The 72,089-nt window shown below is 30.9% G+C and overlaps 6 protein-coding genes across 6 annotated transcripts; 3 read left to right on the top strand and 3 right to left on the bottom strand.

Annotated features, from left to right (window-relative positions):
- The first annotated feature begins 25,435 nt into the window (after positions 1–25,435).
- On the top strand, positions 25,436–28,256 carry LOC124848961 (protein NUCLEAR FUSION DEFECTIVE 4-like). The gene is made up of 3 exons (XM_047326791.2): positions 25,436–25,968; positions 26,147–27,042; positions 27,397–28,256. The coding sequence occupies exons 1-3, from the start codon at positions 25,645–25,647 to the stop codon at positions 27,884–27,886; spliced, it is 1,710 nt and encodes a 569-aa protein (XP_047182747.1). The 5' UTR covers positions 25,436–25,644; the 3' UTR covers positions 27,887–28,256.
- Positions 28,257–29,018: 762 nt separating this feature from the next.
- Positions 29,019–30,257, bottom strand: LOC124848708 (uncharacterized). Its single transcript, XM_047326469.2, has one exon. The coding sequence runs from the start codon at positions 29,868–29,870 to the stop codon at positions 29,043–29,045; it is 828 nt and encodes a 275-aa protein (XP_047182425.1). The 5' UTR covers positions 29,871–30,257; the 3' UTR covers positions 29,019–29,042.
- A 6,160-nt stretch (positions 30,258–36,417) lies between these two features.
- Positions 36,418–36,908, bottom strand: LOC124831089 (uncharacterized). The gene has a single exon (XM_047304980.2). It carries the CDS (start codon positions 36,820–36,822, stop codon positions 36,514–36,516), a length of 309 nt encoding a protein of 102 aa, XP_047160936.1. The 5' UTR covers positions 36,823–36,908; the 3' UTR covers positions 36,418–36,513.
- A 1,526-nt stretch (positions 36,909–38,434) lies between these two features.
- NUB1 (ubiquitin-associated (UBA)/TS-N domain-containing protein) lies at positions 38,435–42,663 on the top strand. Its single transcript, XM_047326761.2, has 11 exons — positions 38,435–38,808; positions 38,891–39,013; positions 39,090–39,186; positions 39,760–39,795; positions 40,254–40,441; positions 40,547–40,649; positions 40,912–41,093; positions 41,157–41,234; positions 41,766–41,868; positions 41,936–42,029; positions 42,118–42,663. Exons 1-11 carry the CDS (start codon positions 38,510–38,512, stop codon positions 42,474–42,476), a joined length of 1,662 nt encoding a protein of 553 aa, XP_047182717.1. The 5' UTR covers positions 38,435–38,509; the 3' UTR covers positions 42,477–42,663.
- Positions 42,664–45,025: 2,362 nt separating this feature from the next.
- On the bottom strand, positions 45,026–48,894 carry OS9 (ER lectin-like protein). Its single transcript, XM_047326749.2, has 8 exons — positions 48,722–48,894; positions 48,491–48,588; positions 47,333–47,536; positions 47,116–47,187; positions 45,777–45,892; positions 45,584–45,650; positions 45,408–45,514; positions 45,026–45,326 (listed from the first exon to the last, which is right to left on the bottom strand). Exons 1-8 carry the CDS (start codon positions 48,795–48,797, stop codon positions 45,173–45,175), a joined length of 894 nt encoding a protein of 297 aa, XP_047182705.1. The 5' UTR covers positions 48,798–48,894; the 3' UTR covers positions 45,026–45,172.
- Positions 48,895–60,712: 11,818 nt separating this feature from the next.
- Positions 60,713–69,030, top strand: LOC124848911 (protein PHOX1-like). Its single transcript, XM_088105983.1, has 3 exons — positions 60,713–63,586; positions 63,664–63,902; positions 68,636–69,030. Exons 1-2 carry the CDS (start codon positions 61,558–61,560, stop codon positions 63,810–63,812), a joined length of 2,178 nt encoding a protein of 725 aa, XP_087962109.1. The 5' UTR covers positions 60,713–61,557; the 3' UTR covers positions 63,813–63,902; positions 68,636–69,030.
- The last annotated feature ends 3,059 nt before the right edge of the window (positions 69,031–72,089 follow it).

The following is a 72,089-nucleotide window of genomic DNA, read 5'->3' as shown; positions in this document are numbered from 1 at the left end:
ATAAGGGTCCTATAGACGTCGGACATGGCATTAACTGACTGTATCTCGTGTCTTTGGATAGCGTAGTAGCACATTCTTTCTTGTTTCCTCATAAGAAAAGCTTGCGTCTTTTAGATCTTTTATGACATTTCAACTGAAAACAGAATCTGAGTCCTTGCCTAGTTCCATTCCAACCGCCAATGAAAAAGAATATGTGACATGAGAACTAGGCAATGACCCAGGTTTGGTTTTGGGTTGAAATGTTATAAGAGATCCAAAAGACGCAAGTTTTTCTTACGAGAAAATTAGCAAAGGGAGAAGGTGCTACTACGCTACCAAAAAACACGAGAAAAATGGCATCAAAACACAACGAAAACTCATTTTAATCGGTTAAAATGAAAGATAATTCATCAAAAACTAATTTAATCGGAGTAAAAGTAAGTTTAAACGGTTCAAAAGAGATAAAACGCACTTGGAAGTGCAATGCTGCAGAGAGAAAAGACGAGGAGGAAGACGATGAAGTGAGCGTAACCGCAGGTTCGCGATTTCTGATTTAACAGGAATCAAGACGTCGGTGTCCCCCGTGCCCGACGTCTAGACGTCGGACCCCATGAACCGACGTCGCCAAAACCAACTTATTTATCAAAATATCACCAGTCAATTTTTTATGTGTAAAGAGTGACATTAAAGACTATTTCTGCACTAATGTATCGAAGATTTCACATGAATTCTGCAATATTACATGTGAATGTAAAACATTTTCTATAGATCTGTTTTGAGATATGACAGATATAGAAGTTTTAGTTCTTTTTTATCCAATGATTTTAATCTCTATAAACATTTTAGTGTCTCGAGTATCTTTCGTATCAAATTCTCTGTCTTCAGTGTCGTCTTTACTTTTATAATTTCAAACTTACTTGCTATTAGAACGATATCAACATATATGTGAAGTACTTTTTTACTATAAATTTGAGATAAATACAATTATATTTACTTCTCATGAAATCAACACAAGCAATGGATTCATAAAAATAATTTTTCATTGCTTTGGGTTGTTTCAAATTATATAGGATCTTTTTAGTTTACAATTTTATTTTTTTTATTTTCTACCTAAATTTATTTTCTTTTACAACATCAAACAATGTCAGCAAGAAGTATCAGACATATATTATGAAGAAGCGAGAAAGAGCCACACTGCCATATCATTTACAAACAACCATATTGTTCGTGACAAGCATGAAATGTAATTCCTTCAATTCGAAAAGAATGGAAATGACCTAGTCAGATGACTATGTTGTAGAGCCTAACAATAAAAACTCTTATACAAACATTAGTCTTCAAACAAGTCAAGTAGAATAAATGTTGTCTCAGAAGTGCTTTGTAATAGATACTGACACAAATACCAATTATAAACATGTAAAAGCACTTTTTGATATTTTACTGACACATAGTTAAGTGCAGAGACTGGCATGTGTTTCAACCACCTCAAAGTAAGTTTGAAAATATCAATAGAAAGTATAATTCTCTAAACAAAATTCTAATAAGCAATAGTTCTAAAAGAGTACATCTTCCAATGGTCCTTTTTGAAAAATAATTTATAATAATAATAATAATAATAATATAACAATAACAATGATAGTAACAGGAAGAAAGGGGGAAAGAGTTGTTAAGTTTAGGGTTTGAGTTAAACTTTTGCAAAATTTAGAATGGGATTTTCACTAATTTTTTAATTCTAGTTTTAGTTTTTTTCAATCTTATATAGAGAAAAAAAATCAAATAATATTAATAAACAAATAATACAGAGAGAAAGACATAAACATATATTTTTTTATATTGATTCACTTTAATTTAAGAGCTACATCGATTTGTCCAACCACACCAAGTAAGCTTACACTAAAATTTTAATATTTTTGCAAGTATACATAAAAAACATAGAAGTAAACAACTAAAGAAATAAGTCATAAGCCCGGTTAAAGATTTGATTACGCACCTAGTAACACCATGTTACTAAACTATACCTAGAAACGCCCTAATACTAAACAATACCTAGAAACTTTATTTATAAATAGTCTAAAAATTGAAATTGCATTGAGAAAACAATTTTCACTTGGAATAAGATCAAAACAACACAAGAAATAATCAAGATAACCTCCGTATTTTCTTTCCCTCACGGTATTGATCATAGAATTTGAACAAAAAAGGTTTCAAGAACAATTTTCAACTCAATTTGGATTCTCTCTCAATAATATAAATGATTTTAGAAATATTGGTTTTCATTTCATGTAAAATGGTTTAGAGATTAGATAGTTATATATAAGGTTAAATATGTTTTTAGTTCCTAGATACGATATAAATTAGAATTCATTCGTATCTCGTTACAATTTGATCTAACACTTTAAAAATAAATAAATACCGTCTCCCTAACACAACCATGTTAAATTCTTATTTGACCTAGCAAACAACATTCTATCATAGCTTTTGGATTACATAACTAAATCCATTCTTGTGATGACACATGTCACACCTCTTTTCTCTCTCCCAACCAACCCTTCTACATATCTTCATTGACAGATCCCACTCCACCCGCTCATCCACCCTAACCTCCATCTTCATCTCCATCCCAAAATTCACACACAACAACACCTCCACCTCAGCTTCTCCCACCCACATTATTCTAACCCCAATTTGATTCTCTCACAAGTCAAAGAGTGCCTTTACGAATAAGGAATGCTAAATTGTAGAAGTTTGGTATAACCTAAATAGATCTTTAGAAGCATATAGCTAATAAACTAAAAACACTATGTGTTTAGCTTCAATCACTTCAACATCAAGATCCTCATTGTAATGATTTGAAATAAATTGTCCATATGATTTTCTAGACAATTGGATTCCATCTTCCAAGTTATGATTTGATTAAAAGCACTAACAATGTAGTGTTTCCCTAACCCTATGATGAGAGCAACATCTATAGGAGGGCAAGGGAAATAGTTCCACAAGGAAGTTCAATTTAATAAATGCACAACTGCAACTAACATCGACATATCAAAAGAACATATATTGAATATATTGAGTTGATAAGATTAAAGATCTCAATGTTATTCTAATGGGAGTTATAAACTTTCTCAACTCTCAAACAACTTCTAGTAGTTAGTTCTTACTAGTAAGACCAATATAATAAAACTTGGTGGTTATATCCTAATTTATTAATTATGAATTAAATTTAATCCTTCTTATTTGGAAGAAATAACTCTTTCAAATTGTTGAAAGAAGGGTTGGTCTTCAATGGACAAAAAAAAAACATGATGCCAAGAATAGAGCATAGAGCATAAAACATGATGATAATATATATTTTTCATAGTTTTTTGGTTTCTTCTTCTGAACAAAGAAGATTGGAGAAAACTTCTTATTGATGAAGTCTAACAATTCAGTTTCACCAAATAGTGGTGGAGAAAAACGTCTATAAATAAAGAAGGAGGTGACAACCATCGATCATTACGAGATAAAAATTGAAAAGAACACAATGGAAATAAAATTTAGAAGAGTACAATAGAGAAAAAGAGTGAGTAAATATAAAAATTTAATTTTAACTTGATTATATAATAAATGTGGCAAAAAAAAAGTGTATCTTAACTAAAAATTAAATATAATAATTGGTTATTAGAACCACAATTCAAGTCATTAATATTAATGATATAATTCTTAAAAATATTGTGAAGAGCATAATCATGGAAAACATTTAATGATGGTTAAGAAAAAGAAAAAGAAAGTAGTTATGAACACCGAGAAAAGATTAAAGAAGAAAATCCATAACAAGATAATGCTAATTTTTTTTTATATTCAAAGTGACATTCCCATGGAATCACGACGATACTTCAATTTGGATTACGTGTATGTTTCCTATACTTTAAAATACTCGATTGATATTTATGAACGAAGTATTTAATCAATAAAATAACGATGACAATAATTTATAGTTTTTTTATATTAACAACTTTAATACAATTGATTTTAATTTAGATCATATTTATAATAATTATTATGCACTTTCAATTTACATATAGTATCCTATTATTTTCAAAATAAATATATTAATGTATTGATACTATTCTTATCAGATGTTTTGGACCAAAAATGTACAAATACATATCAAATCCGATATACGTATGATATTAATGCATCATAGCTTTTGGAAGCATCTTTTAACACCATAAGTAAAAATTGAGAAAAAAATTGGAAACAAATTCGAGATATATTTAAATGATTTAGATAAATGTGAATGAAAAGATATTTTTGAACATAGATCCATTGATCAAAGTGGGAGGCATAGTTTTGAGTTAAAAGTCAAATAAGAAACCATTTTCAAAGAAAATCTACGAGGAAGTTGCGTTAATTGAGGTACAAGTTATTATAAAGAATGTCGGAAGATAATGAAAATATACTTCTAAGACAAATGTCTTCCCATAAACCACTAGTAAGTCTTTGACAGTATTGTAATATTTTCACTGCAAAGGACAGTCAAAATAGCCGTATAAATAAGAATCTAAGATGACAATTTAGGGTGGAAAAATATTCATATAATACTAATAATTTTGTACCGTCATTGAAAATTCTAATGAAAAACTCGTTTTGATGATCTGTTCACCAAATTATATCAAGTTCTTAAGTTTTTTTTTCATGTCTTAAATTAAATTTAAAGTTCTTCATAAATTTTAATATTTTTAATTGAGTTTTTATTTTTTATTTTTTATTAGATATTCAAAAAATTTATAGTGTATAATTAAGTATCATTAAATAATGTAACTATTGTCTTATCTTCATGTGTAAAAAAAATTGTGGTCTTACATAAAATTACAAAGCCTTATACTTTCTTAACACATGGGATGAGATAAAAGTCACGACAAAAACATTAAAGGATAGAAACTCAATGATTGAAAAATATGAAACTTTTGAATAATCAATAGATAAAAATTTAATTAAAAATATACAAATTTACGACAGATTTGAAATTTAATTAAATTTTTTTCTCTTTAGTATTACATTTGTATATGTTTAGATTAATTTTTATATTTGTTTTTGTTTTTATGTTGCTCCTTTCAGTTCTAATTTAAAATTTTTAACTCTTATATGTTTAGATTAACTCTTATATTTGTTTCTGTTTTTATGTTGCTCCTTTCAATTCTAATTTTAATATGTGTTCAAAATAACCTTACACTTTTTAAATCGTTACTTCATTTTCTTAATGATTTAATTATTATCTTGTTTCACTTTTATATGTTTAACTTTTAAAACCAGATCTTTTGAAAATAAGCATAAGAACCTCTCTCTTTTTTAAGTTGAGGGCCAAACATAAATTTATTATTTTTGTATAAGATTATTTAATTAGTATTACACTTTCATCCATTTAAATAAAAAAATCACGAGATTGTTAGCCTAAATAATTACAAAAAATATATAATTGATATTTATTTTAAGTTAAGATATTGATTTTGTGTAAAACAAATACATATGTAAATAATAAGCCTTAAACACGATAGAATTTCATCTAAAATACTAGTTTATCAGGTTAAAGAATCTAAAAGGTAAGTTCAAACATTGTATATCCACTCTAACTTCGATATTTTTTTTTCCCTTTGATAACTCTGTTGATTTATCAGTTTTTAATTTGTGCATTGCTCCAACGTATAAATAATATTTTTTTTATATAGTTTATTAGCATCCATTATTAGGAAAGCTATAAACTCAATCACAAGTTACTAAAAGTGTGTCAATATCGATAGTGAAGTTCTGAACAATGTTACTAAAAGTGTGAACAACATTACCAAGTGTTGGATAGGTGAGTTGACACTTTCACGTTCTCTGCAAATTCAAAGGTTGTTTTGTGACCATATACCATTTGCAATGTCTCAATTCTGTGGGATGTTTCTGATTTCAATAAAAAGGTGGTCGTGTTTTTGGTCTCATATTCAGCCCATAGTTTGCATGGAATAACACTCAACATGGGTAAGTGATTAAAAAGTTAGATGGAAAATATTTTAAAAGTTTTATCATTATAAAATATCATATGTTATCACCATTTATTTATGTAAATTTTTTATTTGATAAACAATATTTTCTACATTGAATAAGAGATGAGATGAGAAAATTGGAGTTATGGTTGAAAGCAGTTGATGATGATATAATAGATATGAGTTGGCAATGAGTCTAAAGGAAGACATTGTTTTGTCCTTTAGTGGAGAAACATGTTTTGGTGATTCTATGGTATATGCATGCATCATTCTCTCAGTAGGAGAAACCTAATGACAACATATGTGTCAATAATTTTATTTTCAATAATTTATTATATGTTATTTTCTCTTACTTTGAGACTAATATGGAAAAATTTATTGCAGAGATCGGATTGTAGTTTGAATTTTCTTTTCAAACAATTATGATTAATTCACTAGAAAATCAATTATAGTGAGAAGTTATAGAAAAAAAAATTAAAAACATTGTCTTAGAGTCACGCATGATAAAATATTTGTTGAGAATGCTTATATTTGAATGTGGAATCTTGAGAAAATATTTTAGGAGTCTCAATTTTTTTTTAAGTTTACAAAAATTTCAAAAATATTAAAGATATATTAAAATAAAAATGAATTATTTATGTGTTAATTTATACATACGTATACAATATTTTTCATTTTATCTACTATAAATTGAAGGTTTACAATTTTTTCTAATAAAATTATAAGAGAAGGTATGCTATTTTGTCAGGAAAAAATTAACCACATTTAAATTTATGATGTGCTTTTATCTAAACTATAAAAAAAGATTTGAGGAAAGTAAAAAATATAAAAACGAAAAATGTTCTTTTTTGCCATCTCAGTGTGGAAATTAGTCTTGTAAAGAATGTGCTTATAATTAATGAGTATGTCTATCAAATAGTGACACGTGTCTCTTTGTAAAAAGAGAGATTCTTACTATGAGGATGAATGTATCATGTGACTTTGTTAAAACCAAGCAAAGTAGAGTGGTCAAATTAAATCGAGAGAGAGTTAATTTTACAAATCCGTTATTCCATATTTAATTGTGATTGTATATATAACTTTTGTGTGAAGATGAATGATAAATTATAATGAGAGATAGTAGTGTTATAAATATTTATGTATATTTTTTTATAATTGTAATTAATTAGTAGCTTAACCATGTTTACATTTTTGTCTTGTCTTATTATGACTATTTTTATTGTATTTAGTGTATGTAGAAGAAAATGTTCTACCTCTTAATAATAGTTTTAGACAAACCTAGGAGATTTTATATTTAGTTTATTTTTCTCATGAATACTTTTGTATTTTGTTTTATAAGTATAATATTACATGTCTATGATACTTATTACATATATAATTATACATATACATGTGTATGTCTGTTTTCTTCGTAAAAACTTTTCTATATGTAGCCGTACAAATTCATTGTTACATTACTTGATTATATAAAATAATGTGTATTTAAGTTTTACCAGTTAAAATCGAGTTTAATTTTCAAAGTCATGATAATAACGTTATCTTATTACATTTTTTATTATGTCATTTGACTTTTTCTTCTCTTAATTTAAGGAAAAGATAATTAGACTCAACTAATCAAAAAATAAAAAACTCAAGATATTAATTTTAATAGCTCTTATATAATTTATTTATAATTTTAAGAAAAAATAACTCTTTTAAATAAAATAAAATTAATTAATGCTATTTATATAATAATCAACGCATTACCTTTATATATATATATATATATATATATATATATATATATATATAATTACGGAGATACATAAATTTTAATTGCAAATTAAAATAAAATAATAATTATATAATATTTAAAAATACTGGTTACGACTTAAAAAATTATTACTAAAATATAGTTTATTCTATATCCTTTCATTACATAATTTGTTATCATGTGTAAATACTCCATATAATTAAAATTTATTCTATTTTTAACTAATTATATCTTATTATCTTATTATATTATATCATGTCCATCAAAAAGTTATTACATTCTCCTTTCATGTTTACATTTGCTGTTTTTAATGAGTTGAGTTACCAAAATGAATATAGATTAGGATGCGGGTGTTGCTCCCTCCACCCCCACACATCTCTTCCTCCACCTCCCCTTTACTATTTTGCCCCTTCCTCCACCTTTCCTTTACTATTTTGCCCCTCAGTAAAATTTTATTTTTAAAATTATTGTTTTTTAATTTTTTTCATTTATAACATATTTCACTGATAACCTACGTAGTTTCTTGTATGAGTAAAATATTTTTCTACAAAGCTTGGTGATCGTGAAAAGAATTATCAAACAATCTTCTTCTTGTTCTCGGTGCAGTACGTGGTACAGTGCGTTTATGGTGTAGTGTCCTTGTCGTGGTTCCTCTCCAGGTACGTAGTCATAATCCTTCCAATAATCCTAAACCCTAAACCCTAAACCCTAAAACCTAAACGTAAAAGGAACACTGCCTATGGACGGATGACATCCTTCAACGGATGTCAACATCCGTTTAAGGCAAAACGGATGTCGACATCCGTTGAAGGATGTCATCCGTCCAGAGGCAGTGTTCCTTTTACGTTTCGTTTTTATTTTATTTGTTTATTTTATTTACAGTAATTTATATTTAAATTTATAATTTTAAATGTTATATATGGTTAGTTTTTAAACGTAATAATTTTGTTAAAATATGAATTTGTTAAAATATGAATTTGTTATAGGTGGAGAAGAAGCTTAACGGAAGAGAGAAAGGTAAACGAAAATGGAAGAGAGGAAGAGGTGCAGAGGGAAGTAAATCAGAAGTTTTAAATAAATTAAAATATTAAAATAATAAAAATAAAAAATTTTAACTTTTGAGGATATAATTGTCATTTTAGAAGGATATAATTGGCATTTTAGAAAATTGGGGAGGTGGAGGAAGAGACGTGTGGGGGTGGAGGGAGTAACACCCTTAGGATGCAATAGATTGGGTCATAGATTAAACTTTACTAACCGAGCTTAATATAGGCCCAAGCCCAGTTAATTTATATTTTATATAGGGCCTTTATCCTTAGGTTTAGTCTAAAATTTTCAACAGCTAACTTATCTCCAGACATTTCTTTCTACACCACCACAGAATTCTAAAATGTCTTATTTATTTTTATCTTCTCATTTCATCTTTTTCCTCCAACTCCACTCCTAAGTCACCACCTTCTTCTTCTTCACAAAAAAACATTCCAAATTTCACGTTTCGAAATGCAAAATAAAAAATACATTTTGAAATACATTATTTTATTTTGACATTTTGAAATAAGTAATTCATAATGTAATGTTTATTTTGTATTTAATAGTGTCCAATTTAAAGAGATGCATTTATAATTTTAAGTTTACGAAGGTGCATGAATAAATTAAAGTGTCATACAGGAACTTGTTTAAGGCTGATAAAAAAACTTGTTTAAAAAGCTTACATACTAAATATGCTAATGAACTTAAGCTTATATGTAAATTATTGCACCAAAGTATAGACTAACAAGAGAGTACAGTTTCAAAATATTATAAATTTAAAGAATTTCAAAAGATAATAACTATTATAGACAATATAATAAAAAAATACCTAATTATTTTTACATTTTTGTATTTCAAAATTCTGTGTTATAAACTATATTAATATTATTTTCATTTTACTGTTTCTACACATATAATAGACATGATGAAAAAAGGTGGTGTTATTGAAATTATTTATTCAAACGTGCAATATTTGTAAATTATACGGCAACTCCATACTTAATATACATAAGATCACACCTGAAATATAAATGAATAATTGACAATATATGTTGTTCACATTATTATATAATTAAAAATTGTTATGCATGGTAAATTCATCAATTTTTATAATAATTTCTAATATATCAAAGTTACTTTTAATCGACCATATAATTAAGAAACAAACCTATTATACTCATAAAAATACAATGATGGTAATATTTTATTTTATTTTACAAAAATAAAGCCTAACGTAATTAGATAGCAATAAGTCAAAAAGTGTCGGTAGGGTTTCACTTCATAAATAGGTTACTTAACATAATAACTAATTCAATGCCATAATACATATGGGATTTATAATAATATGTGTAAGATATTTTTTTGAATAAATTTGGTACGTAATATTTTTTTAAGGTTTAATTATATATCCTAGCTACAGATGTTGGTTCACCAATTTTTTTTAAAATAATGTGTCTTTAGAACTAAAAAAAGATATAGTATTTTAACTTTTAAAGACCAAATAATATTATTATTAATGAGACAAATATTAATCACTGAAGAATTATTTAATATTTAATATTTGATAAATATATATATTTGTGGGAATTTACACTGTTTGGAGTTCTAGTTTGCTAGATAATCTTCTGTTAATTTAATTTTTTCAGTTATTTTTTTGTAATAGTATTTGAATTGTTTAAGTCTTTTTCCTGTTTGAAATAGAATCAATCACGTTCACACTAAACCAAACTGTGTTGGCAAAATCTGTTCATACCACAAAATAAAGTGCTTTTCTTTTGATCTTATCTCATCTAAATATGATGGGACAGTTATTATTAATAAAAATTAATAAACAACACATCTTTACATTCATTTAATGTAAAATATAAAAATAAAATAATCATAAAAATATAACATTTTATATCTTTTTAAGAAAAAACATAAAAGTAAGTAAATATACTATCAAATAAATGTTAAAAATTTAAATATGTGAATTATTTTTTAAACTAATAAATCACGAGTATGATTATATTTATGTTTGTTCCAACAATACATTTATAGTCATAACAAAATTTATGTTTTGTCGGATAGTAGCTGTACTTTTATTTTTTATGTAAGTGTTTATATTTATCTAGATATTTTTTTTCAAAACCTAAAAATTTACAATGATAAAAATGTGATATTGTATTATATGATTGTCCGGTTAACTAAGGACAGGTCGACCATCTAGCAAGAAACCGGTTCAGAACAATCATTAACTAGTAATTAATATGGATAATAATACTAATTAATAGATAGTTAAAGAAAATAATAATAATTTATTAGTGACTAACGAGAACAAATCACTTAAAATGTTTTGAGTAAGGGATTCAACTCTACCGAATTAGATTAATATAATAATAAAGAAAAAACTAACATTATTATTATTACAGTGTTGAAGAAATAATTATTTATAGATTCTATTCTTAGTGTTGAAGATTACAATTTATCCATTATCATTCATATTGAATTTTACTATATTTAAAATATTCAATTTAAATAATATTTTAGGAATATATATACTCATAGAAGGAAGAAATAAATAAACGAGAGAATGAAAAAAATATGAATTAATAAATAAGACACCAAAGCAAGAAAAAAAAAAGAAAAAAGAAGCAAGAATGGTGGACATGCTCCTTTGACTTTGAGAAGATGATCCCTCCACCGTTTGCATCCATTCCAATCAATCCTCTTCCTTACCATACAACTCAACATCCTAACTATCTTGTACTCTTTCTTCTTAAACACCTTAATTACTTAATTAACATAAAATACATTCATGGTAATATTTTATTTTATTTTACAAAAATAATGACGTGCCATAACGTAAATAAATAGCATTAAGTTAAAAAGTGTCGGTAGCTCTGAACAACCTCTTACTTTTCTTTTCCCAGTGCTTTATTGCTGGTATTCAATTGATGGGGTCTCTAATAAATAACTTACATAACAATAATATAAATAAATCTTTACTTTACCATTTTTTTAAGGATGAATAAAGAGAAGACAAATTTTAATACATTTTGCAACTAATTCTTTTGAATAAATTTTGATATATAATATTTGTTAAGGTTTAATTGGTCCTCCAATTCTTTTAAAAAATAATGTGTCCCTAAAACTTAAAAAAAATATTTTTAACTTTTAAAGACCAAAATACTTTTTTTTAAGATTTTGATTTAATATTTATGGATTTAAATTTTATTTTTCAAATTTAAAGAAATAAAATGAGTCTTTAAATCTTGGGATCAAAAGCCAAATTATCTTAAATTTCGAGAAATAAAAATATAAAAATATAAATATAAATCCTAAATTTAAAATGAAATTATCTTAAATATAAATCCTATTTTAAACTGAAAATCCTCAACGATTTTCCATACTAAATATGAAATAAATTTGAGATTTGTAAAATTATTTTATTGAAATTTTTTGTTAAATCTTTTAAAATATAAATGGTTGATAGGTATAATCACTTGATTATTTTAAAATTATTATATAAATTTTAAATAATTAAAATAAAATCATTAGTGAGACAAATATAGAATTATTTGTATGGAGGACAAAGATGATACTTGAAATTCTTCTATGATGTAGAGTCAAAGACAAAATTCTGTGATTGTTGACTCTAAATCATGTTTAATAAACAATTTGTTGAATAGTTCAGTAAAACAATATCATTAGTTGATGGAAGGGAGTAAAAGATCATTTGTTAGTTATAATATAATAAACTATTTAATACAAACAATTATTGATTTTTAGATTTAAATTCCTTAATGATTTTCTATTATTCTATTAATGTTCCATATATAATATACAAAGACTCCTTGTGTGAATATATAATCCACATACTCTTATATGTTTATAAAATCTTTCAATATTAATAAAAATATATTTTTATTTTATTATTTTGTTTTTTCATGATGGTTGCAAAGCATTATATTCATAAAAAAAAATTAAAAAAAAATATTATTTTATGATATAATATTACAGTTATAATTATTCGTTAGTATCTATTTAATATAGTATTTATCTATATCATCATAATTATAAGCATAATTTTATATTATTATTTATATTTAAACAATATATGATAACGTAGATTATCACATTTAAAACCATTTTCATTTTCTATTTATGTTCCATATATATTGTAACATCCCAAAATTATACAGTCAGCAACTATATAATAGAATATTAACATGTATTAATATAATAAAGCAGTTTTAAAATAAAAGAAGACAAGGTTCAAATTTGGCCGAATGGCCTTACATTTACATACATAAACTAACGAGCGTTCACAAAATAATGAGGACGAACGGTTTACAAAAATAACTACCGAACGTCCAAGAATTTACAACCAGCAAAAGGGCGCTCGCTCACAAGCGGCCCGTATCCTAAATACACTAACTAAAAACCGAACGTCCTACTGTTCGGCCTTCACTTCCACTTCTACGAGATTCTCTTCCGCAATAAATCCTTCTTCAAGCGTTTCCTCTAAAGAAGCATCTCCCTCTGCTCACATCCACACGGATGATCATTGCATTGACATGACGGACGTACAGAAACGGACAACACAATGGAAAAACGCAAGGGTAAGCTTATTGAATTTAATTCAAGTCAAAAATACATTTCATACATATCAATTACATCAAACAATTCACAACACATACATTCAATTCATCCATTAACTCAATCAAATTCCTGGTACTAGACCGACCGTCCGGACTGTATGAATCCTGTGTAGCTAAGGCGTCCGTGCACCCAGGTGGGGTAACTGGAATGCTCATCAGTAGCCACCTAAGGTTAGTCTGTTCTGTCCAAGTTACAGTTATGGACTAGACCTCCTGTCATTCCCACACATGACATACTCCTCTCTACTTGAGAACGAGCACTCACGGAATATCAGGATGAACCACCATCTAAGCTTACCACGTTCATACTTTACAAATCTCAATTTCCATTCAAGAGTCGTTCCTCCCTGGAACGCTCGTTCAAAAACCACAATCACAATTTCAGTTCTTATAATGTTCGCACATCTTAATTCTTCCTCTTAAATACATTTTCATTCTTTGTTTCACTTGCATAAAAGACGAACGTTCAATCCTCTTCACAACGAGGACGAACGTCAAGAGCGAGACCGAAGGAACTTCTTTTCCGAAGGAATAAAGCTGACTCATCTTTCATGACGAACGCTATTAAAATTTTGAATCAGTTAAATGAACTGATTCTAGAACAATTCAAATTATACTTAGAATAATTCACTTGACAAGATTTCAGATTCAATTCAACTGAATGAAGATAAAATGCGAGTACTAAATGTACTAAGTACAATTTAGTTGGAATAACCGACTGCCAGTAAATGACCGAACGCGGTACGAGAATTTACTAAACTTTCGGACGAACGCTATTTAAACTTTCGGACGAACGCTTATTTAAGTTTTCGGACAAACGCTATGAGAATTCAGGACGAACGCTATTTCGGTTCGTTGGTAATTACGGGAAGAACGAACGTTCAGTATAGGACCGAGCGCTACTTATCATTTACACTTTGGGACGAGCGTTCGGTATAAGACCGAGCGCCACTTAAGACATACGTTTTTGTCGAGACCATTCGCTGAATCAAAATCATAGAAAATTGGAATTTATGTAAGATGGGATACTTAAAGATTTGTTTTTAACAATTTGACTAAGTGTCTGGATGTAGGTTCTCAAGCTTCTCAATTTCTCACACAACACTCATGATCTATACGTTTGGCCGAACGCTCAAACGTAAAGCTATATATAAGAGGGCGTTCGTCCTCACATAGAATCCTTTTCAAATGAAAGGGTTCAGCTATTTCAAAGATGACACTGAGAATAACGAACAGTCAAAGACCATTTCGATAACGATCGTTCTTTAACATAGAATTTCATATCCAGATTCATCTTACAGTAAATACATTTTTCATTATAAACTTTTATACATTAAATTGCTCATATCATAGTACAAATCCATACTTTTTCATACATCATCTCATCATACATCTCATTTTTCAATTTAATCAAACCGTAGAACATTACATCACTTTCATACATCATTTCAGAATCATATTCATATACCAAAAGTCCAATATCATAAATCATACTTCAAACATCACATAAACGCACATGCAGTACGAAAAATCATATGAATTAAATCTAATAAGCTTCCCTTACCTATAGAAACGTGCGCTCGTTCTTCAGACAGAAATCAGTTTCCAGTAAAAATCTCCTCTACCCTTAACGCTCAACCCCAAAACTCCTCAAGCTAAATTTACAGAAGACCAAGATTTGATTCAGAGTTATGCATGAACGCTGATAGGGACGAACAGTTAAGGACGAAGTACTTACCCGTTCAGAATCCAGAAACGTTCGGTTCCACTTGAAGCTTATAACGCCAGGACTACTTCCACGGTGCCTGATTGTTGATCGGAGAAGAAGAAAGTGAGTTAAGGTAGAGAGAAGATGGAGGTTCTAGTGAGAAGGAGGAGAAGTGAAAATCTGAGATTTGGAAGGGGAGAAGGTGCACGCAGGAGAGTGGGAGATTTTTCCAGAAAATCACTTTTGTTCAAAATCCCACTTTCAGACGAACGAACGTCCCCCTAGTTGACACCTGCACCCCACCATTCACTTCAAAAACTTCCATTTTGACAAGTGGCGTGCATGCAGGGCTTTGTGGGTGGATTTTTTTTTTAATGTTCAGAACGCGTGGCACGGTGTATTTATGGAAGCAAGGAGGTGATTCAGCTGGGAATTAATGGAACGTGACATATATAATATACAAAATCTCCTTGTGTGAATAGATAATCCACTGTATCTTATAAGATTGTATATTTATAAAATATTTCAATATTAGTAAAAATATATTTCTATCTTATGTTTTTCTTTTTAATGTGATGGTTGCTTAGCATTATATTCTTAAACAAGCATAAAAAAAACTCTATCAAATATTACAATACATAATTAATTTACATCTAGGTAATCTTCTGCTAATTTTGTCCTTTTAATTTTTTCAGTTAATTTTTCCTCTTTGAAGTAGAATCAATCACGCTCACACTAAACCAAACCGTGTTGGCAAAATCTGCTCATCATGTTGCGTGGTGTTTATGTTGTTATCCCAAAATAAAGTGCCTTTCTTTTTATCTTATCGTCATCTATATATGATGATGGGACAGCCATTACTAAAATCACAAAATCTAATCAAGTCGATGAGTATGATTATATTTTTGTTTCTTTCAACAATAAAACATTGTATTCATAACAAAATTTATGTTTTGTCTTTTTCAGATACTAGGTATATTTTTATATACGCGTTTATATTTCTCTAAATATATTTTTCAAAAACTAAAATTTACAATAATAAAAATATGATATTATTATTAATTCAATATTAAATATACATATAATAATCAAGAAAGAGATCAAATTAGTATTATTCATATTTAGAAAAGCAATCCCCAATAAATAATTATTACAAATTATATTCCTAATGTTTAAGACTACAATCTATCCATTATCACTCATATTGAATTTTACTATATTTAACATATTCAATTTAGATAATATTTTATGAATATATATATATATATATATATATATATATATATATATATATATATATATATATATATATACTCAGAAAGAAAAATAAACGAGAGAGAAGAAAAAAAATCAATTAATAAATAAGACACCAAAACAAGAAAAAAAAAAGAAAAACAAAACAAAACAATGGACATGGTCTCCACCATTTGCATCCATCTATATCACCTTTATCCTCCCTTACCCTACAACTCAACATCCTAACTATCTTATACTCTTTCTTCTTAAACTCCTTAATTATTTAATTATACTTTTTCTCTTTTGTGTCAACCATTTCTCAATTGTAGTTAAAAAAAGGAAAAATGTTTTCTTACATCACTTGTACCAGTTGATAACCCAATTTTAGAGATGTATTGATCATTAAAAACATTAATGTTTATATTTATGGAAAAAAGTTAAATAATAGATGTAAAATTTTGTTAGGTATCAAAATAATAGCATTAAAAAATAAGTTCACTTGATCTTAACTCAAATTAGAAAAAAATATTCTAATTTGTAAATTAACTTAAAACTTAATTAAGTTTAAGTCTCTTATAAAAATAAAGTATTTTAAATTAAATATTTATTAAAAAATATTTATTTTAGTTCCAAATAAATAAGTTGATTTTATTTTTTCAAAAAAACAAAAACAAAACATGAGAACCACTTCAAACTCATGATAAAATTACATTGTACATATAATTAAAACAAAATATCTACTAAGAAAAAAAAAGTAATTCATGATCTCATTCACGAAAATATTTTTACCATTAATCGCATTCCCAAAATCATCTTTAACTTTTAGAGATTTTTCTTTAGAAAAATTAGTATTAATTTTCTTTAACTTATCCTATAAATTTGCTTTTAGGTTAAATATTTTATTATTTGATTATGTTGTAAATAACGTAATATGATCATTATTTTTTTTCACCTATATACTCTCTCTTCGATTATTTCCAAATCACATGTCAATTTCCTTTTTAAAAAAGAATAGTGATAAGTTGAAGAATATTAGAAATAAAATAAATAAGTTGATTGGTGAGTTAAAAATAAGAAGATAAAAATAATAATCAAGTTATTTTGTTGATGGCAAAAATCAAAGACATGACACTTAAAATAAAATAAAAATATTTTAAATAAAACAATGACTTTTAATAAAACTTAACTAAAAATATCTAAATTTATGAGATATTTAAACTTTAAATAATTAAGTTAAATTAAACTTTAATTTTATTTTAAGGTGAATCCAAAAAAATATTAAAATAATATTTAAGAAAAATTGAAAATCATTTTGAATTTTTCAACTGATTTCAAACAATAATACCTTGAAATTCAATTCAAAGATATTAGTCACGGTGGTGATGCTCAATGTAGACCTTTTGGAACGAAAATTTTTTCAAGCAGTATGGGAACCCCTTTTCTATTTGTTCATGACAACCCTATTATAAGTTTGACATAAGTTTATGACAGGACAACCATGATGTATATTTACATCCAATTGATGTTACATGTTCGATGTCAGACCTTTCTTTCTTACTTCTCACTGTGCATACATTGCTGCTACGACTTAAGTTTTCTACTCTAACGAAATGATTTTATATGAATAACTTTTTTTTTTTAACAACTCTTTTAACAATATTTTACCAATTGAATACGTGTCTTGAGTGGTACACTTAAAATATTTTTTAAGAAATATTTAAAATGAATCAATAAATTTTTGACATGTAATTATTATTAAAATATTGTTAATTTTTAATTGTTAATATATCATAATCTTTTTTATATACATACGTATGACGATTTTTAGACCACTATATCATATTTATACATGAATATATATCTTTTTTATTAGGTTGAGTATGTATCTAATAATTGATAGTTTGTATACATTTTTAAAAAAAATTTATGATTAAATGTCTTAAAATCTATTTTCTAATATAGTATCAAAGTCATAATATGAGCCTATCTTAAGAATATTTCTTGTTTCTTGGACATTTCTATTTCACCTATTATCGAGTCATTATTATACCATCTAATTTCTACTATGATGCTCGAGATGTTTATACTTAGCGTGAAAGAGATGTGTTAAAAATCTCATATCGACTAGAGATAAAACCAAATTATAATATATATATATATATATATATATATATATATATATATATATATATATATATATATATATATATATATATATATATATATATATATATATATATATATATATATAAGTGAGGTGCAAATCTCACCTCACAAACTGATTTTGTAGGATGAATTAAGCTTAAAGTTCATTTTCTAACATTAAAACTAATATATTAGTAAACTAATTTATTAATATATCGTGTGACTAAATATTATTTGTTTTTGTTAAATTTGAATTATCCACGATGAGACATTTAGAAATTATTATTCTTGTGTAGCCCACATGTTCCAACAGTGTTTCTTAGAAAACACTAGAGCGAGTTGGAAATCTTTGTCATATGGGATTTACACAGTGCCAATTTAGATGACTTGTTTTATGACTTGGCCCACTCTTACTACCACCAAGATAAGAAGTAATAAATCATTCTGTGCTATGTTACTCATCTTATGTTATCATGTGTTTATTTCCTATCTCATTCATTTTATCCCACTTTCATTTTGTGTTACATCCAATTACATAATTTTTTCTTCTATAATTTATATAAATCCATTATTTCTTGTTATTAAACATAAATTACAAAAATTACTTATATTTTTAATAACAATAAATTGTAATAAAAATGTATATTATAAGTATCAATTTATGATACTATTTTATAGTAAAACAGCTTAAACACCAATATTTAAATAAATACATAAGATTAATTATCAGTATAAAACAAAGTTAAGATTTTGTAGAGTTTTATTTTAATTTTTTTTCTGATATAGTGTATTATAATTGACATAAATATTTTAATTTCTAGAAGTTTACTTATATGCCATAAGTTATTATATTTTGCTATTCTTTTATAAGCTATGACTTTTAGATCATTAAAATTATATATATATATATATATATATATATATATATGAATAGTTTCATTTTGAATAGTCACACACATGTCAAATCGCATCATCACGAAATGTGAATCCACCTCAAATATACAGTAATGAACCACCAAAACGCAGAACTCCTCCTTACAAGTCTTAATTCTGCTTCCAATGTGACGTACCAGATCTCCTTCTTTAACCATTATTTGATCTTCATTATGAACGTTAATCGTGAAACTCACACATAAAAATCATCACTTCTCAATTTCTTTCCATTATCAACAATAATCTATCTCACGCATGCTTCATTCATCAATTTGCACCTTTTGCCTTAATTTCCTTCATCCATTCCATTTTTCATCTTCACAAAACCCAATCATCATCCTTTTTCACCATTAGAGATTTCATTTACCTTCTTCATTCATCATCATTTTTCAAAATAAACTGAAAATATTTCTCTAAGATTGTCGAGCTTCTCTCTTGGGTTTTTTATGGCGATGGTGACATTTCTAATGGTCATGAGTCCATGAAACCCTAACATTTGTAAATAAGAAGAAGAGAGGGTCATGTCACAATGCACACCTAAGATAAAATATTGTCACCTTATAAGAATTAGCCAATTTGTACGTTGTGATGTTAACAATTTAAACATTATCGTAAAAAATGATCAAATTGAACAAAATTAGCTAAAATAAGGACATAATTGAATGCACACACACAAAAAAGATCACATTAAATAAAGTGAACAAAAATAGGGATCAAAATAGTATTTAAACCTTTTAAAAAATAAGAATGTGTGTCTCTATATGCATTTAAGCAAAACTTAACAAGTAACTTTTGTTCGCGGAGGAAATTTCCATCGAACTATTAGAGCTTGCATATTTGGTTGCCAAAAAGTTTACTTTGTTAACTATTATTTAGTATACAATGAGAGTTCTATAATTGAAAAAAAAAAATCAATTGTATTATGTAGAACAAAGTGGATACATTGTTTCAATGAAATTTTTAATTATGAATATGGTTAAATATGTTTTTAGTCCCTAAACTATTGGCCGTTTCTGGTTTTCGTCCCTCTTTCAAAGTAAGGTACAATTTGGTCCTCATTCTTTTCGAAACGTTCGTTTTAGTCCTCGAAAACTAAACACTGTTTAAAAATTTGGTCCTCATTTAGCAACAAACGAGGACTAAAACCAAAATTCCGAGGACTAAAACGAACGTTTCGAAAAGAATGAGGACCAAATTGTACCTTACTTTGAAAGAGGGACGAAAACCAGAAACGGCCAATAGTTTAGGGACTAAAAACATATTTAACCCTTATGAATATTTTGTTTATGTCTTTGTTTGTGAAATTACTTTTGTCATAAACTAATTACATATCAATAAAATTTAGTTTTAATTTGTTTTATACCTTTTCCAATTTATACTAAATTTGTGAAGTAAGGAGACACAAATTCTTAAACCATGATTTACTATTGATTTTACTCACTTTGTATCATATATTGATTGTCTAATTGTCAAAATCTATTGTAACATGTTTAGAATGTCTTTTTGTTCACTTTTGTGTAAGGTGTTTTGAATGTTTTTTTTATGTTAATTAGTGTACCAATGGCTTGCAGGTATGATAGTTGTCCATGTTTAATAACATATGCAAATTCAAATTCAAATTAATGTCAGATAAAATCATGAATTTGTGGAGACAAGAAAAAGGAGTTATTTGTTTGCCTAAGTGATGAATTCTTTGGGGAATTGTAGTGTATTACACTTGTACTTGCAATTCCCACATTGAAACTTCTCTCTTGCTATGAATATTAAAAAAAAGATATTTTTAGTTTTGGTTATTTCCTGCCTAAAGTTTTATCCAAATTTTTATAAATTATTTTTAAATATATGCTTGGGTTCTCATAGTTTTCTTTCAAAATTGGTATATAGAAAAAGATTTTTATTATCCTAATGTTCTTTGCATAGATTTTCATGTATCATAAAATATACTTTATTATTTAAATTTAAATTTAAATTTAAATTATTATAAATTTTTTGTAACATTCTAATTTTCATAGTATTCAACTACTATAAAGTATATGACACACGCACACGCGCACGCACACGCACACGCGCACGCACATCGCATTCATTATCATATGTCATGAACATATTTATAAGCATCAACAAATATACATTATATCATAATAACCAATCCACTCAAATAAGTCATTACACAATTACTATTCATAAATCATTCTTAATTTATCAGACAGTGTACATAACATCTTAAACAAACATACATTAAAGAGTGTAGAAAACATCTTGTGTTGTATTGATTCAATTTTCATTACTAATCCCCACTATTTGGTGTATCTAGATCATTTACTATAAACTTATATGCCAAATCAAATACTGGAATATTATAGAAGGAAGCAGAATTGCAAAAAGAGAAGTTTTGCAAAGGCTCACGACACTGAGTGACACATCCTTGTCGCTGAACGTCATTCTTCTCGCAAAGCTGGCGCTTGATTGTCACCTTTATGTTGTTGAGCACCAAACCTCTCGCAAAGCTGGCGCTTGAGCGTCACCTCTATGTTGCTGAGCACCAAACCTCTCGCAAAGCTGGCGCTTGAGTGCCACTGGGCGTTGAGTGTCATACTAGAAGACATAAACTTAGAAACTTGATCTAGATGCACTAAAGACCTATCCAAATGACCAAATTGATATTCTTGACACTAGAATTGTTTTAAAAACATTTTATAACTCAAATTGAATACCAATTTGCTCAATTGTCCAACTCAAATTCATACATGCTTATTTTACATATCACTACCACATTTTAGTGAACTAAGAAGCTACCTAAATCTTAAATACCACTAACAAAGACCTCCAACATTCAATTCACTCAAACAACACTCCCAATAGAAATTCATCTATCAAAACATCACTTTTAGACCAAAACCAAGCAAGACCAATAGTTAACCGAGTCCTAATTTGCTCAAACTCGTACCACCAACCTTAAAATCATTCAAGAGATAGTTACCACATAATTTTAACATGAAAATACCACAAATGCTAGGACCGAACGAGCACACATTCCATATAATTTACATGAGCAACTTCACATACCTATTTATAAATTTCTAATTAAATCAAGCATGCAACACAGCAAAACATTACAATAACAAAACTTGGTAGTTAGCTTTCCTTACATGATAAGAGCTTAAACAACTCAAAAGAACCTAAAACCGCTTCCTCAACTCAAAGACCTCTATCTGCACCTATGAACCACAAAATTTTGATTAAGGTACGCTGTTAGAACCATTAATAAACAAAAAACATACTAAAAAACTAAGAAAACACATGCGACAGAAAAATCCTTACATGCACGAAGATACGTACAACTCGAGAAAAAAAATATTAACTAAGTTACTCTTTTAAGAAAATTGATTGGTTAGATTAAAAGACCTTGCTGCAGTGATCACTTTGGCATCCTGTGTTCTTTAAATAGATGACCTAACATGTAGAATACCCTAAAGAGAATGAAAAGCTCTAAAAAAACTATTTTTAAAGGAATAATATGACTTTGAAATGTTGAAACTCTTCTTATATAAAACTTTTATTTATACTTTAAATTTTTAACATTAAAATATTTAAATATCAGTCACATTACCCGTTATTTTAAAAAAACTACTTTATGGATTTTTACAATTATTATCATTTTATGTTTAATTTTAAAGTAAAAATAATTTTAAAGATCTTCTTCATTAAAAATTTTTTAATGTGGCGTTATACAATTTTCAATTTTAAAAAAAAACAACCTAGTTAAAACACATGCACTGCGCCCGTTTACTATTTTTATAACAATAAAATTATTATTATTATAATTCTAATTATAAAATTAAACATAATTTTTTATTTATTTTGAAGGTAATTTTGTAATTAAAAAAATATTAAATTTATAGAAAAAATTAATTAGAAAAAATTGTTAAATTTAAAAAAACAATTTCTTATATAATAAAATTGATAAAATATTTATTTTAATTTTAAAAAAAAAATTGAAAACAGTTCAAGACAAGACATGTGCTCCTCGTGGCTTTAATAATACGGTGCTCTTCGTGGCGTTAAGGACACCACTACTGTTTTATCTCGACTTTTAAACACACACACACACACACATATATATATATATATATATATATATATATATATATATATATATATATATATCACTGCTTATAATTCCACATGTTACATGAACAATTTAAAAATATTGATATTAAATTTAATTCTTCACTATTAGTTTCTTAGTTAATGTAATAATTTAAACTTTTTAAAATATTAAATTTAATTATTTATATTCTGTATAAATCATTATTATATCTCAAATAATGATACTGATAATTATAGAGAACAAATTTTAATATCATTTTATATTAAATTTGTTAACCTTTTTTTAATATACAAATAAAATTTTTCTAATAATACAATTATTTCTTACAAATTTTATTGCATTAATTATTTACTAAAAAATAAATTCCATTTTAACTGTTCTGAAAAAAACTTATGCGATACTTTCTAATATCTTAATTTTTTTACTATCAAGAAATTAAATTACAATTTTTATTATTTTATTATGTTGAATATATGTTTTTATTAAAATATAATAAAACTAAGAAGAGAGGAGTTAATAGAACATTTTTTAATATTTTTATTTTAATTTATTTTACTTGCTGAGATTCATAAGAAATAAAACTTTCTGTTATTATTATGATTGTTATTTTTTTTCTATTATCTATACATTTATACATGTATAAATGATTGTTCACATTTTCTTTTTTATTTTACCCCTTTAAATAATAATATTTTAAATTAAAGTTAATTATCTTATAATTTTTATCTTTAATGTAACTTTTTTTAATTTAAGTATTTTAAAAAAATTAATAGCTTTCTTATATCAAAATAATTATTTAAAGTATAATAATCATGTATAAAATAAATAAAAATTATCTATAATAAAATTATGAAAAAAATATTCTTATTTATTTTGATAAAACTTAAATATATATTTTTGTCAAAAAATTAATACAAAATTGAAATATATATATATATATATATATATAATTTTTTTAATTTAATTACATCAATTTTCTTTTCGTCTCAAATGTTTTTCAACTAATATAAACACCATGAAATGCAGAATGGTAGCTACTTTAACATACAAAAACAAACAACAACAATCATTCCAAATCCACGTCCTCAAACTCCACGTAAATTTCATTTGCGCACTAATTTAACATGCAGAATCAAATAATAATAATTGTTTTAATATCATAAGAATTTTCTTATAATTAATTGTCTTTTTTGATACTATGGCTCATAGCCGACCGAACGATAAAGATGCACAAGAGTTGTCCAACCCATGATACTCTCAGTGTCAATAAACCAACTGGTAAAATTAACCGTTAAGATAATCGATAGTAATGACTATCGGGGAGTTAATGAAAATAATTGTCATTTATTAACAATTAATATTGTTAGTGGTTAATGAGTCGGACCCAACGGTAAGGTTATTATAATTTATAAATATTTGTTTGAGACAGGTAACTTTAAACTGAACTTAGAGCTCTGATAACTAATGTTGATTACAAAATTACTACGCGAGGTCCCTGACTTGAGCGTTGGAGTGTCTCTTGAGACACCTTCCCTCGCGGCTTGGACAAAGAGAAAAGAAAAAATAATACAACTAAACATCGAAACAGACAACTTTAAATATTTTAGATTAAGATTCTAAATCGTGCCGAAACAGGTTTAAATGTTCGAATCTTCCCATTTTGATAACGTCAAAATAACGTAACACAACGATTATTCTAATCCACAATATCAATCATTCATAAATATTAGAACATTATGCAATGCAAGCACAAAGGCAAAGAATGCCAAATTCGGTTTATTTTTGTGTGGTAATGAGAAAAAGTTTCCTAAAAATAAAGAAGGGTTTACCTTTGGTTGGTGGCAGAATTGATACTTTGACACTGACAGTGACAGTAACCTGTAACTCGAAAACACACAACACAACCAGTTGAGGTGAATCTGGTTTTCACGGAATCACTTTTTTCCCACATCGCATCTCCTCCCTTCTCTCTCTCTCTCTCCTTAACAACTACATCACAATCATCACAAAGTGTTCTTCTTTGCTTCACTCACCTTCACAATCATGCACCAAAACTAAAACAGGTGTGTTAAAACCGTCAATTCTATAGCTTTACTTACCCCATGTTGAAGGAGAAGGGAGGGAGTCGGCCACCGTGGGTGGGGCTGGCCGCCGCCGTCTGGGTTCAGATCGCCGCGGGGAACACCCCCACCTTCCCACTTTATTCCCACTCCTTGAAATCAGTGCTGGGTTTCGACCAGCGCCACGTCACGCTCCTCGGTGTGGCCGTCGACGTCGGCGAAAACTTAAGCCTCCTCCCCGGCATCGCCTGCAACAAGTTCCCCCCTTGGCTCATCCTCCTCGTCGGTTCCCTCTCCGCCTTCCTCGGCTACGGCGTTGTGTACCTCGCCGTCTCCCAGACCCTCCCATCCCTTCATTTCTTACTGGTCAGTAATCTCTCTCTCTCTTTCTCTGACAACATACTTACGGATCAAAGTGATTAAATTTAAAACTTGGACAGGATTTTTTTAATTTTAATTTTCGTAGTTTAGCATCTTCTGGTACCAGACACCTTTTTTGCCGAAAATTTAGCGACTGTAATTTACTTGTATGTGATGGTTGCAGCTATGGTTTTGTCTTCTTATTGCTGCTAACAGTACTGCGTGGTTCACCACCACGGTTCTGGTGACCAACATGAGAAACTTCCCTGCTAGCAGAGGCTCTGTCGCTGGGGTTCTGAAAGGTTATGGGGGACTTAGTGCTGCCGTTTTGACTGAGATTTACAGCATTCTGCTTCGTAACAGTTCGTCTAAGTACCTGCTGTTTCTTGCCATTGGTATTCCTGTTATAGGCTTGAGTATGATGTTTCTCGTTAGGCCCTGTACGCCGGCCACTGGTGATGACCCTGCGGAGCCTTACCATTTTCAGTTTGTCCAAGTTTCCAGTGTGATAATGGGTGTTTACCTTCTTGTTAGTACCATACTTGGTAATGTCTACACGTTTAGCGATGCTGTTTCGTATGCTTTGGTGACCGTGATGGTTCTGCTTCTCATGGCTCCGCTTGCTGTCCCTTTGAAGATGACGCTGTTTCCAAGGAATGGGACTAAATCAGAGCAACAAGTTGGATCTTCTGAGTTTCTAATTCAAGGGAAAGAAGAGAGTGCGGCGCCGCTGCTGGCATCTTCGTCGGCGGGGGCACTTGGGAGTTTTAATGATCAGGATGATTTGCCTGAGGTTGCTGAGCTTCTTGCCTTGGGTGAGGGGGCTGTGAAGCAGAAGAAGAGAAGGCCTAAACGTGGAGAAGATTTTAAGCTAACTGAGGCTATAGTGAAGGCTGATTTCTGGCTTCTGTTTTTGGTCTACTTCGTTGGCGTCGGCACTGGGGTTACTGTTCTCAACAATCTCGCCCAAATAGGTATTGCCCGAGGGGAGGAAGACACCACCACCTTGCTGTCAATTTTCAGCTTTTGCAATTTTCTGGGGCGGCTTGGTGGAGGAGTTGTATCAGAACATTTTGTCAGGTGAGTGACACTTACTTTTGCTGACAAAATTGAGATATAATTTTGAGCTGCATAAGTTACAGTATCAATAGATTAGTAAGCATTGATACTTCTTCTGTTTCACGGATGATTAGACTGATACTTGTGGATACTGTACTGATTTATAGCAACATATCTATGAAGCACTCAAACCTTTAAAAAAAGAATTATGAAAATCTAATACAACTACGTATGAGATATAGAGGTATAATATATAATAGAAACATAGAAGAACTACAGCATCTTGATAAACCAAAAGGGAAAACTGTCCTCTTTATGGATGATTTCGGAATAAAAAGAGATTATTTATAATCCATGCTTTTTGACGTTTTTCAGGAAAAAATCACTTCCAAGAACTGTGTGGATGTTGTGCACGCAGATAATTATGCTCATTGTATACCTTCTGTTTGCTTATGCTATCAGCGGAACCCTTTACCCTGCAGTTGCATTCCTCGGTGTGTGCTATGGCGTGCAACTCTCCGTGATCATCCCCACTGTTTCTGAAGTTTTTGGTCTGAAGCATTACGGTGTACTGAGCAGCGTCATTGGGTTGGGGAATCCATTTGGTGCAGTGCTCTTTTCTGTTCTGCTAGCAGGGAACATATACGATAGTGAGGCAGCAAAGCAGCATGGTATAGACCTTATTGATTCTGGTGTTTCGTGCCTCGGTCCAAATTGCTTTAAGCTTACCTTTCTCATTCTTGCTGGGGTTTGTGCTGTTGGCATAATCTTGTGCGTTATCGTGACTATGAGAATTAAGCCTGTTTACCGAATGCTTTATGCTGGAGGCTCTTTCAGGCACCCTCAGATATCTTCAAGTCACTAAATCTGCTGAATTTCAACAATGAATAAAACTGAGCCTTTCCTAGTTTTATTACATTACCAGTTGTGCTATTTTTGCTTTTGATCTGTCAGTGGTGCAGTGGAAATGTAACTGGACATCAACTATCAAGTCCAAAGTTTTGGTCGTACTTGTGTGTTAGTTTTAAAGGTGTTCTGTCTACCAAAGGATTGAGGCCAATTAATATACATTGACAGTCACATATTGTAATCTGATGATACTCTTATTACTTAGTCTACAGAAAAACATTGAACTTAGAATGATTTGGGATATATGTTTGTGGTCTTTTTTGGATTTTATGCTCCAAACCTTTTGTCATATGCACATGAATTCTAAGCTAATTTTTTAATATTTATTTACTGTGCAAGCTCCTCGTTGGATTTTTTTAACATTTAATGTCAACTTCACATGTCAAGACTGGGTTAGTGTCTACTGATAAATAAAGTTTTTTTTTTTACGTAAATGTCTATAAAACAGATGCAATTTGATTAATAATATTATAAAACAAATGGTTTTATATTAATTACAAAATCTTACGTTTCTTAACCCATGAAGATAAATAAACAAGATGATAAAACTCGCCAATCATGTCATCTAATTAACAAAAAAATGATGAGAACTTATTGAAAAAAAAAGTAAATAAAAGAAACTTAACAAAATCTCAATTAAAAATGCATACAGTACAATCTTAGCTTAGCCTTAAAAAAAAAACTTAAATCTAAAAAAAAATAACAATCTTAAAAGTGCTGATAATATGAATAATTTCTTAAAGTTTTCGAGAAACTACTGTAAATCATAGGGATGTCCTTGTTTGAAAATTATACTTAATTGTTTCATTTGACGCAAAGCCCAACCGTTATTCTTCAAAAGAAACTAAACAGATCCCTTGTTTCATCCACGGATCATACAAGGTTTTCTTAAATATAATAAGAAGAAACATGTCACTGTGACAAGGGCTAATATTAGCCAAATTGTCGATAAATGATGTGATCTCATAGTTGAGACATACAAAAAAGTTGCAGTGAACATCAGAATCATTTTCATGTGCGCTACTTGTCATTATTGTATGAAAAAACGTTGCAGTCACTCGTCATCAAAGTATAAAAATAAGCCGAGAGAACACAAACACAAAATATATAATCTAAGTTGGTTTAAGATCCTCAAACAATGTAGGCCAAATTGCATAATAATCATCATAATCTGCTGCTGCATCAGCTCTGACCTTACTGTAGGGACTGTACCCCATTGGGCTCTCGGCCCTCTCATCTAAAGGTCTAGGTAACCTTGGACTTCTATTACAGACCACTGCTCTTGCATCGAGTGGCCCAGAAAGCCTTGGACTTTTTGTTGTGCCGATGAACCTTCCATCGAGAGGCCTAGAAGGAGCAGAACTCATTGTAGGACTTCTATTTGCATTTGCAAACACCACTCTCTCACAGCCATTGATCTTCCCATCAAGAGGACCAGACAACTTCATAAACTTGCTGTTGTTCACCATCTTCTCATGCAATACTCTTCCATTTGATCCATCCAAAGGCCCTGACAGTGCAATGTTCCTGCTTCTCTGCACGACTCCCTTATTCTCTCCCTTGAGTTCCTCACTCCCATTCTTGTGCCTGGCCCTTCTCCACTTCCCTTGGTACCAGTTTGGCTCAGGTGGCATCTCCTTCGTCATCGTCATCATCGCTTCTTGATGATCGTCACGCGAAACCAGGCTGAAGCACTTCTTCAGACACTTCTTGATGACCCCAGAAAGCTTGATGCTTTTGAGTGCCCCATCTTCTTTTTTGGCGAGCTTGAGGATTTCGAGCCTGTGTTTGGCGATGGAAATGCCCATGCTCTGAAGAAATTCGTGGTTGAAGTAGGTGGCATCTTCCAACTGAAGCTCATTGCGGGCGAAGGCAAGGCCATAGTCGTAGATGAGGGAGGGTTCTAGGCTGGTCCTGGACAACCACGAGAACCAGTCCATGGTTGACGAAGATCAAGCGATGTGCTGCAATGAGTGCTGTACAAGTATAATATAGCTATAACTATAGCTATTATTAGCTAGTTTACGTTGAGGTGTGTGGTGGGTGTGGGATTTATAAACTAGAAAACTAGAAACTCTATGCATAAATGTGGCGGGTAAAATGGCTACGATTTTGATTTTATTGTTCATTTATTAGTTTTATTTCCTTTTAATGGAATTGGGATAGTGGTTGAGACACGGGAGACAGTAACGAAGAATGAGTGGGAAATTTTGACGTTTTCCGAAAGAGCAGAAAAAGTTATGCAGAGAAAGATATTTGTGTAAAGTTTAGATATAAATAAAACGAAGTGAACAGGGATCAAAATGTGCGGCTATGTTATGTTGGATTGCGACAGAGGCCTGATAAAGTGGGTGAGACGCGCCATAGGACCCAAAGAAAAAGGAACTTATTGAAGACAAATGAATTTGGTAACCTACTCTTTGGCTAGCTAGCATAATCACCCTTTCAAGGTTGAAGCAGTTAATTACTGTGTATCTCTGTTAAACCCACTTCAGTGCTTGTTAGAAATCAGCTCTTTCATGCTTTCAGACAAAGCCCCATGTAATAAATTCTAGACAAGTGTAAATGTTTTGTTGCTTATCTTAGTTGTCTTTAGGACTTCTTCAATGTAACATGAAAATTTGTTACTTACGAGATTGAAGATTGTTTTTGCTGTAATGGAAACTAATGGAAATTAAGCAGAATAGTACTTGCTATGAATTTTGTTGGACGAAATAGTGTCCAAAATTGGTGGAACAGCTGTTTTTCAATTAACTGAAGACACGTTGATGACCCACCATAGAAATAAAATTGCAATAGGAGATACTCCACTAGATTTGCTTATGGGAAATTGGTGAACAAAATTTTTTTAAATGGTTTGTTTTAAATAAATAAAATTAATAAAAAAAATATTATTTTTTACTAATATTGGATAAATTTAATTTATAAAATAAACTAGAATAATAAAAAGTATGTATTTTTGTTTTTTTCAATCAATAAAATATTTAAAAATTTGACTGTAAAAATATTAAATTTCAGTTTTTAATATATTTTCCATTTTTAGTTTTCCTTTTAGTACAAGCTAGGGAAAACCTTTGCTAGTTATACCCCCCAATGCTTAATGTAACGAGTTCGGAATTCATGAGACCAGGGACGAATTCTCGTCTTACTTTGGGCCTTAGTCCAGTTTTTTTTTTCTTTAATTTTAAATTTTTTTAATCAATTTCTCCTATTTAACTTCTCGGTGACTTAAAATAACATCATAAAATAAAATAAAAAAACCATCCTAACCATAGAAAAATAAAACTATTTTAATAAGTAAAAATACTATCTTTCAAATTCGCCCCATAATTGTTATTTTAAATAATAATTATTTTTATTACCCATGAGAAATGTGTACATATGCACTACAACGTCTCATTCTCAGCCTGTGTTAATAAATTTTATTGTGAGGATAATAGATGTGTGGAAGAGCACGCCACGTTAGATGAGCGTGTTAAACCAAACAAGTGTTGAACTAGACAATTTTGGTGTGTCCTCATCCTCTGTTTAATTATTATTATGGTATCAAGAGCTTAGTTTGTGATTGGAAACTCTCTACCATGGTGCAATATTGGTAGATAAAATTTTCTTCTTCAATCCAATTCATGACCCTATTTGCAATCCAATCCAATTTGTGTTCTTTTTTACAACCCTTATTCTATCATGACTTGTAATCCATCACTCATAGTTGCCTTCACTTCTTCATTTCTATTTCAACTCTTTTTTTAGTTTTGGTTATCTTGTCTAGTTTGATTTTAGTCATCTACTTTGTTGTATTTTTTAATTTTGTTGTTCTATGCTATTTTGTTGTGAAATTAAATATGGTCAATAAAATTAAAGATTCTCTACATTCAATTAGTATATGTGATCTTGAAAAACAATATAGGATTCAATCATATGTTATATCTATTACATCCTTCAAAGGTTTATCTTCATCTAATTCATCAAATATGTCTCATTTTTTATGGATCCCTACCTCAAATCACATGTCATGTGATCTTAAGTCTTTTTGTGTCGTTAAATTATGTGAAAAATAAGTTAAATACACAAGAATGTATGATTGAATTGTATATTAAAATTTTTGAAAAATAACGCTAAGGATTGCTTAGGACTATTAGATCTTGTTGCAAGAGCTTCATTAACCTTCCTTCTTAACATATATATTTTATATAGAGAGCTTGAGAAGAAATGAGACATTATAAATCCTTTGGAGTTATTGTGAGACAAATTAAAGTTCTTTTTCTTCAACTATCGTATGCTCACGTTTGGATTGGAGCTTAGAGACATATTAAATGTTTCAACGTAAGATTAAATGTGTGTAACTTCTTTACCAATTTCTCTAATATATGATATGACTTATTAAACCTAGGATAAGTAGCTTCTTTTCACCTTTGAGTAAAGTGTAGGGTTTAACATAGTTGATTGACTCTACAACACTAACATTCTAAATTTTTTAGAAAAATTGTTTCTATTGAGCAACTTTCAATACTTTCTTCAAGGAATCTTAATGTTAACAAAATTTTGTGAGATCTAAGACACTTGCAAGCATAAAATAAACATTTATAAGTTTAACGTGTATCATAAAACGCTCAAAACTTGTGTTTGTCAAATGAAGTATCACTACAAGAAAAGTGACAATTACTTACTACTAAGATTCGTAAGAAAAAAATAAAACACTTATGTAAATTTATGTTACTCATGAATTACCTAAAACAAAAATTTCATAGGTAACAAATATCTAATCGAATTATTGAAATTCGTTGGTAATTTTCTTTAACAATATATGTAGACAATGTCAATATGTAATTACACGCAAATAAATTTGTTGGTAAATATATATAAGTTATGTATGGATTATGTTTGTAAGTAATTTCGTACAATAAGATTCATATGTAATTATATATGAACCATACCCATATATAATTATGTTTAAAATGGATATGTAAGTATTTATAAGTAACTATTTTTTCTTCATATTGAAGATGCCTTCATAAATTATAGAATAATTTCTTCAACATACTCATTGACATAGACAAAATGTAGCTTGCTAGCACATAGATTCCAATAGCCATAGATAAAATGTAGCTTGGTAGCACATAGATTCTCGTCAATCATGAGAAAAACATTAACCCTATAGATACTTGAAACATTTAAGCCACTAACTCATCAATTTAATGAAATTAAATATAGTTATGGATAATAGTAAAAAAAAAGTCTTCATTTTTTAAAAGCAAAAACTTTACCATACAATTTATTCTATGAACAAAAGATAATTAGAATTGGAAATCAAAAGAAAAAAACAATAACAAGGACACAAAAATGATGAAAATCCAATACTATAATGATCCATATGCATACTTATGAAGTACAAAATTTGGATTATCCTCACCATGTGCATAATATACATCTTTTCTTTCTTCATTACTAACATGTTGGATGTGGAAAAGAATAAAAGGTAATGTAATTAAACTTAATCAAAATTGTGGTGGTTTGTGAAAAGGTAAGACATATTTATGGTACATGTAAAAAATAGGAAAATATAAAATTAAGTTAAATATATATACAATTGGAATAAACTTAGCATATATATTTTTGAATCTTCGGTTGGTCTTCGCTTTGTTTGGAAATCTAAATTAGGTCCTTAGATTGTGATTGAACTCGATTAGTTCTTTATTTTTGAAAATATGATGCGATTTGATCATTTTCGTTAGTACAATATTAATTATGTTAACTTATGTGTCATGTGTTAGTTCGTGGTTATTTTTATTTTATTTTTTAAAATTGTCATGTGTCAAATAAGGGGTCTTGCAACGTGACAAAGACAATGTGACGTAGCAGTAGCAGTGTCACGCATCACTGTTTAAACAAGTGACATGTGAAAAATCTCAATTTAATCCTTGTATTTGTTATTTTGTCTCAATTCAATCCCAATTTATTTTTAAACTTTATACATAAATTTGAGACAAAATAACAAATACATGGATAAAATTAAGATTTTTCATATGATACTTGCATTAACAGTGACACGTGACCTTGTTATTGTCATTCACACTGTCTATGCCACATGATAGGATCTCATCTCACATAGCACTTTTTAATAAAAAAATTTAAAATTTTAAAAATAAAAAAACAATAAAGTGACATGTGACAAGTTAGCATCATTAGTATTATACTAACAAAAATGACTTAATTGCATGACATTTAAAAAAAAAATAAAAACTCAATTAAGATGCATTACAATCTTAAGGCTTAATTGAGAATTTTTAAAAAAACCAATAAATAATTTAAATATATATATATATATATATAATAATTAAATATGCTTTTATTAATTAATTTAATATTATTAGTTTTAGTCGATTAAAAAATATGTAAAAAATATATAAAATTGGTGATAAGGTCTTTTTGTGATACTTAATTCAATTTTTTTTAATCTTAAAATTTTAAAATAATGAATTTATAAGTCTCTATTTTACAATTTGTTTTTCATTTTTATTTTAATATAAGACTTAACGTTTAAATTATACTGTCCACATGCAAAGTTACTTCATTGCCTTTCCCAAACACCTCAAATTCCTTCTCTAATCACATATATCTACCTATCTAATTCACATACCACATAATCTGCTTTATAAGTTCCAGCCTAACATATTTACTGTTATTCATGTTAGCCATTAACTAATCCGATGGTGCATTCATGTTTGAAAACTTGTCAGATTAGGAATTGTCACAATATTACTAATGGAGTTTATTTCTGATCAAGTTCATTGGGAAAACATTTAAAAAAAGGCTTAATTACCTACTTAGTCCCCATGTTAAGAGGTGAATTGCTGTTTAGTACCCGGTTTTAAAAATGAAGACATTAGGTCCCTATATTATGAAAAGTGTATGAATTTAGTCCTGTCCGTTAAGTTGGTAATAACGGTGTTAACTCCGCTGACGTGGCCACGCTTCTTTTCTCTCTCCTCTGCTTTTCCTGACACCTTCTGTTTATGTTTATTTCTGTTTATGTTTATTTCAAATGAATAATTATTATTATATTTCCTTCTATCCATCTCATTCTATTATATTTTACTGTACTTTTATCACTAATTAAAACACAATACCAAAGACATGACTCTCTTGTGGGTTTCTTTTTATTATTTTTAAATATAATAATAATATTTTTTAACAAACATTTAACTTTTTCAGATGAAAATTATAATTTACTTTTGCTAGATTATTTAATGTTACAATGATTAATTTTCAATAAAAATAAATTACTTAATTTTAAAAAACGTGTATAAATGCTTTTAGCACCAACAAATATTTTTAATTCTTATGAATAATCTGAGTATGAATTTTATTTTTCTGACTCAAAGTTTAACTTTTTTTTTTAAACTGAAAGTGAAATAAATAAATAAAACGAAAAATATCAATAACCATACAAAACATTGATAAAACATACTTCTTTTTAAGAACCAAATTTGTCGATGATAAACATACTTTCGAAAAAGTACAAAACATGAAATAATTTTTTTTCAATATACATTTTTTTACTTTTACATTTTTGTAAAATTATTATAAAAAAATTAACAAGTCCTTAGGATGAAAATTTCAAAGCATTATTATTACCATATTAAAAAAAATTAAAATATAACCGAGAAAATAAATAAATTATGAGAAGCCAGGATCCTGGTCATTAGATCGTCTCTAAATTTATGAGATATGGCTTGGCTTGTACGAAGATGTTAAAGGGGTATTAGATTCCTAAATAAGTGTTTGACTTGCTTGTTCTTGATTTTGAGTTGTGTCCTCTGTATTATCAGCATGTGAATCCATTTGTGATGCCATAAAGACAAACTTTTGGGTGAGTGTTTGATGAAAGTTTACAAATTGATTAGGTTTAATCCTGTTCTAAAGGATTTGGAAGTAAAGATAAAAATATTTTCTTAATGCAACGATTGTCTAAATCCAAACACCAAACACAGAGTACTGCACCAAATGATGCAAATATATTCAGAAAACACAGAAGAAAATGAGTAAACTAAAATTTAGAGAATGAATCACTGCAGAATAAGTTCTGAGGAAACTGGTGTCTATGAACGCCATGACCTATCAGAGGAACATGATCACTGCAATATCCTCCTAAAAAACATCTACCATATAAGTTTAGTTTTCAAATCCATTTAAAAGCGTGATTCATCACCAAAATCATCGATCCTAATGCCGAATTTGGAAAAAAGTTGCTAAATAACTTAAACAGCACTCAAAGTAAAACAAGATAGTTATTATTCTGAGTGTTCTAACTCCCAGACTAGTTATTAGGTAATTTGAACCCATTGGGACTTTGATACAGAAACATTTAACCCAAAATGACAAAGTGCCAATTCAAGAAACTGTGAACATCACATGGATTCAATGTAAACAAATTGACAAGACGAAAAGAAAAGAGAGATTAGAAAAAGCACACAAGAGAGAGGAGAATTTCGCTAAAAGCAACTCGAAGGTGATTTTATAGCAAAAGTAGATAAAATTGAATCCCATAAGCATAAGCAGAACAAGTAGAAGAGAGAGATGAGATCAAAAAACTACGCGAAACTGAGGCGCGTTGGACTGAGTTGCTGGGAGGATCTCCCAGCGGCACGGCTCGAAGTCTTCAGATACGGGGCAGTAGCCGGCTAGCGTGACCTTGTCGTTGGAGGCGGCGACGGAGCCGAACTCGAAAACCGACACGGTGGCGTTGGGTGGTCGGGGAACCTCGACGGCGCCGTTCATGCCTGGGGCCTCAGCGAGGGGTTTGGTTGTGTCTGCGGCATTGGATTTGGGAATTGAGGAGGATTGGGAATTTTGTTGGGGTTTATTCCCCTTTCGCCACCACAGTAAACCCATGCTTTGTTTTTGGCTAAGGTTGTCTTCTCTAGAACTTGGGCTGTGTTATGTGTAATGCCTGCTCCTAACCTAATCTTTTTTGTTTAAGATTCTAGACTAAATTAATAATAGGAGCAGAGGAGAGGAGAGAGAGAAAATCAGAAGGTGTCGGGAAGAGCAGAGGAGAGAGAAAAGAAGCGTGGCCACGTCAGCGCGGAGTTAACACCGTTATTACCAACTTAACGGACAGGACTAAATTCATACACTTTTCATAATATAGGGACCTAATGTCTTCATTTTTAAAATCGGGTACTAAACAGCAATTCACCTCTTAACATGGGGACTAAGTAGGTAATTAAGCCTTAAAAAAAAATGTAAGCCAGTTGTTGAATCAGAACTCTGGAAAATATCGACTATATTCTTGATTACTTCGGATTTGTCTGATAATAATTTTTCAAGGTATGTACAAGGATCCTCATCTAACATTTGTTGTGTCGTTCCTTATGAACCTTTTGACTCGGTATTACACCTTCGATCACACGACAGTGCATTCCTTAAATGTAGAATTAGAAACGATGATCAATTAAATGTTCTTCTCTTTGAAACAAACGGATTAGGGTATTGAATCTATCTCACACCTATATAAGACGACAAATTCCATCTATATTCTACAATTGAAACACGAGTTTTTGGACCTTTCGTTCAACAAGTTGAAGAGAAAAGTCTAAATTCATAACCCTTGACTTCATCTTAGTTCTTTTATTTCTTTCATGTCAATTGCAAAACTTAGAATTTTCTTTCTAGATATAACGTAAAATTGAGTAATGGATGAAATTTTAGGGTTAAATATGTTTTTAGTCCCTAAACTATGAAACGATTTTGGTTTTTATCGTTCTTCAAAAGGTTTGTTCATTCTAGTCCTCTTAGTTTTGAAACTCTTATGTTTAGTCCTTAAAAAATAACAGTGTTAAGTTTTTTTTATGCGGCAAACGGCGAGCCCACGTGTGATGCCACGTTTCTCTTCTCTTTTTCTCTTTTACTCTTCAATAGATCAGCGTCCACCGCCTCCGACAGCCACCACCACATCGGCCTTCACTACTGTTGCTTGAAGCAGCCTCCTGTCAGTAGAAGAAATCCATTCGGCCAAACAACACCATCATCACCATCACCATCACCATCATCATCTGTTCGAAGTTGGCAATGTCGGTGTCGGTCACCAAAAACTCTCCTTTCTCCTTCTCAAACACTGCTTGAGTTATCTGAGAGTTTGTGTTACCCTATGATGGAGTTTCATTTGATTTTGATTCATCAGAGTCACTAGTGGATGCATCTGCTTTAATTGCAATAGGATAGACATTGTCGTCCCCCACGTTCAATAACTCAGACTCCTCAAATATCGAAAAATCAAAACTGAAAATGAGAAAAGAGTTAAAAAAAATTCGATAAACTAAAATATAAGGAACGAAATTAAAATTAAAATTAAGACTAAAATTTGTCAAGTAGAACTTATCTTGTGTTAGTATGAGAACAAACAAATCCATAATCAAAGTAATTGAGAAAATAAAATAAAAATAATTAATATTTCTTAACAAACAAGTTTACTTTACTCCGTTATTATATTCCTCATTTGTTTCTTTGTTGATACGAAAGAGTTGGAAATCGAAAAGCTTCAAAAACCTGAGTTTTCAGTGTGTGTGTGTTTTGTGTGATGGCGAAACTGAAGATAGGAGGAACGTGGGCAGGGGTGGTGGAAGAGGTGGACCTCCACGCCTGGACCCTCGCCATGCTCCGCGACTGCGTCGCCGAGCGATCCAACTCTCCATCGCAGTCCATCAACCTCATCTGCGCCGGCAAGATTCTTCGAGACGACGCCGTTCCACCTCAAACCCTTTCCCAACTCGGCATAAAAAACAACGCTAAGATTCTCGCCACGCGCGCCTCCTCTCCGCAGCAGGGAATATCCCTCGTCGCGGAGGAAGAGCGTTGTTCCAGACTCGCGCGTATCAGGTCACGCGCCTTGCCACGGTTTTAATTTCGCGTAAACGTCGTCGTTTTGGTTTACTTAGTTGGTTGCGTTCGATGTGGACAGGGCTGCTGCGACTGCGATGGCGGAACGCCACTCGGATGGTGCGTTGCCGATTGAGGACTTCAATATCGAAGTTGAGGATCAGAGTGGACAGAAAGTGCGGTTAGGCTCTGAGACTGATCAAAGGTGTGGTGCACGTGTGAGCTTGTGTTTGGAATTTTTCGTTTTGAATTAGAAAGTGAGGGTTTGGCTTCTGTGCCAGGGCAGTGATGATGGGACTGATGCTTCACGCGAAGGGGAAGAAACTTATCAAGCAGGGGAATTACAAAGATGCGCTGGAAGTGCTTAGCATGGGAGAGGTTAGTTTTTATAGGTTTATGTTTTGTTGCGAGTGTGTTATTCTGATGATCAAATTACCCTGAAACTTATACACTACTTTTGGTTTCTCTGAAATTCACTCTCTACTCTTGCCTTTTAAACTTGTTGCAATCTACTTTTTTTATCAAAAAGAGTGTTGGGGTAGTGTAAGCTACTAATTCAAACAGTTAAGAGGGATTGCTGTACGGGGAAAAGGCAGGGTGAATTCCGGAGAATCGAGTCATGAACTGCAATACTGCTGCTCGGTGTAACTCACCATCATTATGCTCAATGATACGTGACGAATAGGCACTGACTTATGAGCATTGTGTGGTGAAGGAAGTATCCTTTGTCAGGGCAAGAGTTTGTGGTTATAGTTTCTGTGACATTTTTACCGTCTTTCTTTTAACCTTGACATTTTAAGTAGTATTTTTGCCATATTATTATTATTATTTTGGCAGAAAATGGCTTATAAATCATGAAGTTGCACGCATGGCTTCTCTTCCGTGTTGCTTGGATAGTGATTTTTTTTTATTAATTTCACTCTTAGTTCAAAATTTCATTTATTTTTGCAGGAGTCATTCTCTCTTTGTGATTCAAAAGTCATTGAGGTGAGTAATTTATTCAAACTTTATCGTGGACCAGAGAATTTTGTTGCAAATTATTTACTAAAGTAAAGAACTGGGGCATGATTTAGTCTAATTGTGTACTTATTTCACTGAAAACTGTGTTTTAGCTACGTATTCCTTTTCTTTTTCTGAAAATTACTTGTCGTTGGCAATATTTTGTTGCATGTGTGCATTTTGTAATGAAGCTCTTAGATTGCGTAGGAAACAGATGAGTCTTTAGAGGATTGAGATCCTCTGAAGTGAGAGACAGAGAAAATACGTAGTTATAAATATTTGTTAAGTGTTAAAGTACCAGATTTTAAGTGTTGGTTCTTCCATTAATTGTTACAACTGTATTTTTTTCCTCTATAGTTCTCCTTGCCCCCCAAAATAAATTAGAAGAGCCAAATTTTTTAATACAGATGTTTTTGTTGAGTCTAATACAAATTTTGTCTCTCCAGCTTATTGACAATGTTCCTATACTACAAATAGACATGGTATGGTGCTATTTTATGATACAAGACATCAGATGGCTCGCAGACGCAGGAAAGCGTCTTGAAATAGCTAGGATAGGAATTGAACGGGCTCATGGAAAGGATTCTCTTCGCCTGAGGCTCTTACAAGGTGGTCGATTTCCAGAACTTGCATTGTGAGTTGTTTCCTTTGTTTTTTTCCCCTTAAAACACTATGTTTGTGGTGAAAACACCTAATTTTTTTCTTCATCCTGTAAATAATGAATTTGTTTTGTTTATAGGCATTTGAGACTAGAGCTGCTTGAAGGGGTAGTGGCATATCATACTGGGCAGTTAGAGAAATCAAGAAAAGCATTAGCCTCTGCAAGAGCTAAGTTTGAACAGGTTTCTAAAAGTGCGATCAATTGGATAGAAGAAATATAGTCAACATTTTACACATTTGTTGGAGTTAGACGAGTTTCAAATCTTAAGAGCCTGAAGCTTGACCTTCTACAAGGAGTTTAATATTTAAAATTTTGAAGTTAACAGTAGATAGTTAGGATCCCTCTGGCTTCAAATGTTTTTGAAATTGATTGATATATACAGTTTTATTTTTGTATGTCCCCTGCCTCGTTTTCTCTAGTAAGCAATGCTCTTTTCTGTGCAGCTGCAAGTGTCAGATGAAGCCTTATCATTTGTTATGAGCATGGGCTATGTTGAACGTGATGCAAAGCGAGCATTGCGGATGAACAATCAAGATGTTGGGGGTGCCATTGATTTCCTTGCTGAGGAGAAAGCAAAGAAATTGCAAAAGCGGGAGGAGGATATGAGGAGAAGAAATGAAATTAAGTGGGTTAATGTTTATCTGCTTTATTTTCTTTGTGTTTCTCTTTCTAAATAGCTTGCTCCCAGGGAACAAAAGCGGTATGGAATGACACCCTTAAAGAAAGCTGTGGATCTAGAGAGATTGAAGGAATTGGTCTCTATTGGGTAAGGGTTATTTATGTGTTGTATTGTGAGTATTGATATTTGTTCATGCGTATTGTAAAGAATGGTCTGTAAGGGTGGCTGCTTTTTGAACGTATTGTAAGTACCTAGGTTTGTGGCACTTAGAATTTATTTATTCGTGCGTGGCAGCTATCCTTGCGTTAAGATGAACTAATAATTATTATTCTTTATGTGAATAGTATCCTCGCGTTAAGATGAACTAATAATATTAAACTACCAATTTGGTCCCTCGGGCATTATCCTCTCTCCTAAGTAATTCCTAAAGTTTATGTTGTAATTCCTCGAGTATTTTCAGGTTTGTCCTTAATATGGTATATTTTACTATCGTTCAAAGATCTAGTTGAACGGCTTCTCAATATTTGGGGACTACTTAGCATAACTTCTAATACTTGATACATAATATGAGAGAGAATACTACTTCAGGGATGAATTTCAGGTTTATTCTTCTAGTATGATAATGCTGCTTTTGCATAATCGAACTAGTCATCAGAATTGACACTGCTATTCTGACAGGTTTGACAAGGAGCTTGCTGCAGAAGCCCTTAGACAAAATGAAAATGATACTCAGAAGGCATTGGATGATTTGACGAATCCTGTAACTAATTCTGCTTTACAGGTTAGTATATGTCTTAACAAAATTATGTCACTTCAAACAATTTTCCTACTTACTCATGAATATGAAGGTTTCGATCGAGTCAAGGAAAAGTAAGAGACAGAAACAAGCAAAAGATTATGAAATTGAGAAAGTTGTGCGAATGGGTTTTGAAAGAGCGAGAGGTATAAAAGTTTATCCAGATATTCAAGTCACATTATACCTAGTTGTATGCATATATAGGATTATTCTGATAGTGCTGCTTCTTTGTAGTTGTTGCTGCTTTTGAGGCGGGAGGTGGTGTAGAACAAGTTTTGCTAAGACTGACAGAACAACCTGGGATCGAACCCACATCAGCTTCCATAAATACACATTCAACGGCCGGCCCCAATGGTGGTGCTAGTTCATCTGCTCCATTACCTAACAATGATAATTCTGATGATAATCTAAATACGACGAATGAGGTTGAAGACAGTAAAACACAACGAGATAAAGAAATGGAAGATGAGCTATCTGCAGATATTGCAAAAGCAGATGCCTTGGCTGATTATGACATTGAAGTTAATGTAGAAGGAGAAGCCATAACTCAGTACCTGGCCCTGGTTGAGTCAGCAGGGACTCCTTCCCAGTAGAAAAACAAATTATTTTTAATAAAATAGTTAGAATAATATTGAGCAGTTTATGTATATAGCAGGTTGATATAGATAACTACGTTTTTAATGCTCGTGGGAGCTTCATGTAAATAGTATCATAAAAACTCCAGGGAACGAGCACATTATCCTTCCCCTAATAGATAACGAATTTGACGTCTTTATCTTATGTCATCTTTTTATGATTTGGTTGACATGTGTGAAAAAAATTGAAAAGAAAAATTATGAATATTCAAAAAATAAAATATTAAAATTATGAAAAACAATCATTATTGTGAGAACCTAAACTAGCCTAATTTTTTTCATGTCTCGCTTTAAAAGAATTAAATTCATTATTTGGCATTATGTCGTTCTAATATATATTATTTTATTCACTGTTTTAATCACAATTTTACATGTATAACACAATATTGTTCATTGCATTTTAAACATTATTTATTGCAGGCTATTTCTTTCTTCGTGCATATATAAGGAATATTGAAAGAAATTACCTTCATTGCATTTCATTTACGTTCGTGTTAACAACTTCATCGTTAAGGCCGGTAGAACATTTTCGTTTTTCCGTCTAATTTTCTTCATAACCTTTTTTCTTTAGCTTTCTCTCCGTAATATCTTTTTGAGATTTCGAAGCTATTGTTTTCTTTTTCCTTACACAGATCCTATCTTATAAAAAGGTAGCAAAACATTAAGTGTTTATTCAAAATTTAATTTAGAGTAGGTTCTTTTACACTCTTAAAATATTTTAAATTTTTATAATTAGATTCTTTATATGAATTTTTCACATTTTTACTACATTTTGTAAGTTGAGAAATGTTATTCTCTCACCTAGTTCGTGTTTTGATTTGTAATTTGGTTGATGTTCGGGATGTTTTATTAGTTTCCTATAACCTTAGGTGTATTTTCAACTCCCTTTTATCTATTGATTGGAAAACAAACAATAAAAATAAAAGTCGGTTAAATCATTTTTTTATTAAAAGTCGAACCGAGTCGATTAAGATTTAAGATTCAATCGATTCAATTTATGTCAAAGAATCAGACTAAATCAGTTTAAACTGAAAGATTAAATCGAGTCGATTCATTTCATATCTAATGGACCTAATAATAAAATATAATAAATCAATTTCTTTGAATTTAATCTTATTTCTATTTAAATTATGTTTCAAAGTAATAGTTGAGCTATAATATGTTTAATGAAATAAATAATTTAAATATGAAATGTTGTTTGATATATAAAAAAATTTAATATAATTGGATTATGAATACTATGTGTATTTATTTTCAAAATTTAAAAACCAAATTATAATAAAATTTGAGACAGAAATAAATTCTAATTTCACATGGAAATCTACTTAACCATTTTATTATATCTAGATTGTTATTATAGGTATTATAAAATCCATTTCATGTCTAGCCTTATCTGGAAGAAAGAAAAGGTTCAAAATCTTTCTTCAATGTCGTTTCATTTTATTTTTCATAATACTAAAAGTCATACATTCTATCCAAATAAGGTCATGTAGGCTCATACATTTCTAATTAATATTTAATTATAACTTCAAGTTATCGTATATTTTTCTTCTCGTGTAGTAATAAAATAATCTAAATATTTTAGTTCGTTACTTTCACTTGTCTTTTTATAGAACATTTCATTATCTTGATCCCAAATATTCCTCTTCTGCTAAAATTATGCTACTTTTCTTATCATCATTTTGGGTTGAAATACTTATTTATCAATTTACCTTATTTTTGTCGTGAAATATACCATTAACGTTTTCCTTTTATGAGAATTAAAATACGAGATATTACTTAAATGATCCCAACTCAATTTAACACAAACCCACAAAAGGTTTATGTATATACTGTCTTCCTCTTGTGAAAACAAGTATTTGTTTCTAAAGTCCAACTCCAAATCTCATGTCACTTTCTTTGATTCCCCAAACAAAACCATATTAGGACTTAAGACTAATCCTTGGTATAATCTTAATAGCACCACGTGTAATCATTGTTTGGAAAAGCGATCAGCTGAAAGGCTCTAGCTAGGGTGAAAAAGTAGGTGATGTATCCCATGGCTACGGTGACCTAGTTTCATTAATAAGGTTTCACCAACAAAATTTGCAAATTTTGTGAAAGCCACTGGAAAAGGAAACCATCAACGTAGTAACACTGTCTGTCACAGATTTTATCTACATATCGCAAATTTTTTTGTGATCTCTAGTAGAGTGTTATTGAATTTTAGATGGAATACCCAAATCAACTTTCAAGTGTTATTGACACTTTTTTTAAATCCAGTTAAAAGAATATTCAACTCAAAATCAAATTAGTTTAAGAATTACGATAAATTGTTTGTTTCTTCCACTCCCATTGAGTTGAACTCAAATTAATTTCCAACAAAAATCCAAACACAGACAGTGGTTAATGTAGGATGGAGAAGACTAAAGATGATAAGGAGAACAAAACGGAGTGAGAATAAAAAAGATAAAAACCAAAAACATTGGGAAAAGGAAAAAGAGAGCGGAAAATTTCGACCATCAATCTGAATTTGAACAAAAACCTAACTTTGTAAAACTTGTTTTCCATGGTGGGAGACATGACCTAGGCAGAGGCTAATAGAAAATAGATGTTCCTTTACTGTAGAAAATACATGTCACTTACTTTCCCTATGGTTTTTTCTGTACATTATATCATTGTTCTAATTCTGAGTCATTATTTTCTGAATCTGTGACCATAACAATCTCCATATTTTGGTTTTCTTGCCTCACTTCGGAATCCACGTGTTTCTTTGGGAGCACATTACAATCGATGGTGTGCCATACTGGTATCTCCTCTTGAAACAATCTGCAGAAACATTAATAGCATAAAACTTAGATATAGTGATGAGACAAAAAAACTTCAAAGAAAGATGCGGGGAGGACTTACGGGTGCTTGCATAGCGTCGGACATTGCACTGTAAGTGCATACTTGCAAGTGGAAATCTCAGTAATTGAACTAATCATTGCTCTGGGTTCCGAGCATACAAACCTCACCTAAAATAGAAATATGAAATCAATATGATGAGGGAAGGAAGAAAAAGACCCAATTCTGCAATTTCATACCTCGGTCTCTCTTGGCCTATTTGTAAGATCACACATGGTTCCGTTAGTATATTGATGAGCATGATACCTGAAAGAATATTATATAATTGCGTATTTCTTTTTATCATTCAGTCATTCACAGCATATATCATGTGAAACCATTTCTCCAAGTTAACCCAATTCTCACACTTATAAACAGACATCGATAAGGTACCTTTGAGATGCATCTTTTGAACGGGGATCCTTCAATGTAGAAATGTCGGAAAGATTTTGGTTAAATGCAGCTGTAGCCTCCGGATCATACTCTCCTAGGATAAACTCCTGGACGATCTGTGAAAAGGAAAAATTTACACTGATTATGATACATGAATATATGATTTTACAAGTTTCTAATAATAATAATAAAACATATCCACTATTATACAGTTGAACCTGCTAAAATGCACTTCGATATAATTGACAAACCAAAAGATAGGTCTTCTGAATGTATGATTTATATCAATGACTAAATTCTACAATCAATAATGACGGCAAGGAAATTTGAACAAGGATGGTATCAAGAAATTTGGATCCTCTCCTTTTACGCAGTAACAAAATTGTCCCATTAAGATATAAATTTTCTTGTCCCATTAAGATGCACTGTATGTCTCTATCACACGTCATAAAATCATAATACAATCATTTCCCATTAGTTATAGAATCAAAATTCAGAGAGCGGAAACAAAATTAAGTCACATTAGAAAATTTGAAGCTCAAAACTTAAGGAAATATGCAGATACTATTGTTAATCAAACTGAATAATAACCCAAACCCAAAATAAAGCAGACGCCTAAGTTAAAATGACATTTCGGGTGAATTAGATGAAACCCTCGAAGCATTGACATCACAGTAGAATAGAAGGTCACCGTCCGCTACTTTTTGAACACAACGCTTTCCAGATGCCTAAAACATGTGTCTGGCACTCCTTAACCATGTCACTATTAAAAAATATTTTTTTAATTGGCTCCTGGACCAACACATTTTAGACCCCTATTTGCCACAACTTGAGCATAAGTAAAGAAAGTGAGCCAATACTTATTATCCGTTAAACACTTCCTACACACTACTAAAATAAAATAGTAAAAAAGCAATTGAAAGAAAACAACTTATACTATAAATGATGACTCATTCTTTTGGGCTTGTTTTTTTAACTATTAAGATACACGTTTCTTATTTATAATGCTATAGTAAAGGATGTTCTTACATGGAAACTATAACAATTTTTTTTATAGTGAGAATTATATAAATCTTCATACTTTTGTCACATTTGATTATATACATACTTACATACATATATGTGTGTGTGTGTGTAATCAGCAGTATCACTTTTGAACATTAATCGTGTCCTGGTATCTATGTCAGTGTAGTATCCGATGTGTCTGAGTCAGTACTTAAACTTATTCAAGAATGTAATTCCCCTAACAAATACATCACGTTGAGCTGCTGAAGAGAGCACGGAGCAAAGAGAAGTTTATACAAATACCCATGAAGGGAATGTAATCAATAGGGTATACCTTATCATCTTCCAAATGTAGTTGCCGCAATTTCTTTTGATAGCAAAATTCATATGACCACCAACCTTCTTGCTGCACATTCAAACACCCAGTAAGGAAATGATTTACAATGGATGCCATATGTTTAAATATGACTCACCAAAACCCAAATATCCAGACCACAAACTTCATGAATAGTAATTAATAAATCACCACTGGAAATAATTCAAATACTAACCCTGAGAAAGCACGGACCCTTTAATGCTTCTAGCAGTTCATCTGGTGTCTTCTGCTTAATCCGTTTCTCTGTTTCAACAATCATACTGCTAACATTGTGTTGGATAACAGGCTTTCCACTTTTTTCCTTTTCCACTTTAGGTAAGTAACAGATAAATTTTTGTCCATTTTTATCTGGTATGGTTATAGATTCCTGGTCATCATCCTGCAAATGAAGTATCACAAGTTCTTATCAGCAAGTCATGAGATAAACATGTATAAAGTTGAAATTGGCTTTATCCTGAAAAGAAAAAGATCCAGTTATGCCCAGAGGCCTAGCAAATAACTTAAAAAGCCTAGTATGTTCATTAAAAGGCAACTACCATAAATTGCAAGTTACTGAGTTGTCAGTCAAACTAGTTAAACTATTTAGGGTCTGGTCTGTTTGTGTTAGATTGTTATAGAATTGATTTTGAAAGAACTGAGATAGAAATAGCCAGTGTTGAAACAATTGATGTTTAAAAATTATTAAATTGTATTTGGGAATGGTATTTTGAAAGTGAGTTTAGACTCTAGAAGAATTTAATCGCTTGGATGGTGTGTATCGTAAATTAAGATGCTTTTAAAAATTTTGCATGTTCAACCCTCAATCAATTATATTTGCTTTTAAAGCTAAAATATTCCCTTTCAAAGAACCCATACCTTGTAATTAGATCCTAATATTTTCTCAACAAAATTCATTTCATCCATCTCAAAAGTTAACCAAACACGATGCACAATAGTATAGGCATTTTTTTTTATCACAAATGAATATCTGTTGTAAAACAAACAGGACATTTAATTCCTAATCCATCAAAAAGAACCATGCACTCTTATTTCCAATCTCTTCGATATCACCAAAACAACAATGCCGTTAAATTTGTACAGCCATAGTACTTTGGATTCAGAACCAGCATTACCAAAATAAACTGTAAATATTATCCCAATCACGTAAACGTGTTTGAACGTCCAAGAGATACACAATACTTATCCATGCATCAGAGTGCAAACTCGGTGAAAACCTCTACTTCCTTTCCAAAACCAAGGGGCAGAATTAATCATCGTATTCAACATTCAAGCTCAACACTCATTTAAAGTGCAGTATAGAAACCCTAACAATAGTAAACATGGAGAAACTCACAGGGATAAAAGGGGAATCTTGGGGATGGAATTCAATATTGTATTTAGGTTCCCGAGAGCGGCCACCGGCAGCGCCACCAGCACCACCAAATATACTACCTGTTATGACAACAACAAAGAAAATTTAAAAAAAATGGAAAAGCTGACAGATTATGATTTTGAAATCAGAAGAATTGATGGCAATAATTGAATTGGAAACCCTAAGAAAGAAGGAGAAGGAAACGATAATGACCGATATGAGCAGGGAAGCTTTGTTCGGAGGCACAGGTGAAAGAGAAGAGAATGAAGAACAGAAAGAATGGCCTCATCGTCTTCTTTACCCTCACAGATCACAATGAACCAAACCCAGCTCCGACGTCGTTTCCTCAGCGATGAACGAATACAAGTTCGAACCAGGATCACCAGTATGCCAAACTGTCCACGTCGACTCACCAATCCACGGTTGCCACGTGTCACAATGGAATGGCCTTCTCATGTTAGATCATATATTCTCACATGTTAAATCTTTGATACTATTAATTGAATGGTGATTTTTTTTTTTAAAGTTTGATTTTTAATTCTTAAGATGTATCATTTACTTATGTTTGTATTTTAAAGAAAATAATATCAATCTTAGTTTTATTTTTTCTATTAAGTTTACATTTTTCATCAACATGAAAAGTTTATACTTTTTAATTTACTTTTGGTACAACGAAGAAAACTTTATATTTTTTTTTTCATCTCTGCAATATTGATTTACATATCAAAATGATAATAAAATTAAAAAGTTTAATCTCCTATGATTTTTTATTAAGTGATGAAAATAATTAATTACAGAAGTATTGTTACGTTTTATTTAACATAGGATCTAATAGTATAAATTATTAAGTGAAACAATATAAATTGATAAACAAATGCAAATAATTCAAAAACTAAAGTAATGTTGTTATAATTATCTAAAAGAGTATAATTATAATAATAAAAAAATATATGGAATCTAAGAACAAAACAAAAGTTACAAAACTGAATATTTTTAAAAGTGTTCAAATTTATTGAATTACAATCCTATAATTTATCACCATCACTCTTCAAATGTAGCTCAACATTTGTTTGTTTATCTACTTACATCAATAAAGGTGAATATTACAAAACATAAACACAAAACAAATCAACAACAAAGAGAATAAGCTTATATACAAAAAAAATTATCATATAATCTTTAATCAAATAATATTAATTGATAAGTCACCCAATTCATATTATTGTATCACATAAGCCACATTAAAAAAGATCCAAAATAGAAAAACCTAACTTGTCTAACGAGAGAATTGCTCGTCAAGTAAAGAAAACACTGTCAAAATTAATTTTGACACTCACTCGACGAATAGCGAGCTCGTTCAATGCGTCTACATAAAGCAAAAACTAAACTCTTACAATTTGATAGTTCCTAACGTAACAAAATCCATCTAAATGTTTGTAACAAATCTCAAACACACCAAGAATCACATTAAGACAATATATTTTAGTTAACAACATCAGTCTCATAATTTCATTACTTAATCCATATACAATAATCCATAACATCAAAGCCCTTTAATTTCACATCATTGAATTTTAGTCTCAATCACACAACCAAAATCAATTAAAACTCTACCTCAACCTAGAGATAAAAAAAAGAAACGATTGGACCAAAACAAAAGAAAAAATTTGATTAGCAAGGAAAGAAACAAAGACTCTAGGAGTACATGCAACCCTAGAAGAATCTCATGCACATCCAAAACAGAGTGGGTATCAAAGAAGACGAAAATTTCTACTTACCGAAATGAGGATTTTGTTCAGTCAAACTCGAAGGAGGCTCCACAATGATTGCAACCCCGACCTCTAATCACAAAGCAGATAAAATGTAAGAGAGCAACTAAAGAACGGAGATGGAGATGGAGGAAGGCGTTCTTAGGATGAAGGTTTCATTGTTTTTTAATGTAGTGGCTAGTTTTATCTATTTTGAATAAAATAATTTTCTATAAACAAAAAGGGTTTTACATTTTATCTATAAGACACATGTTATGTTAAAAAAACAAATAATGAAATACACAAGTATTTTATTTGTTAAATGACATAACATTGCACAATCTTATTAATTACTTAGTATGTTTAGACATCATAAGTTAGTATTGTAATTCACGAATAATTGATATGCTTATTTTGTATTATAGAGATATTCGTTTCTTATATCTATTGAATAGAATTCACTTTAAAAATCATATTGTATTACTGATTATTTTAAAACTTGAACTAAAGATTTTTCTTTACTAACAGCCTGTATTATCAATATTGGAAAGGATTATATACCAATATGGATATGCATTTTACACTAAGGTTATGTTCACTTTGGAGGATGGACTTAGGGGAGAAGGAGTGGATGAATTTGAGGAGATTTGAGAGTACGTTGATTGTTTTTTTAAGAGATTTGGAGGTGAGTGATGGAAGTAAAGTTTGTAAAATTAGTGTAGGATTTAATCGATGTGATAAATATAAAAAATGATTTAATTGGTAGCAATCGAAAATTACCAAAATACTCTTAGTATTAAAAGTAATATAAATGATAATTGTTAATAATATATATAATTGTAAAAATTATTATAAGGAGAGAAAAAAATAAAAAGTAATTTTTAAAATGAAAAAAATTGTATTTAAGTAAAATAAAATAATTATTTTTAAAATATAATATTTTGTGAATATAGGGGATGGAACCCAATACACTTATCTTGGAACAGAATAAACTAATGATTGAACTGAATACGAAGCAATGAAAGGAATGGTGTAATCAAATACTCTCCCTATGAAACTGAATACATCTCGCTGGAACTGAATACGTTGTATTATGTCTTTTCAACATGGCTTGAAATCAAATAAAACTTTGCTGGAATCAATTCTAGCTATAGCGTGAACTCCTGTTAGCAAAGAAAAGTTAGTGGAATCGGTTCCTCCTCACTTGGAATCGATTACACAATTTAATCTAATATTTTCTAAAGTAAATATGGAAATGGTAGCATGGTCATTTTAGAGTTTCTTCATCAATCCATGTAAATCTAAGATATTTCGAAGTATTGTAAAACCTCAACAATCCCTCAAATTTGCACTCTCACTCACTCTACAGTTAGCACAAAAAAACAGTTCAAATCCTCACACATTCGTCTTCACATATCCACGTGAATAGTAATATCCACGTAAACAATTATAGGCTAAATGTTTTGTCACAAGAGTGTAATTACCTTTAAACAATGTACCACAGCAGCGTAACAATCTCTAAATCTCTAAACAGTATGACAAAAATATTTATAAAAAATAAAATAAATAAATAACTATATGTCGTTACTTTTATATAGGTATGAAAACACACTCTTACATAAAATTGTCCTTGAATTTTTACCATTAGATTATGGCTATCCAAGATGGTTCATGTGCAAAATTTCATCAACAACTTTACCAAATTATTGTATAAGTACATGTGCATGGTCGAAGAACACGCATATTAAAAATTTTACAAAAGAAAATTTTACAAAATAATTGTTCCTACATTCACATGAATGTGTGAAACACACTCGTCCATGTTTGATTGAATTTTATCTTATGAACAATTTAAAAGAAAGTTTATACTGTTTTATTTATATGATTGGAAAATATTTTATCAAATCCTAAAAAACTAAATCCCTTTGAGTGATGAGAAAAATAACCATTTTTATTAAGCTAAGCAGATGAATTTTGAAAAAAATTACCTAAATATCAAATAAATATTCATATAAGACAAACCTTTCTTGAATAATGAGTTGATGTTACTTTTATAAAAAAAATGTTTTTATATATGTTTTTAATATACCTAAACAAAAATAAATATTAACAGAATATAAAAGGATGAGTGATTATTTATAGACTTAATTGCTAATTTAATTTATATTTAAATATAGGGTTAAATATGTTTTTAGTCTTTTAACTATCAAGCGAATTTGTTTTTAGTCCCTCTTTGAAACCAAGTTACATTTCGATCATTCTCCTTAAGGAAACCATAATTTTTCGTCCTCCAAAACTAACGGCGTTAAACATAAGTTTAGGTGGCTAACGGTGGTGTGCCACGTCATTTTTTTTTCTGACGCTGTTAATGTTTCCCCGCTCCTTTCCCCTCTTTGTCTCTCTGACTCTACCACATCCACCTCCGGCGCCTCCTCGAACACCTCCACACAAGTCGCCCCTTCTAATGGTCCCAAATGCTCGAACATCAAACATATTATTAGATGTATTCTGGTAGCTGTCATCAACAGAGGAGCTAAGACAAGGAGCTTAATCAAGGGGGCTAGAAGGTCTAGACAATTCCAAGCTTCATCAATAGAAGGCAGGAAACCGAAACCAATACATCCAGATCCTCATCAGGGAGCTGATATTTGATAACCACATGTTGCCCAAATGTATTAACCATCTTCTACACCAAATCATTAAAACTCACAATTAATACTATCCGGGCCATTACTCGATGCAACCCAGTTACCCCCCAAATTCATAGGAAACGCATGAGTAGCAGCCACAAAACTACTCGAAACATTAACAACATTGCCACCGACAACACCAACCTTATTGGTGAAACTAGGAGCATGAAAAACCCAACAACAGGATTCCTAGAGGGATTGTGATTATAAATTGGCACAGCAGGCTGCACACACAACGTGGCAGCAACACCGCCACCTCCCGAAGTCACATTCCCATACCCCATTCCAACCAAGCCAACATCAGAGACATGCACATGATAGAAAATCGGCATCGCGCCAGGAACCGTCGTAGACACTGGCAAAACGAGAAACTCTTTCGCCACACTCCACGCTACTAAATTCAGTGATCGCACAACATCGCTGCCAGGAACAGAGGTTTGCTAAAACGCCATGAAAACTCAAAATCATAAAGAAAACCGCTAATCAATAAAACACGCAAATCGAAGACAAACCTGTGAATTAAAGAGGCAATGAATTCGCGCTAAGAGCTAGATGTCAAATCCTGAAACCAAAAACAAGCAGCTTAAAACCCTAGTCAACCAAACACACAAAAACATTCAACTGAGAGAAAGAGGCTAATAACAATTCCAAGGATCCCAAGTTCTTCAACGCCTTCGAGTTCATCTCCTCCATGTAATCAGGCTTTGATCTCTCCGGCCTGTTCGAGACCAAGAGGAAGACGGCCGCAGTGTTCACTTACAAGTGTTATGCGGTGTCGATTATGGTCAAGATCGCCGCGGAGGCCAGGGGGCTGAGTTTCACGGTGGCAAAAGTGAAGGACTTCAAGATTCGGCTCCAAGGGACGACCGTAGAAAGGAAGGGGTGGCTCGCGATCACAACGGAGGTGTTTGAGGTGGCGCCGGAGTTGTGGTAGAGTCGGAGGGAGAGGGAGGGAGAGGAGCGGTGTCAGAAAAAAAATAATGTGGCACACCACCGTTAGCCACCTAAGCTTATTTTTAACGTTGTTAGTTTTGGAGGACGAAAAATTATGGTTTCCTTAAGGAGAAGGATCAAAATGTAGCTTAGTTTGAAAGAGGGACTAAAAACAAATTCGCTTGATAGTTTAGGGACTAAAAACATATTTAACCCTTAAATTTATAATTCATTTTGTTCTCTTTCGTTAACGTTAAATGAGGATTAACTGCATTAGAAAATAACAATTTTTCACTGTATTAAAATTCATGAAGTTTTGAGATTTTGGTGTTGTTTCTTTTATGTGAATTTGTGGTTATGAATTTTGTTTATTTATTTTTGGTTTAATGTCTTCGGAGGTTCCTATTTCTGTGGATTTGTATCAATTGGGTCCCCGTATTTTGAAAGAGCTCAATTGAGTCCCTTTTATGTAAAATCGAATCAATAAAACCTCTACCGTTAAATTCTGTGGACGACATTAAAAATGTTGCCTGGTGGCTCGGTGAGGTGGCATCTCATAAGCATGTGGCAAATAGGTGGACTTAAATGATTTTTTAATTTAAAAAAAGTTTAAAAAAGTCTGTGCCACATCACCACCCTGACACGTCATCATCACCATCTCCAAACAAACCCTAATTTCTCTCCAAGAAACCTTAGTCGCCGCATCATCCAGCGTCGTCATCGCCATCCTCGCCGGTAGCCGTCCTCTCCAACGCATCATGCGTCACCACCAAAGCGTCTTCTCCCTTCTGTTGCACCTCCATCACCTTCGCATCTCATTAGACCTGTCAATCATTCCCAGAAAACAGAACCCAAAATTCAAATCGTTAAGCCGCCCTTTGTGATGCAAGCTCTAAACCGTAGCAGCACCACCATGGAAATCGCAAGCCATCACGATCCAGCCTGCCACCACCCAACGCGACCCCTTGTTATGTCGCGACCACCAATCTTCACCATTTTCAACCTCGCACCAGTCAAATTGCCATCGTGTCAGCAACAATGCCATCCAATCTCCACCACAGAATCATCCACCATACGCCGCTGTTGTAGATCGCGAATCGTTACTCTTCTCCACCACTAATTGTGCCGCTGCTTGCCTCTACCCGCAACCACAATCAGACCTGCAAGCAAACCAGAAGCCAATAACCTTCAAGCGTTGTCGTCGTTGCACCGTCTACGACGATGAAATCATCTTCTTCACCATCAATAACCAGAAAACCACAAACAGATCTGCAAAAAACCAAGATCCGACCACACCCTAAATGTTGTCGCTGCTGCAGATTGCGAACATCTTCTTCCACCTCGCACAACTCCAATCGCGCAAATCGCCTACAGATTAACCCAAGAGCGACCCACATATCTTCGTCTTCTCCATTGATGCACCAGAAACGAAACTCGCGAGTTCTTTCGTTCTCCATTACTAGCAAATCAAACGCAGAAACAGTGTATGAAATCACAAGGTCAACTTCCTTCAAGCCAGAATCTCAATCACGATCTTTCATCCTTCCTTGAAAGCAGCCCATGGCACAGGCACATAATTCTCGTTCATGACAGCGCAGGAAGCCTTCCCCTTCCCTCCAATCTAAAACCCTAATTTTGGGTGGGGAAGGGGCTGACACGTGGCAAGGCCTCATTGGCCATGTCCATCTGGTCATTATGTGGACCTCTTTATGTGTCACGTGCTTATGAGATGCCACCTCACCTAGCCACCAGACAACATTTTTAACGTCGTCCACAAAATTTAACGGCAGGGGCTTTATTGATTCAATTTTACATAAAAAAGGACTCAATTGAGCTCTTTCAAAATACGGGGACCTAAGTGATACAAATTCACAGAAATAGGGACCTCTGAAGACATTAAACCTTTATTTTTTATCATGTTGTGTCTTGATTCATGCATATGGCATTGAGGTTGACTTTGTTCTGGAACTTGCTCCCACCAATAAGGTGTGAGAGAAGATGAAATTGAAATGTAAAGTTAGTTGGGAGACAATACAGAAGGGGTAGGCACACAAATGGAAAAGAGAGGCAAAATGAAAATGGAAAAAGTATAAACACATCATATCTAAGATATATCTATATAAAATACTTTAGAGTTTGGATATGAAAATGATAATGAGATTTATAAAATTAATATAAGATTGCAAATTACATACTATCGAAGGTTAGAATATATAAAATTAATTGAACTATTAATTAATTATACTGTATTGAATGAAAAAAATTAGACGGATTATAGTAAAATTGAACTCTATCATTTTATAGTTTAGTTTTAGAAAATTAAACTTTTGAAGTTATAGTTGAATTATTTATTCATTAATTTAAAATTAATTTATCTTATACTTATTTAAGAGTTTTAAAATTGTACTTCAGTGAATTACTATTGACTTGATCAAACTTTGGTTGGGATTAATTTGGCCGAATTCAGTTGATTTTTAGTTAGAACTGATTCACCGAGTTCAACTGATTTTTGGTAAGGTTTAACTCAATCGGATTTCAATTGGGATTGATTCGATTGAGTTTTGGTTGTGTCCATATTGACCAAATTAGTTCAATTTAGATTGGTGATGACTTGACTGAATTCAATCGATTTTTAGTTACGACTGTCTCAACCAATTGTGGTTGTCCCTATCAAATTTTGTTGATTTTCAACCAGAACCAACTTTGTAGTAGTCGACTAATTTCAATTACGAGCAACTAGACTAAGTTTCGGTCGCGGTCATTTCTGTCGAATTTGACCAAGAGCAATTCAATTGATTTTTAGTCAAGACCGACTCGACCTAGTTTTGGTAGTGATCATTCCAATCAAATTTGGGCTATTTTTTATTGAGGTCGACTTAGCCAAATTTTGGTCGAGACCGACTAGACTAAATTTTTTGTGTGGCTTTCCTAGCCTGTTTTGACTGATTTTAGGTCGAGACTGACTTGTCTGAGTTTCAATTATACATGTCCTAGTCTAATTTGATCCCGATTCATTTCAACATTTTGTTCGACTTGACCTATTTAAACCTTTAGCCTGACTCATATCAACTTTTTATTTACTTAGTTAATTTTTTTTTCAAAGTTTTTAAATAATAATTTAATTGAGTTGAATTTGTTAGAAAAAAAATTAGTTCAATTCATTTAAACTAATATTCAAGTCAAACAAATTATATTCAAAATATTTTTAATAATTAAGTGCAGTTTAATTAATTTTATTTAATTCTATATAATTTTTAATAATTAAGTACAATTTAATTAATTTTATTTCATTTTATATAATACTTAATATTTAAGTGCAGTTTAATTAATTTTATGTCTACCTTGCATGAGAGATTATTCTTTGATATTTTATTATTAATATGTCTAACTTTTTTTTATGAGAGGTGTTTCAGTAGGAATGTGGAGACCGAGATACAAACCTAACAAAACTGGAGTGCTTCTTCTTCTGATGTCTGTCACGATACTTCCTCCTTCTTTCTACGCTCTGTTCTTTGGGAAAAGGTGTGCTGGGTACCTGCAAAGGCACTCCGACGCTCAAGTCAAGATAGGGATGTTTGAGTAATCTTCAGAATAAGAATCTATTAATTTCTCTTAGGGGAAAAACGTACCTTTTTTCTGGTGTGCTTTGTATATTTAAAACAGTCAAATAAACCGTTACCTGAAAATCCGGACTGTTACTGAAGTGGATTATTTGGAAGTTGTAACTGCTAGATCGTGTATTGACACTGAGTCAACTACTTCCGTGATTCGTGGCGTTGGTTAGCTCGTATGTGTAACTGCTTATCCGTAACCGCTAAACCGCCTACTACGATATTGCGTTTCGTATGTCGATCGTCCTGTGTGTCGATATGGAAGGTCGACATGTCGTGCGAGCACTACATGTCGCGACACTACTGTTTGGTTGTCGAGCACCACTGTTTGGTTGTCGAGCACCTAGTGGTCGACGACAATATGTACTCGCATGACACTACGACCTTGAGAAGATCTTGCATTGGTTTCACTGTCGCCAGGTCGTCCAGATTACTGGTCGACCATTGGAGGATCAGGTATCCTATAGTACAAGAGGTTATTCTTTGATATTTTATTATTAATTTATTTACTTAGTATTATTATTTCTTTAATTAACAAGTAACAAGTAACGTGGCATAAAATCTTACACGGTGATGATGTGATATGATGATACCTTTGCCTTTTATATGCTTTTCCAACTAAAAGCCCCTGTATTCACGTGTGTGGTCTCCATCTTCCTGACGCCATATGAATAGCTACTGTAGTAAAATTACGAAGAAAAATATTTCATAAGACTATTTTTAATAATAGTTTTTTTTATAAAAATTATATATAAACAAAAATGTAAAATAGCATGAATGTGACAAATATAAATTATTTTAAGTTAAAACGAGATATTTATTAATATTTGTAATTTTAAAAATTAATATGGTAAAGTTCATATTATATTAATATTTCATTTATAAATAATTCTTGCCACGTAGTAGAACGCCATAACTTGAATAACCTTCTTTCCTTAACTTGAAAAAATAAAAAAAACAAATAATAATAAAAAGAGTTACGATGCTTGTTGGTTAAGTAAACCGACAAATGTAAATCGTGGAATGCATACATGCATTCTGAATATGATATTCCTATCCACCGAACTTTGGGACGATATTTTAGGAGGGTTATCAACGTAAGTGGGACAATTTTGAATGCCTTTTTTAATAGCTTGTTTTTTTAAAGGTTAAATTTTGTTTTTAGTATAAAAGATTTATTTAGATCTTTAATTTTTATTTGACTTAATTTATTAATTTAATTTTTAAAATAATTTAATTAATTTTTTTTTGTTAAATTAATGTTAGATTCCTATTAAAATCTTGATGAAGTTAAACTAAGAGACACAATAATCAAGTTGAATCTAGTCTAAATTAGACTGGTTTGAATGAGGTTGAGCTCATGTTACTCTGAATCAAGCTTAGTTTAAATAAGAATGAATCAAATTATAACGAATTTATATCAAGTTTACTTTTGTTATTTTTGTTTATTTATGTGTTTGTTTTCTCTTTTGCAATATCACTTAAATGGTATGAGCTTAGGAGAATGTAGGGGTGAGCATGTGCTATTGAACGGTGGAGTTAAGGCGTAAAATACAAGATATGGTTTTCTTTATTATTTTATGAAGTGTAAATAGTTTATTTTCTTTGGATGTTATATTAATGATATCAGAACAATTCATTCTTAAAATGACTTGAAAATTGTGAGTTTCTTATATCTTTCCAAGTTAGACTATAGATTTTGTTTATCTAACTAGAAGTATTGAGAATATAAAACATCTTATAAAAGTAATAAGGATGCATAATGATAACTATATTACAAATGATTTTCCTTTTTTTTTTTTAATTCCTCTAGATACATGTAACAATGATTAAAAATCAATTATGTGCTCAATTACATTAAACATTAGTAAAATCTAAATAAAATTAACCAAATTAAATTGTCTTAATAAAAGTGTATTTTTTTTTACTAAAAGTGAAATATATGAATATTTATCATAAGGAGTAAACTATTTACTCAATTCTTTTTTTACTTTAACATTATAAAAGAACTACTAAAAAAGAAACATGAAAAGAGAAGATAAAAATGGTTTTATTTCATCTTGTTAGGGATATCAAATGATGAAAAAGAAAGTAAAAGATCATACATTTCTATGCATCCACGTACCTATATTTTCATTTATCTTTATATTAATCTATATCTCATAGAACCATCATATTAAAAATACTATTCGATCATGTGTTGCAGGATTCAACCCCATTTTTGTTTTGAAATTTTTTTCCGGTTCTTATAAAACACATTTGATTTGAGTTTTCATAATTTGGAGAAATTATTTGTAATCAAAATAACACTTTTACTTTAACTTATGCCTTTTCTTTATTTTTTTTTTCATTCTTTCTGCACTACATTTTCCAATAAGATTTTCTCCAAAAGATCATTAACTGTTAAACACTTTTCTTTTTCCCGTGGAGTGTGGAACTATTTCCCAATATTTCACGCATAGCCATTTGCTTTTTAGGTTTATCCAAGGACACATACTTTACATGATTGCTTAACTCATGTTAATCAAAGATAGACTAAACTAACCTATCAATCAATCTTATAACAATCCATGCTTCAATAATATTGAATTATATCTCACTTTTTTTCTTTTTCTTTATTGACTTTAGATATGTGACAAATGGAGAATGAATCTCACTACATGATGTAATGAGTGCCCATATATAAAATGTAATGAGTAAGTCATAATAAAGTATAGATAATGTTATATTAAAAAAATTTAGATGACAAAAATGAATATATACAATTTTTAGATAGGTATATAACTGTTTAGCAATTTAAATCTTTCTTAATTTATACATATCATAATTGTTATTATATGCTTAAAATAATGACATGGGTAGGGAATGAAAGCATAACTATAAATAAAAAATTGAAGGAGGAAAATACAATGATACACTTTGTGAGACACCAACTAACATAAACGACCTTTTCATTATATATGCCAAAATATAAAAAATAAAAAACCAACAAACTGATGGATATGACATAAAGGTCAACATGTTTGTGCCACTTCACACTAAGGTTGTCCTAAAGCAAAGGATTAATTAATTAATTCATTACCAAATTTTCCATGGTGGGACCCACCAACAGATTTTGTTTTGTTTTTTTTTTCAAGAATTTAGGGAATTAATTAGAGTGACAGAAACTAATTCCCCAGGGATATTGTATTGCATTGCATTGCAAATTTTCGGTTCAGACAACAAATTCGGCATTATCTGATCTTTTTCTCTTTTTCTTTTCTCCTTTTTTCCATTTGTGGCGTTAAGGTGAAGGGTGTGGAAGAAAATCCAATACTTTTTCAGAAAGACGAAGGAACAACGTAACGTTAAGATGGTTTGGCTTTCTTCCATTGCTCGCATTTCAGACTTTCTCGCTCTCTCTTGGTGTTTGAATTTCCTTCACAAAGCCTGAACCTTTTCCCCTGAATTTGTCACCCTGATAAGATTTTCGTTGTTACCGAATTCTGGCTCTTTCTCTCTCTCTCTCTCTCTTCAATCCCTTTCTGATATAAAACCAAAGGGTAATTTCCTTCACCTTCAAATCTGAGTTGGGTTGTCCTTGTCCCCTCTCTGAGTTGGGATTTGTATCAGCAGAAACAAATCCTGATTTGGAGAGAAGGGTGGTGCATTTGTATTCCCTGAACCCAGCCCAGTTGATTCTTCAGTAATTTCAACTTTGAGGTTTTAAGCTTGTTTCCTCATAGTTGCTGCCACTGTTATATATTATATATATATATATATATAAAGCTGGTTATCTTGGTTATGTGATTCTTGTATCAACCTGACAGTTGTATCTTTTCCATTGTTTCCTTCTGCTATGTTCATAGGTTTTTGTGAAACTCTTTCCTATTAAATTGTCTTTTCTTTGAGGAGGGCTTTGCGTTTGGTTTTAGATTTGTCATCTTGTGTGTGCATTGATTCATTGGAAAAATAAAAAATAAAAAAAAGCCTCTTTTTCTTATGTTGTTGAGTGGATTGAACTGTTGTGGACTAGGAGGAGTGGTATCTTTGATTAGTTTATTTACTGTTGGATTGTTGGGTTCAAAATGGGGAAGAACAAGAAGCAGGTAGGAGAAACAAGTGAAGATAGAGGAGATCATAAGAAGACAGAAGATGAAAGCTCCAGATCATATGACAACGATACTTTGGGGTTTATATCAATGGCTCAAGATTTGAAGGATGAAGGGAACAAGCTGTTTCAGAAGCGGGATGTTGAGGGGGCTTTGGCAAAGTATGAGAAGGCCCTGAAATTGCTTCCAAGAAATCATCTTGATATTTCTTATTTGAGGAGTAACATGGCTGCGTGCTACATGCAGATGGGTCTTCGTGAGTATCCTAAAGCAATCAATGAATGCAATTTGGCTCTTGAAGCATCACCAAAATATAGTAAAGCTCTGATGAAGAGGGCAAGGTGCTATGAAGCTTTAAATAGGTTGGATTTTGCGCTGAGAGATGTTAGCACTGTTTTAAAGATAGAGCCAAATAATGTAATGGCATTGGAGGTCTCGGATAAGGTGAAGCATGCTCTCGAAGTTAAGGGATTAGTAGTAAATGATACGGAAATTGAGTTGCCTCCAGACTATGCTGGACCTCCTGATTTACGTCTGGAAAAGGTTTACAAAGAAAAGATTCACAAGAAGAAAAAAAACAAAGAGAAGGTGAAGTCTACTGATAAAATTGAAGAAAAGAAAAGTGAGGAGAAATTAGATGAGAATAAAGCTGAGGACAGTCGGAAAGATAAGAAGGCTAAGAAATATAAAAAGAAGAAGGCCAAGGAAAAAAATGTTGAGAAAAAGGATGACGTTAAGGAAGTTATTGAGGAAAAAAGTAATGGTAGAAGTGATGATATACCTAAGAAAGCAGCAAAACTTGTTTTTGGTGAGGATATAAGATGGGCTGAATTGCCAGTTAATTGCAGCCTCTTTCAGCTAAGGGAGATTATTTGTGATCGTTTCCCTAGACTAGGAGCAGTTCTTGTCAAATATAAGGACCAAGAGGGTGATCTGGTCACTATCACTTCTGATGAAGAATTAAGGTGGGCTGAAACAGGATCACTGGGTTCTATTCGGCTGTACATAGTGGAAGTTAATCCAGAACATGATCCATTCTTTGTGAAGCTTAATGCAAAGAGTGGAGAAAAGGCTAGTATTGCTAATTCTCCTGTGAATGGATCTGTGGTGAAGGCAAAGGACATTATTTGCTCATCTTGCATTGAGGATTGGATAATTCAGTTTGCACAACTGTTCAAGAACCATGTAGGGTTGGAAGCCGACAGATATTTATATTTTCATGAATTTGGTATGAAGCTCTATTCAGAGGTTGTGGAGGAGACAATTATAAGTGAGGAAGCTCAAGGCGTGCTTGATGTTGCTGAAGGTAAGTTCCAAGAGATGGCAGCTCTAGCATTGTTCAATTGGGGAAATGTGCATATGTCCAGCGCAAGGAAAAAAATTTATTTTACAGGAGATTCTTCTAAGGAGCATTTGCATGAACAAATCAGAAGTTTGTATGAATGGGCACACGAAGAATATGAAAAAGCTGGGGAGAAGTATGAAACAGCCATTGAAATTAAACCAGATTTGTATGAAGGCTTCTTGGCCCTTGGCCAACAGCTGTTTGAGCAAGCCAAGCTTTCTTGGAATTATGCACTCTGTTCTAAGGTAGATTTATCAACATGGTCCTCCTCCACTGAGGTTCTTCAGCTTTACAACAGTGCTGAGGATAGTGTGGAGAAAGGAATGCTTATATGGGAAGAATCAGGAGAGCAGCAGTTGCTGGAAACTTCCAATCCGAAGGAGATTTTATTACATTTGAAGGACATGGGATTGGACCAACTATTCAAAAATATGTCAGCACATGAAATTGCTACACAGGTGGCAGATACGAGGTCTCAAATGAATCTTCTGTGGGGTACCATACTATATGAGCGCTCAATAGTGGAATTCAAGTTAGGGATACCGGGATGGAATGAAACTCTTGAAGTTGCAGCTGAGAAGTTTCAACTTGCTGGAACTTCTACAACAGATATATCTCTAATGTTGAAGAATCACTGTTCAAATAACTCGGTTGTAGACGGTACATTTTCTTTTCTAGTTAGAAAATTTATAGCTGAACAGATATGTATTCATATATACTTACAACTTTCCCAACAGGTCTTGGAGTCAACATTGATGAAATAGTCCGACCATGGAATGAGATGTACAACGCTAAAAAGTTGCAGAAAGGTGTGCCATCATTCCGTTTGGAGCCCTTGTTTAGAAGAAGAATATCTAAAATACTCCATGCCTTTGAGCTTGTATGAGTTACATCTTTTTCTGCAAGTTGTTGAGGAATAACAGAGCCAACATCCACATGGCTTGCTTTTGTGACCGAGATGCTAGTCATCATGAAGGTAACTGAGAGTCCTATGTTATTTCTTTTCTTTTAGTAGTATTAATTGTCACTGCTTATTAATCTACTCGTTTTGTTCTCTTTTGTGTACATGTCTGTGGAATGAGACTCTAGGTGCATCTTGCAAAAGTATCTTGTAGATTTGTGCATTGATAAGTAACTGAGGAATATTGGTGTTAAATTTAGCTGGCGAAAATTATTGTCTTTGTGATCATCCCAGCAAATTGAGAATTATGCTCGAACATTTTCTTTTTGACACTGTTTGGACATTTACTATCTGCCTTCTAATTCTGAAGGAAGTCTTGTCATTGATGATCAATGTGCAATGTGTTGAAGTTTTGTAAATTTCTTGCTTATCTTTTAGAATCACTTCTGCAAGCTATTTTAAAATGAACAAGCTGCTCCGTATATACCCTTTCTTTATAGCATAAACATCTGTTGACCATATACAAGGGGTTTTCATACGAAGTTACTGGCAAGGACTTCAATAGTTCAGTAACAACTTACGTCTTTATTATTTTTGAACTAATACACAAACCCCATTACTCAATAAAGGATTTTAGATTGCTATATCTTCACCTGAGTAAGATTAAATGTTATTTGGAAGAAGTACTTTCACAAGAATAAAGCAGCGTTTAATAGAAATTAACTTCTGTCAGAACTAGGTTATAAATTTATAGCCCAAGGTCACTTCTTCTGTATGAATCTTTCAGAAATAATGTCAAAGAACTTGATATTCAGTTGAATCAATTGTAGAGCAGACTGATTTAATGAAAATGGATTTGTTTATGTGATGACATCAAGCCTTTGCTTCATCAGAGGACAGTGTATTACCTTGAAGATTGAATGCAAAGGTAATTGTTTTTGTTGGAAGTTCCACATCGACTAGAGATAAGGCCAAATTATAATATATAAGTGAGGTGCAAACCTCACCTTATAATCCGGTTTTGTGGAGTTGAGTTAGGCTTAAAAACCCACTTTCTAATATGGTATCAGAGTCATGGTTAGAGCCTATCCTAGCGAGTTCTAAGTGGGTTTTATATTCTTCTATTTCACCTCCTATCGGACCGTTATCGGACAAATAGCAAACTTTTGGAAACATCTGAATATTTTGTACATAGCAATATATGCAGGCAATTAGAGAGAAAGTAAAGATATCCTAGATCAGAAATTTTGACTGTGGTGAAATACATTATGAATTTATGGACCTAATAATCTGACATTAGCAGTTTAATATTGTGATTACATAATAATATATTAACGTGTACATGCACCAACAATTTTCAGTTTTTATTTGTGAGGCATCTTAGGTAATTTGGTGATTATTCTTTCCCATACTTAGTCTGGAAATAGATGATAAAGGTATTATGACTACAATACAATCGGGCATTTCCAGGCTTGGACTCAAGATTTTTATTTTTATAATTTGCTTTTCTGTAAATTTTCTTCCATCAAGTTATACTTAATCAAGTTTATATTATCTTATAAATTACTTCTGCAATTTAAACGATTGTATTTATACCTTGAATATTTGTTTTAGTTTGCTGTTTTTTTGCTAGGCGGCAATCATGCAGGTTTTATTTTACTTGAACTTTGTATGGAAATAAAAAATTATTTTATTGATAATAATTATGCCAATTACATTCTTATCATATCTATTTGTAATATTCAAATTCTTAAAAATAAAGAGATAAAAGTATGCTGAGATGAATGGAAAGATTCTACATGTTTCTTTATAATCACTATGGATACACTGATGATATTTTTATTTTAATAATCTGCTATTTACAACACTTCTCTTGAAGTTGATGAATGAATATCAATTATTTTGAACTTGCCTACAAGATTAGGGAATCTACCTTTTGTGAACATGTTGGTTATTTGAAGTCATGGGTTGTGCCACAAAACCTTTGTCAAAATTATCCTTGATAAAATTATTGTCAATTTCAATATGTTTGGTTCAATCATGGTCTGGATTAATGACAATGCTTTGGCTAACTTGTTATCACAATACAATTAATGTCAACCTTTATTTTTATCATATCTAGTATAATTTTTTATCCAGAGCCTTTCCCATACACCTTGAGTAAGGACTTGAAATTCAACTTCTGCAGTGGAACAATATATTATATCTGTTATTTTTCTTTTCTTTTCTAGTTCACTAAACTTTTTCCAAGAAAGGTATAATACCTAGAAGTACATTTTCTGTCAGTAACAACACTTGCATAGGTTGCATCAATATATATCTTTAGGGTCAAAGGTCAAAGTGTTTTCTTTCCCAAGCAATGATCCCTTTCTTGGGCTTGAAAAAATTTTGTCAGCTACTTGCATGCATGTTTCTCTTGGATCTTGTATAAATTGATTTACCACACTAACTGCATAAACAATCTTTGGTCTCATGCGTGATACATAAATAAGTTTTCCTACCAATATCTGATATTGAGTCTTGTTATAATTATAGAAATAAAGAATGTCTATATATTAGGAACTTTTTATTTTTTCTCATATCATGTCTTTGTTATTAAAGAATATCAAATCTCCTCTACTTATTGAATTTCTTCCTTTTTCCCAATATAAATAAAGTTCTTGAGTTGTTTGTGTTGTTTCAGAAACACAGTTTTAGCTATATGTTTCTCTCTTTCCTAGATTTTAACATGGTATAGAGTTTTTTTTTCAAAATTGTGTTTACCTGATAGCCCCACTATCTCTAGAGGATTTTCTTCTAAAGCTCTATGAAGAAAGACATTCTTCACATCCAGTTGGGGTGACTTCCAGCCAAAATTAACTGGTAGTGTAAGAACAACTCTAACTATGTTAATCTTAGCTAAAGGATAAAATGTCTCCTTGTGGTCAATTTCATAAATTTGAGCGTATCTCTTTTCAACCAATTTGACTATATATGTGTCTTTTGTCCTATCTGCCTTCTATTTCAATGTAAATATCCTTCTGCACCTTACAATTTCTTGGTTTGTCAACAATCCCCCATGTTAAGTTTCTTTTCAATGCATTCATCTTCCCTCTCATGGCTTGAGTCCAATGTTCACTTTTCATGGTTTTTTAGGGCTAAGGTATGAATTCTCGTTACCTCAATGACACTAATAAAAATTCAATGTTTATTAAAAAGATTGTTAGATTAAACATATTGAGAAATAAGATATTTAAAATATGATTTTTTTTTTCTTTTCCTCAATGCCATTGGTAAATTCTCTGATACTTACCTCCTTACTTTTATCTCTAGGGATCCTCACCTGTAAGTTAGACAACTCTTAAAGTGGTTTATTTGCTTCTTTGATAATCAAAGTAGGTTGTAACCACAAAAACTCGACAAGGTAGACTTGGCATGAGGGAGGAGAGGGAACAAAAGACAATAAAGACTCAATAAGATCAATGTCATTTAGTCCGGGAGTGGATAACAATTCTTCCTTTTTGCACCTTTGCTTTGTTGTGGAGTGTTTACATATGTTAGTTCACAAACAATACTATTATGAGACAAAAGTTTGTAGAATTCATGATTCACATAATTAGTACCATTATCAAATCTAATTCTTTTGACATTTTTTCTGTATTGATTTTGGACAATATGGAACTAGATAACAAAGATATGAAAGACCTCAAATTTACCTCTCATAATCTATATTCATGTGATGAATACAATCATCAATAAAAGTAACCAATCATTTTGATAAAAAAATATGTTCTAAAATAGTTCTCCAAACATCAAGATGAATTAAGTCAAATAGAACTCTGTTTTACCACATGTGGGATAGGATGCATGGTGATGCTTTGACAATTGACAAATATCACATTTAAAAGACTCTTTAGTAAATAGATGAAGGAAGAATGATTTGATAAAGTTGAATGAGAAATGCCCAAGTCTTCTATAATAAAGCCATATTTGGAAACTCGTCCATGTTTTTGATGTTGCTTGCTGCATTGTGACCTTTATTTTGGTCCTTGATTCCAACAGATACAACCCAATCTAGGCCTTTTAGCAATTGAATTCATCTTTCTTGTGGCAAGGTTCTGAAATACATAAGAGAATAAAGGTTACTAAATAGTTCAAATCTTTTGTGAGTTTATGCACAAATATAAGACTACTATTGGTCAGTTGTTGGACATATTAAACATCCTTTAATACATTAGTTATTTTTGAAGTTATATTTCCAGATCTGCGTCAGTACACTATCACCACTTGTGACTAAATGAGTTGTTTTCTAGTCATGTGATCAGTTGCTCTTGAATCAAGAATCCGAACACCTTAAGACATAAGACCAATGTATTGAATGTACTGTTACCTTTTATGGACAAGGTAATGATCTAAGGGACTTTTAATCATTCATTCAATCATTGTGCTCAAACACAAAAGTTCTACCTTACAAGCTTTCATACATTAATCCAGAATGTTAAACCTTCTTTCCGGATTTGAATTACCTAACCGGAGTTCACATATCGATGTCTGCATTTGTTACAGAAAGGTTAATCCAGAATGATATATTTATGTTTCAGATTACCGAATCCAAGTTTAAAAGGGATTTAGGTTTTGAGATGGTTGAGGTGCAGAGACAAATATCTCTTTTTGTGTGCTATGTTACTACTCAATTGACATGGTATTTCATGCAACCTTTAGCTATGTGCATGATTGATACTGTTTGCTGCTGTTAACTTCTTTTCTATGCCCTCTTTGTTCATAAAGTATGGAGTATATTTTATCATCTTTGTTGGCTTATTTTGCAGGTTTCTTTGCCTACTATCTGTAGTCAACACTGTAGTTTTAGAAAGAAACTATCTTTCACAGGAATTTAAAAGTTTGGGAGATTCTTGACAGGTGGGGAAGATGGAGTAGCAGAAATTACCTTTTAGTTACTTTCTGCCTTTTCTCACATTGCCTTCCCTTTATGCTTAGATTTATAGTGGCCGGTAGGAAATTAAAGTTATACTGAAAGAAAGTTGGAGAGATTTGTTGTTTGTTTTCTTGTTTCTCTTGTTCAATAGTTTATCATATGTAACTACTTGTTGAATTAGTATTTCTAACTACATGAGGTTTCCTTGTACTAAATTATTCAACTTGCTGCACATTCTGCTTATAAAGTTAAAGGGAAAAAGGCATTTTAAATTTGTTTGAAAGGAAAGAGTAGCAGATTTTAATTCTTATAACTTCATAATTCATTCACAAAAAAAATTGTCCCTTTAAATTTGGTTCAGTAATTTTGGTTTTTGAACTGTTACTCAATTGTTGTTCTCTTTAGATTAACATTTGCCATTTAAATTCTGTTTCTGATAATTGTCATAATTGCCAGAGTTTGCTTACATAAATTGAAATGGCATTGTTTTATCGCAAAAAAACATCAGCAAGAATTTCCCTTTTCCCATTTGAAACGAAAATCCCAGTTCACCTCTCCAATTTCACCTTCACCTAAGTTCTGATATTTCACCATAATGTCGTCCCCTCTCTTGAAATTTAAGATTCTTGTTGTTAAGGAAAACGGTCTTTTTTTTTTCTTTGTGCTTTAGTATTGAAAGAATTTTCTTGGATAGTGAGGTTCTTATTATATGCATAATTTCTTTGTGTGCACCTAATCGTCATTGGCTTGTTGTTAAGATGATTTATAAATATTGATTGACAATAGCAGGTTCATTTTAGGGTTTTGGTACTAAATGAATGGGACTAACCTTAAAAGAAGTAAAATGATCTACTACTTTTTATTTTAAAATATTTATATAAGATGAAAGAATGTCACTATATTTATAATAAAAAATATTAGAAAAAAAGAAACTAAAACTGTAAATTAATTGAGATCGAAGCCAGTAAGAAAATTGTGTGAAATAAATTTTGACATTTTTTGGAAGTATAATATAATGTTGTTAACATTATACCATGAACCATTTTCTAACATTTTTTGGAACAAATTAATCATATCTCTTATAATTTATAATTTTACAAGGAGATTATAGGTATATTAGAGTTTTCTTCAACATAGAAAAAAGAAGCATCTTGGGGTCTCTTAATTTGGTTACAATAAAGAAGATAAAGACATTAAAGAGATATGGGCACATCACATAATGACTTTATATTAATGCAACAAGAGATGTAAGAATCACAACATCATTTCAAAATATTTGATTTGTAGTATTTTCAGAAAATGAAGAATTGCAAAGTATAATTTTACTTACGTATAGAAAGTTCCTACTGTGATTTGTTTTTCTTTAATTATTAAAAATTATAAAAAGTTTCACAAATTTCTTAAAATTTGTAATATGAAAAATAACTAATGTCATCTTCTATAAATATAAAGAAAATATTTGCAACGTTATTCTCTTATTCATATATTTCCTTTTACAAGTGTTTTAATTATTACACTAATTATATGTACATAAAAATCTTGTATAAAGATTGCATTTAATAGTTTATTTCAAAAGTTTAAAATATATTTATTTATTACCTATGAAATTTATTTCATAATCCATGTTTTTTGACAAGTGTCTTAAAAGTAAGTTGGCTAATTTGACATTCTTAATTTATTTTTTATTTATATTTAGTGTTATCACATGTATAAAAAAATTATTTTACTCTTTTATTCATTTATTTTTATTTTAAATTGATAAAAATAGAAAAATGAAAATATGCTAAGAAATTAATAAATATTCTTATTGTTGAATATTTTTTATATTTATTATTCAAAATTAAATATTATTTAAGAAAAAAATTAAATCGATATTATTCCAAAACTTCATATAATGTTTTAAATAATTATATTTATAATACAATCAATTAAAAAAATTATATTTAATAATTTATTTCAAAAGTTTAAAATATGAATTTATAATAAAAAAAATGACACTTCTTAATATTATAGTTTTTTTTATATTTATTGAATTCATATTCTACTATTTTCAACTTCAAATATTTAGATTTAGTGAGTTTAATAAGACTAAAAAGGAAATATATTTATATTGTTATTAGATGAATTTAAAAATATATATTATACGTATATTGATTAAATAAGTCTAACAAAAAATTGGTTTAAGAACAAACATTAAATGAATATTTTATGTACTGATCAAATAAGTCTTATAACATATATTAGATGAGTTTGTCCATACATTGATTAAAAGAGTTATACGCTAGATAAACTATATGAGTCTATTAATACGAATTAGATGACTTTATTCAATATCTTATACACCATATTACATTAGAAAAGTTTGTTCATATATTTGATTAGACGAGTCTAACAATACACATTAGACAAATCTATCCATATATTGATTAGACGAATCTAACAACACATATTAGATAAGTTTATTTATACACTAATTATATGAGTTTAGTAATACACATTAGACCGTTCATACAGTTAAATTAAAAAGTATTAGAGAATTAAATCAAAAAATAAAATTAAGATATAATATATTAGAATTATAGAGTTAAATTAAAAAAATAAAATAAACAAGTTCAACAAAGATTGAAAAATTAAATTCTAAATAAAATAAATATAGGATCAATTAAAAATTGAAGAACAAAATTAAAAAGGTCAACTAGAATTGTAAAATTGAATTTAAAATAAAATTGAATTTAAAATAAAATTGAATTTAAAATAAAATTGAAATATATTCGAATAAAATTTGAAAATTAAATTCAAAGCGGAACTTAAGGACCTAGAAAATAGAGTATTAGAGTAGATAAGTGTATTAAAATAGTGAGACGAACATTTTATTTTAAAATAATCTTATAATATAAATAAAACTTTTTAAAGCACAGTTCATTATCTAAAACACATCTATCTCTCTAGAACCTTATTCACCTACAGTTCTCTGCCTTCTCTTAAGATCTTCTCTCATTTGGGGTGTCGGTTTGACGATTAGGAGGTGCCTAGACGATCCTGGCATCAAGAGCTATCTCTTCCACCGATCAATTTCTAGATTTGGTCAAGTAAGTGAAAACCCCCATTTCTTGGCCTTTAGGGTTCTTAACTTTTATAGATGTTTCTGCTCTTGCATGAACCGGGTGTTCATCTTCTTGAATTCCTAAATTTCTAGTGATTCTAAGGTTAGGTTCCAACTGTTAATCGGTGAATTGTAGGTTTTCTGAGAGTTCCTTGTACCGCAAGTAATCCGCAGGACGTTTTGCGGGCGTGAGCTGTGGAGTCAAGGTAAGGGAAGCTAGATACTTTCTTTAAATTAGTTGTAT

This window comes from Vigna umbellata, chromosome 2, assembly GCF_029865625.1.
Source record: "Vigna umbellata cultivar VRB3 chromosome 2, Vumbellata_1.0, whole genome shotgun sequence".
Classification (NCBI taxonomy): Eukaryota; Viridiplantae; Streptophyta; class Magnoliopsida; order Fabales; family Fabaceae; genus Vigna; species Vigna umbellata.
The sequence above is the reverse complement of the archived record's forward strand: the minus strand, read 5'-3'. Positions and strand labels throughout refer to the sequence as shown.

What these genes read in the sequence shown, in the direction of transcription:
- LOC124848961 (XM_047326791.2), top strand. Translation starts at nt 25,645, where the DNA reads ATGTTGAAGGAGAAGGGAGGGAGTCGGCCACCGTGGGTGGGGCTGGCC. An exon ending in CATCCCTTCATTTCTTACTG is followed by an intron (nt 25,969 to 26,146) that starts GTCAGTAATCTC and finishes TGATGGTTGCAG; the next exon opens with CTATGGTTTTGTCTTCTTAT. An exon ending in GTATCAGAACATTTTGTCAG is followed by an intron (nt 27,043 to 27,396) that starts GTGAGTGACACT and finishes GACGTTTTTCAG; the next exon opens with GAAAAAATCACTTCCAAGAA.
- LOC124848708 (XM_047326469.2), bottom strand. Translation starts at nt 29,870, where the DNA reads ATGGACTGGTTCTCGTGGTTGTCCAGGACCAGCCTAGAACCCTCCCTC.
- LOC124831089 (XM_047304980.2), bottom strand. Translation starts at nt 36,822, where the DNA reads ATGGGTTTACTGTGGTGGCGAAAGGGGAATAAACCCCAACAAAATTCC.
- NUB1 (XM_047326761.2), top strand. Translation starts at nt 38,510, where the DNA reads ATGGCGAAACTGAAGATAGGAGGAACGTGGGCAGGGGTGGTGGAAGAG. An exon ending in AAGTGCTTAGCATGGGAGAG is followed by an intron (nt 39,187 to 39,759) that starts GTTAGTTTTTAT and finishes TTATTTTTGCAG; the next exon opens with GAGTCATTCTCTCTTTGTGA. An exon ending in CGATTTCCAGAACTTGCATT is followed by an intron (nt 40,442 to 40,546) that starts GTGAGTTGTTTC and finishes TTTTGTTTATAG; the next exon opens with GCATTTGAGACTAGAGCTGC.
- OS9 (XM_047326749.2), bottom strand. Translation starts at nt 48,797, where the DNA reads ATGAGGCCATTCTTTCTGTTCTTCATTCTCTTCTCTTTCACCTGTGCC. An exon ending in AAGCTTCCCTGCTCATATCG is followed by an intron (nt 48,589 to 48,721) that starts GTCATTATCGTT and finishes TTGTCATAACAG; the next exon opens with GTAGTATATTTGGTGGTGCT. An exon ending in TACATTTGGAAGATGATAAG is followed by an intron (nt 45,893 to 47,115) that starts GTATACCCTATT and finishes TCCTTTTCACAG; the next exon opens with ATCGTCCAGGAGTTTATCCT.
- LOC124848911 (XM_088105983.1), top strand. Translation starts at nt 61,558, where the DNA reads ATGGGGAAGAACAAGAAGCAGGTAGGAGAAACAAGTGAAGATAGAGGA. An exon ending in AAATAACTCGGTTGTAGACG is followed by an intron (nt 63,587 to 63,663) that starts GTACATTTTCTT and finishes CTTTCCCAACAG; the next exon opens with GTCTTGGAGTCAACATTGAT.